Below are 71,655 nucleotides of genomic sequence, written 5' to 3' on the forward strand. Positions count from 1 at the left end.
AGTGAGCATTAAGGTGTCTTGAAGGATGGTATATAAATCAAATGTTTTGTTGTTATTAAAAATATTTTAAAGAAGTAATTGTCTCTGCCATCTTAGCATGGGATAGGGTAAGAATGGTAATGAAGGTTTGTGCTACTTAAGATAAAGAAGCAAGCACCGAGTCATACTGACCCATGTGGGGGACGTTGCATCACGACACTTTCTTGGCAGACTTCTTATGGGGTGGTTTGCCAAACTGAGTACTCATTTTACCAACCTCGGAAGGATGGAAGGCTGAGTCAACCTTGAACCGGCTACTTGAACCCGGCTTCTGCCAGGATCAAACTCAGGTTGTGAGCAGAGCTTTATTTAGGACATTTAGGTGATTCAACATGGAAAATGTTGGGGAAAGTCCATAAAACTTAAGAAATAAATGAACTAATATTTCTTTATATCAGTGAACAAGGTTCTGTGCATAGTCATGAAATCTATAGACTTGTTTTATTATTTAAGAAACAAAGATACAGTAATTGTCTCCATTGGTAAGTTTTTTTCCAGTTTTTCCCATGTTAAGTAGCAGCACACTGAAAACTTTTTCAATGAATGTAAACCATATTGCTATTGTATCAGAATTTCCCTTCAGTGGAAGAAATGGGTTAAGAAGTTTAGTAGGAAGGTAGTTCAGTAAAATTCTATGGGGAAATCCACAAATGTGTATAAGAGATTCTGCAGTCCTTGAAATACTCAACCACAAATCTCTCAGAATCTCTCTACACGAGACATTTTATACGAGGACACTCAAACGTAGGGAGACACAATGTTAGCCAGGAAGCATAGTTCAAAAAGAGGTCAATTTCACCTCTCTACACTAGGGTAGTTTTAAAAGACAGAGCTGCATAGATGGTTCCTGCTCTGTGGAACCATCTATGTTGGTTCTGTCCAAAAGATGCAAGAGCCGAACCACACGATACGAATTACACGTGAATGACACGAAAACGCACTTACACGTGTTCCAATGTTGTTTACAACTACTCGCGCCAGGAATGCAGGACCTCCATTGAACCCGTGTTCACGGTGGTATGGGTTTTCTCCGCGTTCCTCCAAGATGCAGAACGGATATCCTGCATCTGCACTCTGCATATAGATGTGAGCTTCATCTAACAGCAGTTCTAAGAGCATGATGGAGTGAGCTGCAGATAGGAAGATCCAGGACTTACTGGTTGCGACTGCGAACACACGCCGTTGCGGCCACACTGGAGCATAACATTAAGAATCCTTGCCTGGACCAGGACCTGTGCTCAGAATGCTGGACATGAGAATTTGGGGTAAGACAGGACTCCTGACACTCGCTCAGTCTCGTGTAATTCGTATCGTGTGGTTCAGCTCACCAAGAGAGAGAGCAAGAGAGAGTGTTTTGCTGGCTGAGAGGCTGTGGCAAGCACTTGGCTGGACATGTGCTCCTCTTTGCCGCCTCCCCTGCACAGTGGCGAGTGCCACTTTTCTCCTCCTCCTTCTCATAATAATAACATTTGATTTATATACCACCCTTCAGAACAACTTAACACCCACTCAGAGTGGTTTACAAAGTTGTTATTATCCTCATGACAATCACCCGGTGAGGTGGGTAGGGCTGAGAGATCTCCGAGAAGCTGTGACTGACCCAAGGTCACCCAGCTGGCTTCAAGTGGAGGAGTGGGGAATCAAACCCGGTTTTCTAGATTAGAGTCCTGCCACTCTTAACCACTACACCAGACTGGCTCTCCTTCTCCCCCTCCTCTCCCTTCTTTTCCTCTTTTGCACCAAGAAAGGCTCTTTTTCCTTCTCTCCCCTCCCCCCTTTCTTTTGAAGTTGCAGGTTGAAGTTTCTGACACCCTGCGAAGTGCCACGGTGAAGCACCACTTTTGGCAGGAGTTGGTGGAGGAAGGGAAGAAGGGAAAGGGGGGAAGAAAAAAAAGAGAGAGGGTTTGTTAATTTCATCTCTGCTTCCAAGGAGCCATCCCTGTAGGTTCTGTCTTTTAAAACTACCGTAGTATAGAGAGATTAAACTGAACTATGCTTCCTGGCTAACATTGTGTCTCCCTACACTTGAGCATCTTTGTGTAAGAAGTCTCATGTAGAGAAACTCACAGATAAGCCTTCAAAATCAATGAAAATGTTTCTTAAAAACCCGCTTCATGGCTGCCTTCATCTCACTGTTCCGGAGAGTGTAAACGAAGGGATTCAACATGGGGGTTACCAGAGAAAACATGATAGCTGCCACCGTGTCCTTGCGTTCCGAGAGTGTGGAATTTGGCTTGAAATAGATAAAGCTTATGCCACCAAAGTACATGACCACCACGCAAATGTGGGACCCGCACGTGGAGAAGGCCTTGCGCTTTGCAACGGCTGATGGAATCTTCAAGATGGTATAGAAAATGAATAGGTAGGAAATGATAATGAGCACAAATGGCCCCAGAATTTCCACTACCCCCTCCGTCATTAGTACTAGATCTATGGTGTAGGTCTCAGAGCAAGAAACGTCCAGAACCGGGTAAAGATCACAGAAAAACTGAGGAATCTCCCCAGGGTTGCAGAACTCAACACGGGACATCATAAATGTATAAAGCAAAGAGTGGAAGAAAGGGATCATCCAGGACGCTGCTGCCAGCTGGAGGCAACGTTTGTAGCTCATCATGGTGGAATAGTACAGCGGGCGGCAGATTGCTACAAAACGATCGTAGGCCATGGAAGCCAGAATGTAGCTGTCCGCATTGCCAATAAGGATAGCAAAAAATATCTGGGTCAGACAGCCATTGTAGGAGATGGTCTTTTTCTCAGACACCATGTTCTGTAGTGCCTTGGGGATGATGTTGCTGCAAAAGGTCAAATCCGCTACTGCAAGGAAGCTGAGGAAGAAGTACATGGGGGTCTGGCGGAGTTGTGTGTCGGATCGGATCAGCCAGATGATCGTCACATTCCCAAACAGGGCGAGCAGATACATGGAGAGTAAAAATGGGAAGAGGAGTTTTTGGAGTTCTGGCTGGGACGTGAAACCACGGAGGAGGAATTCAGAGACCTGGGTGATGTTCTTGTGATTCATTGCTGTAGGGGTAAGAATAACAAGAAAACTAGAGGTCTATAACAGCTGTTTGGGCTGGTAGATTCCAAGCCATATATTCCTCCTACTAGCTACCCATTCCGTGTAGCCGGAACTCAGCTGCACAGCAAACGAATCCATTTCTTAAGAAGCAATTTTGGGCTTCCTTAGAGCGTTCATTATAATTTTCCTACACTGCAGTCTTTAACCAGTTTCAAGTCTAACTGCTATGAGTAAGCAAGGAAATCCAGAATCTAGTTCTGGTTTGGGAATTCCACATGTCCTCAAAAGAACACAGTGGCCAAGAATTGTTGGGAGAAATGGTGACTACTAAACTGGTTAATAATTTGACATTTATGTATGCCCAGAAGTTCTGGCCCAAGCAAGAGAACGTATATGCATACTGCCGTGGAATTAGTAACAGTTCCTTGGTGGGCTTGTTTGATGGTAGAAAACTTAAAATGCATGATGTGGTCCTACTTACCCAGATGACTTAATGCCACCTTAAATAATCCTTTCTGTTTCTAGAAGCAGGTTGCCGGTCAGAAGGATCTATGGAGCTTCACACAAGGATCTTCATCGGTCAAGCAGATCCAGCGTATACTTTGCTGTGGCATGAGAAGACAAGGATATAATAGCACCGTGAGCTTTTCTTCATGCCTTTGGGCTCTTCGGGGCTGTAATATCCAGAACACAGGGATGGAGAGCGGCACAGCCGAGTTCCCCCTTGAGGGATGCTCTAGGGACAAGCTCGGAGACAACACCTCAAGGGCTTAACAAATTAGCCTAGTGTTTACAGCCAGCCCTCCTGAATTTTCTGTCCCGTGGAGTGACTCCAAGGGACTTGCCACAACCAGACAGAGCAAGCTACTGCTGTAGTGTTGTCCCCTCCAGAGTTCAAAGAGCAGGTTCAAGGTCACTGTCCTTTGGATTAGAAGGAGCTGCTCCTCCTGGCAAGTGAAAGCCAGAACATAAATACAGACTGTTGCCTTGTACTTGCATAAGGTCTAGAGGTCATGTGGTGGTTCTGCCAGAAGATTTTGAAGTCCATTTCGCCATTGCAGTTGCCAATCTAAAAGGACCTTACCAGTGGTATCATTGAGGTTGTGCTTGGGGATGGAATTCGAGGCTCCTGGGCTTTGCAGGGGCCCCCAAATGCACACTCCAGGTAGCAAGCCCTATGGAGCAGAGCAGGACTGAGTTCTTAGTTCGTACCCCCTGTATGTTTATCAGCAGAGATGGTGGAATGGCTGAGCTCCGCTTGCTGAATGCTCATGCTATACTTCTCATGGGGAGTCTACACAACTTTTGAAAAGGGGAGCCGATAAGTCCCTTATGTCTAAAATTACCCAGGATTGTCTCCCTTTTATCATATTTCCTTCTGCCAGATCAATGTACTCCAAAGGAACCGCGGCTGCTCCAACCACACCGGTCATGATGTGCATGCAATGCTGACTTGGCAGCATCAGCATTGATGGAATTACCAAGATTTCTTCAGAAGAACGGTTCAGGTCTTGCGGGAAAGCAGGGAGGTTAGAGCTCCATTGGTGGGAAGGAAGAGGGTGTCAGACAATGAAGATGCAGACAATAGGACATTAAGTAGAGAACAGAATTCCACACCAAGAGGACAGAGGCTTCCCTCTGATGTCTTACTGGGACAGAACAGCAGGGCATGGCATGAGAAGGAGCTGCATTGCATTCGGACAAGAGGGGATCTGCCAATGAGACAATACTCCCAGCACTGAAACCGCCAACCAAAGGCTTGACTCTTCATCACAACAGTTTAACCCAATCCTAACTTCACGAGTCGTTGATCAGAAACACTTAAAGCTGTATATTAATGCATCAAAATATTCAAATCACATTTATTATTAAGGTCCTAGACCAGCAAAAGAATTACAGGAATGATTAGTGTTACAGAGATAAATTGGAGAATTCGTATTAAAGATACCACAGTAACATAATAGATTACATTGCCGTAAAATATTTAAAACATTTAAAATATTTAAAAATGCTTAAAATTTAAATTTCAGCATATCATAAAAATCAGGTACCATAAAACCATGAGACAAAACTGTCTTTAATTGGTAGTGAACGAACTCCTGTTCCTTATTGCCATCCTACCAAACTTAGCAACCTTATGTGTTATGTCCTGGGATCTATCCGAGAGCATTTTTGAAAGTAGAAAAGCTCTATGTCTACCTGGATGGGCAGAAAGTATAGGTCTTATATAAACTTCTCGTAGCTGCATATGTATTTTGCAGTCGAAGATGGCATGTTCTAGTGATTCTATTTTCCCATCACCACAGGGACACAGGCATTCTTCCAGTGGCGTTCTTTTGTATCTGCCTTCCAGAACAGCTGATGGGAGAGCATCCCAACGCATCAATGTAAAGGTTCTCTTGTGTTCATGATTGGCAAGGTTGAAAAGATAAGGCATAGGGGTTAGCCTGACCATGGGGTCAGGATCAAACAGTAACACCTTGACTCTGTTTAAGTCGTGTTGTCTCTCGACCTTTATTATTCTCTGCTTAATGGCCTTTTTGGCTTGATTATATCGCATACTGAGCAATAATTGCTGTGATAAGCCATAGGAGGCTAGTTTACTATCCATCTTGCTGGCCCAAGACAGTGTACAATGATCAGTTAGCATTAGATTTACAAGTCCTTTAGGGGAAAAAGTTAACTTTAACCAATGAAGAATTGCTGCAATCCATAATCTGGCCTCTACTGTTATCAGGCCTGCATCCAGTCGGATTGCAGCATTTATAGTACAAGGGGGGACCTGAAAAATACCTCTCAGAAATTTTGATTGTGTTATTTCCATTGGGGTACAGTTGGATTTAATACTAAGCAGAGCTCCATATGTTAATTGGGCTAATGATTTTGCAGAGAATAACCTGAGCGCAGCTGTCAGGCATCTGCCTCCCTTGGTCCAAAAGAATTTTTGAATTGCTCCGGCAGACTTTTGAGCACTCGAGGCAACATGGGCAATATGTGCGTTGGACGACCCAGTCGCTTGGAAGGCCACACCCAGATACTTAAAGCATCAGACTTGCTCTATGCGGACTGAGTTCCATTTCCATGAATAAGTTATACCGATATTCTGATAAATATTTTTTAAAAAAATATTACCCTGCCAACCTGGGGTCCTAGCCGAACGGTCTTCGACAGCAGTTCCAACTCCACCACCAGGCAGAACTTGGCCATCGCCGCAGCCATAGTGGAACGACCAATTCCAAAAAGGTCACTAGCCACCTGGTAACTTGACGCACTGGCCAGGAACCATACCACGACCGCTACTCTTTTCCACGGTTACTGGCTCACACATTGTAGTTGTTTGTCTTTGAAGTCGTGGCCTAAGTGCCTCGTAAAAGGTGCTTTTGGATATCCTGAACTGATGGATCCACTGGTGGTCCCACAGTTGAAGGACAATCCTGTCCCACCAGTCCCTGCTTCTGGGGTATGCCCAGCACTCACGGGACTCCTCCATCTCAGCCAGTGCATACCACAGGCGTGCCCAGTTACGGCGGGTTGCGAGTAGCCTCCGACGGTTGCAGGTCGCAAGGAGCCGATGACAGTCGCTACATCTAAAAAAGAGGAATCGAGCAGCCACTCAATTACATCTAGTGATGTAGCACTGATAAGGCAGCCAAAACTCCAACGCACACTGAAGCAAGAATGACACCACTTGCCCAATAAGAAACAAAATTGTCTCCCTCAGAGCCATGATGGTGACCAAGATCTACATGTAACACCCAACAAGGAGAGTTTGGATCGCCCCCACCTTAAATATCAGTTCAAATTTGCCCGCCAGAGTAATGGTCCAATGGATTTCTAAATAGAAGTCACAGAAGAACATTAACCAATCACCGGTATCAAAGGGGGTGTGGCCTCGCCATAGCAAGTGAGCGCAAAATCGCTATAGCGGAAATCTAGTATAATTTTTTTTTTAAAGGACGCGATGTCATCATCGGCTAAGTCGTATCTAAACCCGCCCCGTATTGTGCGATTCTGCCAGGGATGTGGACGAAGTAAAGCACAATGCTGCGGCAGTAAGAGAGGGGATGTGAACACAGACTGGGACATTGCGGGATAGAATCCAGCATGAATAATGCACATGAAAAGCAGAAGGTGGGGAAGTGTGGATATCCCCCAACTGGCTTCAAGTGGAGGAATGGGGAATCAAACCCAGTTCTCCAGATTAAAGTCCTGTGCGCTTAACCAATACACCAATCTGGCTCTCCAGGCCCAACATGAATGTCGGCAGCCATAGGTGAATGACTGGGGCTGAGAGCAGGACTTTACTCAAATGGCAAGTGTAAGCAGTGCCTCTGTGGCTATGAGCCAGATAACATCACCCCACAGGAGAACCCACCAATAGGAGCTATGCCACTGCAGCATGGAAATCAGCTCATCCCATAGTTGTTTGCGGCCTATTGCTAAGGGTTTCGAGGAGGGTGGCGGCGCGGGAAGAAATGCCCCAGACAAGCCCGTGGAGGAAACTGGCCAAATTTTATTGACAAGAACAGCAAACATAACGCAAACAGGAGCATTGGCAGTCATGAGGATCGGATCCCACAAAACATCGGCTGACCCGCCTGCCAGCCGATGACCCCTCCCCCCTCAGGCCCGTGCTGAGGGGGAGCCTCCAGGAGTGGCATTCAGCGGGGAGATCATCTGGGTGTACACCCCTGTATGACCCCCCCCTGCCACCTGGGAGTGAGTCCGCCCTGACAGCCCCCGAGCTGGGCATGTACCTCCGTCCTCACTCCCAAGATCCCGTAAGGGGATCCCCTTCCCGGGGACCAGGGCGAGCCCTGATCCCCGCTAAGAGATCCGATCCCATGACCCCCGCCACCAGAGCCCCCCGCAGGGCTCCCGCCAACGCTCCTACAACTTCAACCACTCCAACAAGCCATCCCTCAGGTCCTGCAGCCATAAGTCGTGCCCCCAGGAAGAGAGGTGCACCCCATCTGGGCGGAAAAGCGCCTCCTGCCGGAAAGAAATGTCCAGGTGTTTGATGGGCAAGCCCTGGGCTGCCGTGATGTAGCGCACCATGGCCCGGGCCACCCTCTGGCGCACACCATCAACCTTGTCCGGGTGCCGGGCATGGCGCCAAACTCGCCTCTGTAGCAAGTCCGACCAGATGAAGAAAGTCCCAGGAAACAGCCCCCGCAGGTAGTCCAGGTCCCTGCACATTGCCCGTTGCAGCTCCGGGCCTTCCCGCCATCCCAGATCGTTCTCGCCCAGCTGGATGATCAGCGCATCAGGCGGGCCCAGACGGCGGGCCTGGTGAGTCAAGGTGGGGACCAGCGCATCCCACAGCATGCCACGGGAACCGATCCAGCGGATCTCGACGAAGTCATCCAGTCCCAGGTGCACTCCCCAACCGGACGTAGCTGCGTACCTCCCGGCCCAGTGGACGATGCTGTGACCACATATCCACACCGTCTTCCGATGACCTGCAGGCGGGAGGAGTACAAAACAAGGTCAGCAAGTGAGAACCCGTGAGGGGCGGACGTAGGAGAGGAAGGCCCTGGACCGCCAGCGGCCGAGGCGCTGGATGACCGTGTCGGGGAGGCCCAGGCCTGCCGCCGCCGTGGCAGCCCCGATTCGAAAGGAGTGGGAGGCGAAATCGCCCGGGGGGAGGCCGGCGGCCTGGAGCCCGGCTCGCAGGATGGAGACAAACTGGTAGCGAGTGAGTGGGGAGCCATCACGGTGGGCCAGGAAGGGGCCGGGTGTGGTGGGGCGAATGGCCATGTAGGCTCGCACGGCCGCGACAGGGCATAGAGCCTGGCCGGGAAGGGCCCGAAGGCGCACAGTGGCCCCCCGGCCCCTCTGATCCGTCTTAGAACTCCGCAACGTGATGGAGACGGTGTGCCTGGACGCGGAGACATCGCCGAATGCGACGGCCCTCCCCGCAGAGTCCCAGCGGGAACCGGCCACCAGCTCGCTGACCCGGAAGGCCCCAAAAAAGGCCAGCCCGAAGGCAGTCCGGAAAAGCTGTGCCTCGAATGCGGACCAGCATAGGCTCGGGATCGCCTCAAAAATTGCCCCCAGGGTGGCCAGGGTAATGGGTCTCCGCCGGTCCGGTGAGCGAGGGGAAAGCCGCCCCCACCCCTCTATGGCCCGGCGTGCCTCGAAGCAGTCACAAGGATCCGGAAGCCCTTCCGCCCTGCTAAAGAAGGAAATGCCGGCCAGGGCCGCCCGCATGGTCCTGGGCGCGAGACCCAGGCCCCGCATGTGTGCTAGGTACTGCAGCACCGCTGTGCGTGAGGCCGGCCATGGATCCCCGGCGCCGAGGCCTGCCGCGAAGGCCCGAAAGCGCGTCACCGCCTTGCTGTAGGCTCGCCGGGTAGATGGTGCCACCGAATGAAGGATCCCCTCCATCACGGAGCTTCGCCAATCGTCCACAGGGCTGCTGGGAATGGGTCGGGTGTGCGACTGGCCTTGGGAGCCAAGGCAAAGAACCTCTCCATCTGGAAGCGAGATAGTGCATCCGCGATGCCGTTATCCAACCCTGCTACGTGGCGGGCAGAAAAGGATATGTTAAACGCAAGACAGCATAACACAAAACGGCGAACGAGACGCATAACCCGCTCAGAGCGAGAAGACTGTTTGTTGATAACCTGCACCGTGGCCTGATTGTCGCACCAGAAGATGATGCGCTTGTCCCTGAACTGCTTGCCCCAAACGGACACCGCCACCAAGATGGGTAAGAACTCAAGGAAGGTGAGGTCCCTCAAGATCCCCGTGCCGGCCCAGGAGGGGGGCCACCGCTGGGCGCACCACCTGCCGTTGAAGTAGACCCCAAAACCCAGGCTGCCGGCCGCATCAGAGTGAACCTGCAGCCCGGGCCCCGGGGTTAAGGTGGTCTGCCAAAGCGAGACCCCGTTGTACCGAGACAAAAATTCTAGCCACACCCGCAGGTCCTCCTTGATACCTGCCGTTAAGCGAATGTGGTGGTGGGGCGCGGAGGCCCCCCTGCAGGCCCTAGAGAGGCGAGCGCAGAAGGCGCGACGTGGTGAGACCACCCTGCAGGCGAAGTTTAGGTGCCGAGCCGGAATGGCGGGGGGCGGGTCGGAGGCCGGAATTTATGCCGGCCTGCCGGACCTGAGGGAAAACTGCTCTTCCCAGGTCCGGCAGAGGCCCCGCCCCCCGCAGCCGGCCGGGCGGCCCCAGGATTGGCCGCCCGACCTTTAAACTCATTGGCTGCCGGCCGGCCCAGGGCATGCTGGGCCGGCCAGCAGAGCCATGGCCACGCCGTCCCTCCTCTTCATCCCCGCGGCCGCAAACTACACGCCTGGTAAGTCAGGCGTTCGCGCTTATAATTGTTCCAAGTGTTTGCATAGTTCCCACGCGTATGCTCTTTCACTTTTTGATTTTGAACAGAAGGTTGCTGTGTGGTGAAAAGTGCCATCAAATCATAGTTGACTTATGGTGACTACTTCTGGGGTTTCAAGGCAAGAGACAAACAGAGGTGGTTTGCCATTCCATGCCTCTGCAATCCTGGCCTTCGTTGGAGGTCTCCCATCCAATTACTAACCAAGGCTGACCCTGCTTAGCTTCTGAGATCTGAGAAGATCAGGCTCGCTTGGGCTATGCAGGTCAGGGCTAAGGGCTATTATTTACACCTAATAAGATTTTGTTTGTTGAAAATCTAGATATCCATATATTGCATCTAGAATTGAGTGGGGAGAAGCGATAAAAGAAAAAGAAGGTAGAGAAAGAACTTCAGTGCCTTGTGAAGCTTCTGAGAATATACCAGGCCACATCTAAGACATTCCCATACTTATAGACAACACAAAAGAGACGGGGAATCTCAGAGATTGCTTCTTTGTATATATTATATGGTGAATTAGTTTTGTATTTTAACTAACTTCTGAATAAATTCCCCTGATGAAGTCGCTTATTAAATTATAATTGTCACCTATTTTCCATCTCCCTTGCATATTTACTATAATTGTGTTGGTTTTGTTTTTCGTTGGCTGTAACAAACAACCTGTGTACACAAACACCGACAAAGAAAGATAATCGGTATCTTGGGGATTGCCATGCAGGTAGGTATATTTTATGTAGCAGTGAGCTAATAGAGGGAGCATTTCTCCTGATTGTTGTTCAAATATGTTTGAGAGTTCAGGAAACAGTGGCCTCGTTTTTAATTGGCCCCTCCGTGATGTCATCGTGTAGCCAAACTTCATTTCTTATGTAGAGCCATGACTTTATACTGTCACGGATATGGCTAGAACGATAGAGGAACAGTTTCTGGATATGACCAAGAAAGTTGTCCAAGACACTTATCAACGCAGGGCTAGCCCAGCTTCATAACTAGAAAAGTCACAACAAGAAGCCGAGAGGCCTAGAAAAAAACAACGTTGGAGAAGAGCATAAAACAGTTAAACAGTTGTTGTTGTCGTTAAAGCAGTAGTCAAGCAAGCCTTTATTGGCATATATAAAACAGAAATGAGTCCATACAGAATAAGATTAAAATTACAGATAGGAACAGGGCAACAGTGTAGCAAAATCAGTACAGAATATTACTTGTCAGGGCGTATAGCCATGGCACTGTAGAGAAACTTTGCGACTATTTCAGTTATTTCCCCATCTGGGTTGTCAAGCAGAAACTGAACCTTAAAATCATCAGAAAACTCTGAAATTTGGGCTAATAGAGGATGTAGAAGATCCTGGCGTGGCGCCAGATAAAAAGAGCACTGGATAAAAACATGGGAAACAGTTTCAACACAGTCCATCAAACAAGGACAACATCTGCTGGGATAAGGAATCTCATGAAATCTGCCAGATAAAATGGCTGAAGGAAGAACATTAAATCTGGCCAGAGAAAAGGCTCTACGTAAATTTGGAGCCAGGAGTTGGTAAAGGTATACTGCTGGGAAGCTTACATTAGGGACAATCCCCAAGTTTAGGGGACAAGAAACAGTTGTATTACCATGTGTAGATTATAATTCAGACAAGGCCCAGGTACTGGTTGTATCTGAGAATGGCAGGAATGTTTAACTTCATAGAGGCTGACAATATTATAGATGCCTTAGTAGAGGGTCAAAAGATACTCAGATCTATGGGGAACTTGTAATCACTAATTTTGCATAGATTCTGTTAACACCGAAAGTAGCAAGAATGGGCTAGCTATTGTTATGAGTTTCAAGATGTTTCAAATAGGGATAATCTTGTTTGGTGTATGGCATCGTAAGATAATAGGTTAGCCGAGAATTTGAGTCTCTGAAGCAGCTATTGTCATTGAAAAAGTTCTGAAACCCTATAAATATGACAAGCTAAACTGATAGCGAGGTTCATCTTTGCCTGTGACCTTCTTACTTTTGGGCAAGGTACTTTTTGGACTGACGTAATTGCTCTCCTTAATGGTCTTTGTATTTGTTATTTGTTGAGAGCCAGTTTGGTTTAGTGGTTAAGAGCACGGGATTCTAATCTGGAGAACCGGGTTTCATTCCCCACTCCTCCGCTTGAAGTCTGCTGGAGTGACCTTGGTCGCAACTCTCTCAGAGCTCTCTCACTTCACAGGGTGTTGTGGGGATAATAACAACATGCTTTGTAAACCACACTGAGTGGGCATTGCCCACTTAATATAAGTCAAATATTATTATGTTATTATAATGGATGGTATGATTTTCTGTTGATAGAGTTGTTATTAAGAATACTAAATAGACATGCTGTAATAAGAAATGCTTTAAAAGGAAGCAGCGACCCAGTGTGATGGTGGAGAGTGCCCTCATGTCATAGAGCGGAACCACAAGTGACAAAAGGCACAGGTTGGACACTTGTCAGCTTCCCTCAAGTTTTGATGGGAAATGTAGGCAGCTTGGCGGAATGTTGGACAAGTGACAGTTGAAAAGTCCATTGGACAGCAGTCAGAGAGCCAAGCTGCAAGACCAGGATGCCTACATTTCCCATCAAAACTTGAGGGAAGCTGACAAGTGTCCAATCTGTGCCTTTTGTCACTTGTGGTTCTGCTCATAGATGACTTACAGCAACCCCTGTGGAATTTTCATGGCAAGAGACTGACAGAGGCGGTTTGCCATTGCCTGCCTCTGCAACCCTGGTCTTCGTTGGAGGTCTCCCATCCAAGTACTAACCAAGGCTGACCCTGCTTAGCTTCTGAGATCTGATGAGATGAGGCTCACCTGGGCTATCCATACCCAGTAATGAACCCAAAAAAGTTATCTGTGGTGTACCCGCAGTTAAACGATTTGAAATAGGAAAGCTAGTGAGAAAGACGGACTATGAATAAATAAATAAATAAATGCTCAGGGATTTTTAAGTGCATGCCTATATCTGAATCAGGCCTGACCAGAGACATCAAGAACAACCCTACTCACTGCATGATCCCTGATTGGCTGTGCTCGCTGATGCCACTCTCACAGCAAGTATTGCTCTGATTCTGGATTGGACAGATTGGTTCACTCATGTCATCACATAGCCAGATCTGATTGACCTTGCGCTGTTCACTCCTGACATCAGCCTGTTTGCTATAGGCTCCCTGGCTGGCTGGCTGGCTCGGATCACCTTGGTGATCCATGGCGAAGATGCCAGTAGTTAAAAGACAAAAATAGTGCTGATGGAGTAGCTGATACAGGAAGCAATGGCAGCAAGTAGGATCAAACCGGACAGTCTTGCAATTGTGGGTCTGAGACAATCTTTGTTTAGCCTTTCTTGTTTTACTATGCCAACACTCCAATCCTAAAATTCCAATTTTTGTGCATTGTCATCAATACACGCACACATACACACATTTTGCAAATCTTCTCCGTGAGATTTCCTTCACCAAATTCCTAGTTTCTTACCTGGATGACATCTTTTAGACGAATTGACATGGGCTATCTGTAAAGACGTCTCTTAAGATCCTATACATGTGGCAATAATAAAAAATACGAGTGGCTGATTCATCAGATTTTTATTCACGTGATCGCTTGCTAAGCCAAAGAGGATGCTATTGTGCATCTGTCCCTACAAATCTTTAGAACATGTTGAAAAACAGATGGAAGCGATATGAACACTTGTTTCTTCTTCACAATTGTACAATCATAAATCTATCTTCCCAGCTACCCAGATCAAGAGAGGGAGTGCAGGAAGGGATGAACCGGTGTTTGGCTCTCGTGGTCCAGGGTAATGCTGATGGCCACTTGGAGGTCAGAAAGGAATTTTCCTCCAGGCCAGATTGGCCGGGGATTCTGGAAGTTTTTTGCCTTCCTCTGGGCATGCAGCAAGGGTCACTAAGGGGAGACGGACAGCTGTGAATGCCCTGGGTTGTGGACACAACCAAAATCGCTGGTGTATAGGAATTACACAGTCACAATTTTCAATAAATGCTTTTAAATAATTTTTTTTGGTATTTATATTAATTCAAGGTGCAACAGTGCTCAGTGCTATACAAATAATTCCTATAACATTTAATGGACAACTTTAGCCAAGTCCTAAAGCACAAAGATCGATGAGTCCATAAGAATTAATATTCAAGTACATTGCACAATGGCCCAAATCCAGAAGACAACGTGTGTGCTGGAGTCCAATAGATTCTGCAGCATTAAATGTTATAGGAATTATTTGTATAGCACTGAACACTGTTGCACATTGAATTAATATAAATACCCTCCCAAAAAATTTAAAATCATTTATTGAAATTTATGACCGTGTAATTCCTATACACTGGCGGTTTTGGTTGTGTCCACAGTCTTGTTACCAGTGTGCCATGTATTGTAGAATGTCCAGCTCAAACCCATCCAACGTATCATCAGGGAGCTACAACCCATCCTGGAAAATGATACCTCTCTCTCTCAGAAGTCCTGGGTGGAAGACCTTTCCTTGCCTACAGACAGCCCCCCAACCTTAAACGACTTCTCACTTACAATCATGAATCAGCCAGCAGAGTCACCAGCACAGGTACCAAGCCCTGCAACAGACCCAGATGCCAGCTCTGCCCCTATATCTACCCAGGGAATACAATTACAGGACCCAGTGGCATCAACTACACTGTCTCTGGCTCTTACAGCTGCTCATCCTCCAATCTGATATATGCCCTCATGTGCCAACAATGTCCTTCTGCTCTGTACACTGGACAAACCAGTCAACCTCTACGCAAAAGAATAAATGGACACAAATCTGACATTAGAAATGGCAATATCCAGAAACCAGTGGGAGAACACTTCAATCTACCAGGACATTCCATCAAAGACTTAAAGGTCACTGTAGTTCAACAGAAACCTTTCAAAAACAAAATCCAATGGGAAGCTGCTGAATTGGAATTCATATGTAAATTTGACTCAGTCAAGCTGGGACTGAATAGGGACTATGAATGGTTATCACATTATCACAGGTAACTGATTTCCTTTACAGAAGCGGGGTCAGGGGGAGTCCAGTGGCACCTGGCGTGGGCTTTCGGGGATCACAGTTCTCTTTGTCAGATGCATCTGGCGGGGAGAGCTGTGGTTCTCAAAGGCTTGTGGTGCAGTGGAATTGGTTGGTCTTGGAGGTGCTGCTGGACTCTTTTTGATTTTGCTACTACAGACTAACACGGCTAACTCCTCTGAACCTTTACAGAAGCAAACTGATCTCCATATCAGAAGGAGCTGTTTGCATCTCCATATCAGAAGGAGTTGTTTGCATCTACCCCGCCCTCCCCTCTCCTCCTCTATATCTGGCCAGTTTCTCTTGGCCCTCCATGCGTCTGACGAAGAGAACTGTGATTCTCGAAAGCTTATGTTACAATAAAATGGGTTAATCTTAAAGGTTCTACTGGACTCTTTTTGATTTTGCCTTCTAAATAGGCAATTGTTATGGAAAAAATGGATGAAGAGGTTTGGTGGGACAGTAGTTCGGTAAAATGGGATTGGGAACTCCCCAAATGTGTAATAACAGATTATGGATCCCTAGATATCCAACCATAGATCTCCCAGTTATGCCTAGTTTGGCTCTTCAAAATCAATGAAAATACCTCTTAAAGACCCTCTTCATGGCTGCCTTCATCTCGCTGTTCCGGAGGGTGTAAACAAAGGGATTCAACATGGGGGTCACCAGGGTAAAAATGATAGCTGCCACCGTGTCCTTATCCTTTCGGAGTTGGGAATTTGGCTTGAAACAGACAAAGCTTATGCCGCCAAAGTACATGACCACCACACAGATGTGGGACCCACACGTGGAGAAAGCCTTGCGCTTTGCTACGGCTGAGGGAATCTTCAAGATGGTGTAGAAAATTAATATGTAGGAAATGATAATGAGCACAAATGGCCCCAGGATCTCCACTATCCCCTCTGTCAATAGAACTAGATGTATGATGTAGGTGTCAGAGCAAGAAATATCCAGAATAGGGTAAAGGTCACAGAAAAACTGAGGAATCTCCCCAGGGTTACAGAACTCAACACGGGATATCATTAATGTATAAAGCAAAGAATGGAAGAAAGGGATTGTCCAGGACACTGCGGCCAGCAGGAGGCAACGCTTATGGCTCATCATGGTGGAATAGTACAATGGGCGGCAGATTGCTACAAACCTGTCATAGGCCATGGAAGCCAGAATGTAGCTGTCTACATTGCCAACAAGGATAGCAAAAAATATCTGGGTCAGACAGCCATTGTAGGAGATGGTCTTTTTCTCAGACATCATGTTATGTAGTGCCTTGGGGATGCTGTTGCTGCAAAAGGTCACATCTGCTACTGCGAGGAAGCTGAGGAAGAAGTACATGGGGGTCTGGAGCAGTTGCGCGTCGGATCGGATCAGCCAGATGATCGTCACATTCCCAAAGAGGGCGAGCAGATACATGGAGAGTAAAAACGGGAAGAGGAGTTTTTGGAGTTCTGGCTGGGACGTGAAACTATGAAGGAGGAATTCAGAGACTGGGGTGATGTTCTTGTGATTCATTGCTGTAGGGGTGAGAATAACAAGAAAACTAGAGGTCTGCAGCCAGCATTTTGGATGGTAGATTTGAAGCTGTACATTCCTCCTACTAGCTACCTATTCTCTGTAGCCGGAACTCAGCTGCACAGCAAACAAATCCATTTCTTAAGATGCAATTTTTAGCAGAGATGCAGGACATATCTTCCTGTGCTCTCCTACCTCCACTCCCATTTTGCTCCAAACCATCCCTTCCTGCTCTGGCCTGGCCTTCTAGATGATGGATATAGATTTGGAGGTTTTTTTATATACTTATTTTTATATACTAAACCTATGCTTTTTCAGTATTACATGCTTTGCACTTTTTCTATGCTCAGGAGCCAAAGTAGTACTTGTAATGTAACCTATAAGAATTTGACACTTGAAACAAGAAGACTTGAAACTCTGTAAGAACTGATATACTGCTTTTAGGGCTGCACTTATATTATATGTTATATTATTCTATAGATTCCAATAGAAATCAGTACCAGAGAGCCTTTTATAGAAAACTGATTTGACGCAGCAAGCTGGTTTTGGCCACCTGTGGTATTATCTTCCTTAAAGCTGAGAAGGAACTGGGGAAAAGGGCACGAATAGGAAAACATCCCTTCCTATCCACCAGATTGAGACTCATTGGCGCCCTTGAAAGTATTATGCCAAGAAGAAAGTAGGTAAAAGGTTAGACAGTGTCCTTCCAAAATGAGGGCAGAGGGGAAAAAAACTGTGAAGACTGGAATTCCCCCAAATACAGGGGCCAGCCCAGAATTGCATCTTCAAATCAGAACTGACCCTAGATATGTTACGAGCCAATAAGATATCAAATATTAGAATATTGTAATATTGTTATGATTATCTGAAAGTATTAATTGCCTGTGCTTCTATTGTAATTTTGATGAGCTCCGAACACAAGGAGACCACCTACTCCTGTGAAAAAGGGGCTCCTCCATTGTTTAAATTAAACAATCATATATTGCTTCATTCTACAGGACTCCGTGGCATGTGTGTCTCTTATTGTGATTGGTGAGAGGGACACCTAAGGCACAAGTTTGTGCATAACATAGAGATAAAACACTATCTTCCTATTCGTTTTTGTTTAAGTGGCTTTTGGGCTTCCTTAGAGCGTTTGTTATAATTTTCCTACACTGCAGTCTTTAACCAGTTTCAAATCTAACTGCTATGAGTAAGCAAGGAGATCCAGAATCTAGTTCTGGTTTGGGAATTCCAAATGTCCTCAAAAGAACACAGTGGCCAAGAATCGTTGGGAGAAATGGTGACTACTAAACTGGTTAATAATTTGACGTTTATGTATGCCCAGAAGTTCTGGCCCAAGCAAGAGAACCTATATGCATACTTCAGTGGAACTGGTAACAGTTACTTTGTAGGCTTGTCAAGTCAAGTCAAGCAAGCCTTTATTGGCGTATATAAAATATAAAATTTTAAACACAGAGACTCTGTACAAAATGGGATTAAAATACAGATAAGAGCAGGGCAACAGTGCAGCAAGATCAGTACAGAATGTTACTTGTCATGGCGCATAGCCATGGTACTGTAAAGAAACATAGCTACTATTTCAGTTATTTCCCCATCTGGGTTGTCAAGCAGGAACTGAACCTTAAAATCATCAGAAGACTCTGAAAGTTGGGCTAATATAGGGTGTAGAAGATCCCAGCGTGGCGCCAGATAAAAAGGACACTGGAGAAGAACATGGGAAACAGTTTCAACACTGTCCATCAAACAAGGACAACACCTGCTATAATAAGATATCAGGGATAAAGATTCTAAGAATTCTATCAGAATTAAAATGGAGTTTCGTCCAATATTTGATAGTGTGAAGCCGTGCCTTGGTGGCCCAACAAATTCTGATCGCACTCTAAGCATAAGGCAGCGTATGGAACACACATAGGAACCCCCATGATCTTACGCAGAAAGTTAGATTGAACACGTTCAACTGCGTTGTCAATGGCATCAATCCAGAGCGGGGCCCCGTAACTGAGCTCCAATTTTAGCATTGAAGGCTTTAAGAGCAGCAGGCACATATTGGTTACCTCGATCAGAAAAATAAAAGTGAGATATTGCTGCAGCATTAATTTTGGCTGTATTAATAGCGTCCCTAAGGTGGAAGGTCCAAGTAGCCCGAGCTGATATGCTGGCATGCTAAAACAATATTGTTAAAACTCACTGGTATCCCAAATAAAAGAGGCATGGTGACTACTAAACTGGTTAATAATTTGACATTTATGTATTCCCAGAAGTTCTGGCCCAAGCAAGAGAATGTATAGGCATACTGCTGTGGAACTGGTAAGAGTTCCTTGGTGGGCTTGTTTGATGGTAGAAAACTTAAAATGCACGATGTGGTCCTACTTACCCAGATGACTTAATGCCACCTTAAATAATCCTTTCTGTTTCTAGAAGCAGGTTGCCGGACAGAAGGATCTATGGAGCTTCACACAAGGATCTTCATCGGTCAAGCAGATCCAGGGTATACTTTGCCGTGGCATGAGAAGGCAAGGATATAATAGCACCGTGAGCTTTTCTTCATGCCTTTGGGCTCTTCGGGGCTGTAATATCCAGAACACAGGGATGGAGAGCGGCACAGCCGAGTTCCCCCTTGAGGGATGCTCTAGGGACAAGCTCGGAGACAACACCTCAAGGGCTTAACAAATTAGCCTAGTGTTTACAGCCAGCCCTCCTGAATTTTCTGTCCCGTGGAGTGACTCCAAGGGACTTGCCACAACCAGACAGAGCAAGCTACTGCTGTAGTGTTGTCCCCTCCAGAGTTCAAAGAGCAGGTTCAAGGTCACTGCCCTTTGGATTGGAAGGAGCTGCTCCTCCTGGCAAGGGAAAGCCAGAACATAAATACAGACTGTTGCCTTGTACTTGCCTATGGTCTAGAGGTCATGTGGTGGTTCTGCCAGAAGTTTTTGAAGTCCCTTTAGCCGTTGCAGTTGCCAATGTAAAAGGACCTTACCAGTGGTATCATTGAGGTTGTGCTTGGGAATGGAATTCGAGGCTCCTGGGCTCTGCAGCACCCTCCAAATCCACGCTCCAGGTAGCAAGCCCTATGGAGCAGAGCGGGACTGAGTTCTTAGTAAATCTGCATTGAAGCAGGTTACCCCCTGTATGTTTATCAGCAGAGATGGTGGAATGGCTGAGCCCAGCTTGCTGAATGTTCATTCTATACTTCTCATGGGGAGTCTACACAACTTTTGTACAGCTAGTGATGTAGCACTGATAAGACAGCCAAAACTCCGATGCACACCGAAGCAAGACTGACACACTTGCCCAGTAAGAAACAAAATTGTCTCCCTCGGAGCCATGATGGTGACTAGAGGTGGGCACGGTCTGCATAACGGACCTAATTTCCCCACAAATTTACCCAGTTTGTCGTTCGCGAACACACGGGCCGTGGGTGCATGTTGTTTTCACGAAAGCGCCGAACTTTGGGGCGTTCTGTCCGTCTGTCGGTTGGCCCATCATGCCAGGATTCCTGCCGTCCCCGCTTAAACAATTTCCTAGGCAACAGTGTGGAGCCACCTTCCCCGTTTGGAACACACCAATCTTAGCCCAGGAAACCTTGATTGGCAGCCCTATCAGCCAAACAGAGATCACCGGCGTTTCTGAATAAAAGACAAAGCACTTTCATTTTGCTGGCACGGGGACGCGAGTTAGCTTAGCAACTGCTTGCTGCGGGGAAGTTTTTCTTTTTGCGAGAGCGCGGCTTGTTCCTTTGGGCTTTGGGGCTTCGGTTGCAAGAGAGCTTACTCTGTTCTCCATTCCTGTTTAATTTTTTTCTCCTTTCAATTCTGGTTTTCTTGAGAGCACTTTTTTAAAATCCTTTTACCGTACTATTGGGTTACTCTGATTTCTTTCCGCTTTCAAGTCCTTGGGTTCTGGGGCTCAATTCTCCCTCTCCCCCCCAAAAAACTCTTCCTTTTTTCTGGGTTGCCGGTGGGTTCTATTGTGCTCTGACCCCACCCACTCGCAGACCCACAGTGGGTGCAAGGCAGCTTTGGGCGCTGTCTGCTTGAGTTCTTTCCTTCTTTCCTCCACTTTCTTTCTTGGCTGCTGATGAGGTGCAAGGGGAGACTGCTATTGAGCTCTGTGAAACACCTACTCTCTGGCAACTCGCAGCTCGCTTTGGGGGCTCTCTCAGCTTGACTTCTTTCAATGCCTCTCTAGAGTGTCTTTTGTGGTGCTTTCTTCCCTCTCTTCTGGGGTCCAGCTGGGTGCCACTTGGCTCTACCCTACTCTGCTCCAAGCTTTTGGGGCTCTTTCCATCCCTCCCATGCCTTCCATTCCAGCAAGGAGCCTTTGACTTGGATTGGTGATCTCCTGTTGCAGAGTTGGCTTCCACTCAAGTACATCCATTTCCCATCATGGGGAGTTGCCCAGGCAGGGCATCTGTTGTTGATGCAGCCCCATGTAGGTGGGTTTTTTGGGCAGCCACCTCTCCTGGACAGGAGCACAAGTCTTTCACCAAAGATGGGTGAGAGTCAGTCAGAATAGGGGAGGGGAAGTTGTTTGTCTAAGGGCCAAGCTACAAGTGACGAATGACACTTGAACAGCAAGTGTATTTCTCCCTGTTCACTTGCCCTCCACTCAATCCATTTGCCAGGCAAGTGTCTTTCGTCATGTGTAACTTGGCCCTAAGTCTTTGGAAAAGTGATAATTGAAGAGTGTTACATGAAAACCTTTGGGGGGAAAGTCTACTAAAGCGAAAATCTGTGGGGAAAACAAGGCCTACTGAATCGAACTGGTTCTTGAACTGGGCCGGTCCATTTAAAAGTTCGTGGTCCGTGAAAGCCCACGAACCCCGAACTAACGGTCCGTGGCCGACTCCTGATCCGAGCCCATCTCTAATGGTGACCAACGTCCGCATGTAACACCCAACAAAGAGAGTTTGGATCGCCCCCACCTTAAATATCAGTTCAAATTTGCCCGCCAGAGTAATGGTCCAATGGATTTCTAAACAGAAGGCACAGAAGAACATTAACCAATCACCGGTATCGAAGGGGGTGGGTTCTCACCCCACAGGAGAACCCACCATTAGGAGCTATACCACTTCAGCATGGAAATCAGCTCACCCCGTAGTTGCTTACAATTGTTCCAAGTGTTTGCAGAGTTCCCACACATATGCTCTCCCACTTGATTTTGAACAAAAGGTTGTTGTGTGGTGAAAAGTGCCATCAAGTCATAGTTGACTGATGGCGACCCCTGCTCGTGTTTTCAAGGCAAGAGACAAACAGAGGTGGTTTGCCATTGCCTGCCTCTGCAACCCTGGCCTTCGTTGGAGGTCTCCCATCCAATTACTAACCAAGGCTGACCCTGCTTAGCTTCTGAGATCTGAGAAGATCAGACTCACTTGGGCTATCCAGGTCAGGGCTAAGGGCTATTATTTGCACCTAATAAGATTTTGTTTGTTGAAAATCTAGATATCCATATATTGCATCTAGAATTGAGTGGGGAGAAGCGATAAAAGAAAAAGAAGGTAGAGAAAGAACTTCAGTGCCTTGTGAAGCTTCTGAGAATATACCAGGCCACATCTAAGACATTTCCATACTTACAGACAACACAAAAGAGACGGGGAATCTCAGAGACTGCTTCTTTGTATATATTAGATGGTGAATTAGTTTTGTATTTTAACTAACTTCTGAATAAATTCCCCTGATGAAGTCGCTTATTAAATTATAATTGTCACCTATTTTCCATCTCCCTTGCATATTTACTATAATTGCGTTGGTTTTGTTTTTTGTTGGCTGTAACAAACAACCTGTGTACACAAACACCGAGAAAGAAAGATAATCGGTATCTTGGGAATTGCCATGCAGGTAGGTATATTTTATGTAGCAGTGAGCTAATAGAGGGAGCATTTCTCCTGATTGTTGTTCAAATATGTTTGAGAGTTCAGGAAACAGTGGCCTCGTTTTTAATTGGCCCCTCCGTGATGCCATTGCGTAGCCAAACTTCATTTCTTATGTAGAGCCATTACTTTATACTGTCACGGATATGGCTAGAACAATAGAGGAACAATTGCTGGATATGACCAAGAAAGTTGTCCAAGACACTTATCAACGCAGAAACAGGGCTAGCCCAACTCCATAACTAGAAAAGTCACAACAAGAAGCCGAGAGGCCTAGAAAAAAACAACCTTGGAGAGGGGCATAAAATAATAGAGTTAAATAGTTTTGTTACCATGTGTAGACTAGGAGCCAAAACACACGTTAAGAAATACCTAGGTTCAGCACGTGTTCTCTTACCTCAAGGTTTGCCGGGATCTGTAGGCGTCCTGGGAGCTTAAAGTTTAGTATTTACAGAGCGCTTGTATTTTAAGCTTTAAGCTTCCAGGACGCCTTTAAGCTTCCAGGACGCCTACAGATCCTTTAAGCTTCCAGGACTTTAAGCTTCCAGGACGCCTACAGATCTTTAAGCTTCCAGGACGCCTACAGATCCCGGCAAACCTTGAGGTAAGAGAACACGTGCTGAACCTAGGTTTTTCTTAACGTGTGTTTTGGCTCTAGAAGAGCCATCTAACTCATACTAATTCAGACAAGGCCCAGGGGCAGGTTGTATCTGAGAATGGCAGGAATGTTTAACTTCATAGAGGCTGGCGATATTATAGATGCCTTGGTAGAGGGTCAAGAGATAGTCAGATCTATGGGAAACTTGTAATCACTCATTTTGCACAGATTAACACAAAAAGTAGCAAGAATGGGCTAGCTATTGTTATGTGTTTCAAGGTGTTTCAAATAGAGATAATCTTGTTTGGTGTATGGAGTTGTAAGATAATAGGTTAGCCAAGAATTTGAGTCTCTGAAGCCGCTATTGTTATTGAAAAACTTCTGAAACCCTATAACTATGACAAGCTAAACTGATAGCGAGGTTCTTCTTTGTCTGTGACCTTCTTACCTTTGGGCAAGATACTTTCTGGACTCATGTAATTGCTTTCCTTAATGGTCTTTGTATTTATTTGTTGAGAGCCAGTTTGGTGTAGTGGTTAAGAGCGTGGGATTCTAATCTGGAGAACCGGGTTTGATTCCCCACTCCTCCACTTGAAGCCATCTGGGCGACCTTGGGTAAGTCGCAACTCTCTTAGAGCAAGTATTGCTCTGATTCTGGATTGGACGGATTGGTTCACTGATGTCATCACATAGCCCGATCTGATTGACCTTGCTCTGTTCACTCCTGACATCAGCCTGTTTGCTATAGGCTCCCTGGCTGGCTGGCTCGGATCACCTTATGACTGATCCATGGCGAAGATGCCAGTAGTTAAAAGACAAAAATAGTGCTGATGGAATAGCTGATACAGGAAGCAATGGCAGCAAGTAGGATCAAACCGGACAGTCTTGCAATTGTGTGTCTGAGACAATCTTTCTTTACCCTTTCTTGTTTTACTATGCCAACTCTCTAATCCTAAAATTCCAATTTTTGTGCATTGTCATCCATACACACACACATACACACATTTTACACCCAAATCTTCTCCATGAGATTTCCTTCACCAAATTCCTAGTTTCTTATCGGGATGACATCTTTTCTACGAATTGACATGAGCTACCTGTAAAGACGTCTCTAAGATCCTATACATGTGGCAATAATATAAAAATACGATTGGCTGATTCATCAGATTTTTAATCTTGTGATCACTTGCTAAGCCAAAGAGGATGCTATTGTGCATCTGTCCCTACAAATCTTTAGAACATGTTGAAAAACTGATGGAAGCGATATGAACGCTTGTTTCTTCTTCACAATTATACAATCATAAATCTATCTTCCCAGCTACCCAGATCCAGAGAGGGAGTGCAGGAAGGGATGAACCGGTGTTTGGCTCTCGTGGTCTAGGGTAATGCTGATGGCCACTTGGAGGTCAGAAAGGAATTTTCCTCCAGGCTAGATTGGCCAGGGATTCTGGAAGTTTTTTGCCTTCCTCTGGGCATGCAGCAGGGGTCACTAAGGGGGGGGGCGGACAGCTGTGAATGTCCTGAGTTGTGCAGGGGGGTGAACTAGATGACCCTTCTAGCTCTGTGTTTCTACTTTTAATTGGTTGTTGAAAGATGAAAGAAACATTGATGTTTTTCACAACTTTGCCAACAAGCTACATTAATGGTTATACAAAGTTCAGTAGAAAACGTGTATAACTATAGTATATGTATTCAAAATCATATATCTATGACACCTGAGAAGGAGCAGGGGCCCTGCATTCAACATAGCCCAGGGAGCTCCACAAATGTGGGTTCATCCCCCCTACAGAAACCAGGAAATCGTTAATTAATGCACGGATACACGTTTCTTGGGCTTACCTCGTTTATGTTTCAATGCAATATGAACTTTCATATTTGCATTTAAGCACTTTATCTACTGACCAGTTGGTCTGGAAGATTTTTGTATTATAGTGTATACTGATGGATTGATGTCTTATGAATGTATTTATTTAAATCTTTGGACAATCATTTGAAATTTAATGATTCTGTGCTACTGAAATATTTGTTGGAAGACAGTAAGAAGACTGTATCCTCGACAGTAGCGAAATACTGTTTTTTTGGTCATAAAGAAGTGGAAGTTTTTAGCAAAAGGAAAGACTGAAGATAGTTTTACTTTTCAGGATTTATTATCTGCTGAGTATAATAACGGTTTTAACTAAATCCTTTCTTTCTTTTTATGTATATAGGAACTGTGGTTTGTATATGTCAGGGGTGGCTAAACGTGCTTACTGTAAGAGCCACGTAGAATAAACGTCAGATGTTTGAGAGCCGCAAGACATGATGCATTGAAGTGACATCAGATGAAGAGGTGGGTTTGGAGGAGTGTCCTGAAAGTGACATCATTGGATGGGGTGGAGTTTGGGAAGAGCCATCACCTGACCTTTAATTGGAAAATGACATCTCTTCCGACATTTTTATTGGAAATATGAAAGTCATGGAAAGAAAGAATGAAGGAAAAAAGGAAAAGGGAGAGAAAGACATGGAAAGAAAGAAGGAAAGGGAGGGAAGGAAAGACATTGAAAAAACGAAGGGAAGGGAGGAAAATAAAATAAAATGTATGGCCACAGCAATACTCAGAGACCGTTGGGAGCCGCACAATATGTCTACAAGAGCCACATGTGGCTCCTGAGCCGCAGTTTGGCCACCCCTGGTATATGTGATCTTTTTCTTGCTGGTCATATGACTGTAATAAATCTGGAATCTGAATCTGAATCTATTTATACTGTTGCACTATTCAGTGATGTATTTATTTTATTGATTGATTGTAGAGAAGATATTAGGGTCGTTCCCGCCATTGAGCAGTTGGTGCACTGTTGCACTTTAATTACAGTGATCGGTACAAACATATTCATTGTTGTTTACCACTCTTGTTCCTGGCAGGTTCACCTGTATTGTTGTAGTAACATTCTTTGCATATATCAGATAGTGAATGGTAGGACGAATAACGGGAGTGATGTTGTTTCGGTTACTGATTTAGGAGATTCAGGTGATTCAGCTAGTTAAAAAGTGTTGGGAAAGGTCTGTAAAGTTTAAGAAAGAAACATTTGGTTTTGAATGTAATGACAACAGCCAGGATACTATATGCAAAATTTTGGAAAATGACAGTCATGCCAATGCAAGAAAATTTGATTGAAAGGATTCTTGAGACAACTGAAATGGATAAACTGTCAAGTTTATTGGAAGAGATGGACAATACAATATATAACGACATTTGGGACCCATTTTATAGCTGGAAACAGAGGAAATCTGAAGAAACCCAGCTTTTAGTTAGGACGAAGACTTTGATGGATATTATTTAAAATGAATGGGAAAATTTGCAAATAAGTGGCTGATCTGCAGAACACATTGATGTGACAAGAAATATATTAGATTGAACAGTGCAATGTATTAGAGTGATATAACCTGAACTTCCCCCCCCCATCCCTCTTTATTCTGTATCCCCTTTCTTAGTAAAAAAATAAAAACTTACTACAAAAACGTTTAAGAAAGAAATGAAGTAATGGTTTCTGATGTCAGTGAACTTGGCTCTGTGTATTATCATGAAACCTATAGACTCCTTTTATTACGTAAGAAACAAAGATATGGAAACTGTGCCCTTTGATAATAAAAAAATCATGTTTACTTTTCCCCATATTATATAGCAACACACTGAAAATGTTTTAAATGACTGTAAGCCATATTGCATTTTTGTCAATATTTCCTTTCTAAATAAGCACTTGTTACGGAAAAAATGGATTAAGAGATTTGGTGGGACTGTAGTTCGGTAAAATGGTGTTGGGAACTCCTCGAATGTGTATAACAGATTATGGATCCCTCGAGATATCCAACCATTCATCTCCCAGTTAATCCTAGTTTGGCCCTTCAAAATCAATGAAAATACTTCTTAAAGACCCTCTTCATGGCCGCCTTCATCTCACTGTTCCTGAGGGTGTAAATGAAGGGATTCAACATGGGGGTTACCAGGGTATACATGACAGCTGCCACCGTGTCTTTCCGTTCCGGCAGTTTGGAGTTTGGCTTGAAATAGACAAAGCTTATGCCACCAAAGTACATGACCACTACACAAATATGGGACCCGCACGTGGAGAAGGCCTTGCGCTTGGCAACAGCTGATGGAATCTTCAAGATGGTGTAGAAAATGAATATGTAGGAAATGATAATGAGCACAAATGGCCCCAGAATTTCCACTACCCCCTCTGTCAATAGAACTAGATCTATGGTGTAGGAGTCAGAGCAAGAAACGTCCAAAACAGGGTAAAGGTCACAGAAAAACTGAGGAATCTCCCCAGGGTTACAGAACTCAACACGGGACATCATAAATGTATAAAGCAAAGAATGGAAGAAGGGGATCGTCCAGGACACTGCGGCCAGCTGGAGGCAACGTTTATGGCTCATCATGGTGGAATAGTACAGTGGGCGGCAGATGGCCACAAAGCGGTCATAGGCCATGGAAGCCAGAATGTAGCTGTCTGCATTGCCAATAAGGACAGCAAAAAATATCTGGGTCAGACAGCCATTGTAGGAGATGGTCTTTTTCTGAGACACCATGTTCTGTAGTGCCTTGGGGATGATGTTGCTGCAAAAACCCAAATCCGCTACTGCAAGGATGCTGAGGAAGAAGTACATGGGGGTCTGGAGGAGTTGCGCGTCAGATCGGATCAGCCAGATGATCGTCACATTCCCAAAGAGGGCGAGCAGATACATGCATAAGAAGAACGGGAAAAGGAGTTTTTGGAGTTCTGGCTGAGATGTGAAACCACGCAGGAGGAATTCAGAGACCTGAGTGATGTTCTTGTAATTCATTGCTGTAGGGGTGACAATAACAAGAAAACTAGAAGTCTAGTTTTGGCTGATAGATTTCAAGGCATTCATTCCTCCAACAAGCTACCCATTCGGTGTAGTAGGAACTCAGCTGCCCAGTAAACTCGTTCATTCGGTAGGATGTAATTTTGAGCAGAAATGCAATGAGAAAGCATTGTTCTCTGTTCTGTTACCTCTGCCCCCATTTTGCTCCAAATCCTCCCCCTCCCATGCTCTGATCCGGTATTCTAGAGACAAAACAGAAAACACTGCCCTTGTATTCGTGTTCATAGAATCAAAGGGTTGGAAGGAACCTCTAGGAACATCTAGTCCAACCTCCTGCACAATGCAAGAAATTCACAACTACCTCCCCTCCCCCATGCTCCCAGTGACCAGAAGATGGCAAGACACTGTCAGGATCCCTAGCCAAACTGGCCTGGGGAAAATTGCTACCTGACCCCAAGGTGACAATTGGCATTACTCTGGGCATGTAAGAAGGGCCATGAGAACTAAGCACTGCTGTCCTATTCATTTGTGTTTAAATTGCTTATGAGCTTCCTTAGAACATCTGCATGTAATAGATAATTTCCCTCCCAACCTGCTAACGTCATAACTGGTTAACAGAGGGTAATCTCCATGGCAGATTTAAACCAGGCCGTTTCCACATGGCTTACCTGCAGCCGGGCCATGCCGCAACGTTGCAGATCGTGCCGGGGGAAACGTGAAATATCACGTTTTCTCACGCGAGTTTTGCACGATGTTGCAAAACTCGTCCCCGGCACGATCCGCGACGTTGCAGCATGGCCTGGCTGCTGGTAAGCCGTGTGGAAACGGCCTTAGTTTCAAGTCTTACTTTCTGGGAGAACCAACCATAGAAACTAGATTTGAGAGAGAACTTAGAAATTCTGAGTGTCCTCACCAGAACACAATAGACAGGAATCTTTGGGGAAACGATGACCACTAATGTATTGTCGAAGGCTTTCACGGCCGGAGAACGATGGTTGTTGTGGGTTTTCCGGGCTGTATTGCCGTGGTCTTGGCATTGTAGTTCCTGATGTTTCGCCAGCAGCCGTGGCTGGCATCTTCAGAGGTGTAGCACCAAAAGACAGAGATCTCTCAGTGTCACAGTGTGGAAAAGATGTTGGCAGGTCATTTATATCCACTCAGGAGGGGTGGGGTTGAGCTGAGTCATCCTGTAAGAGTTTCCCAGGGTGTGGAATGCTAATGGCGGGAGGCTTCACTGTATCCTGAGGAGGTTCTTTTGCATATGGATTCGTGCTTGATGTGCTCTTTACATCTTTTCCACACTGTGACACTGAGAGATCTCTGTCTTTTGGTGCTACACCTCTGAAGATGCCAGCCACGGCTGCTGGCGAAACGTCAGGAACTACAATGCCAAGACCACGGCAATACAGCCCGGAAAACCCACAACAACCATCGATGACCACTAAATTGATTTATAATCTGACATGTATGCATGCCCAGAGGTTTGGGCCACAGCAAGAGAACACATCCACATCTTGTTGTGAAACTAGTTAGTGACTGTACATTCCTTCTGTTGTCAACACTATTGGGTGGTGCTCACTCCATCAATGTGAGGTGCCCACAGGTTCCTTCCTACCTTGCCAGACCAATTTGATTAACCCACAATTCAAGGTGATCCCTGGTTCTCTGTTGTCTAGCAGTATGAAAAGATCCCGATGTAACTGGAAACATAGAATGGAAATACACATTACTAAGTACCTGGGGACGCTCAAGAGCAAGATTTTGTGTGTGAATCCTCAATTCACACGCAGGCTGTTCTTGCTCGACACATGTGCATGCCGCTTTCACGGGAGCTCCCTTTGTGTGATTGCATCTGCAAGTGAGCCAGGAATCAGACTCAGGAGGGCAGAACATCAATTCAGCTCTGTTTTCACTGCAAGAACAAGTACTGTAGGCTCCTTTGACTTGCCAATTTGCATTTATTTAAGGCGTGAGAAAGTGTCAAGATCTGCATTTCAAAGAATGGATGTGGGAGGTGGGAGAAACTGGGATTTTTACAGTTCGAAACAGAGAATTTCCTGGTCAAATTTCCTGCTACGAACGGGGTAGCAAAGAACGGCATAGCCACTAGCCAGAGCTATTTCTTTATAGAAATGTAATGCAATAGTTTGCCTCAGTTTCAAACTGCACAGTTATCAGAAGGGAAAAATGGAAAACACTGGTGCCTGTCAATAAATGGGATATTTTTAGCAGTCAAGAAGGAACTAATATCAAACATGTGAATGTATTCATGCAGAAAAAATGGAGTGTGACTTCGTGAGTGAGTGCATGGGAGGTTGGAGGGGAGACACGTGAAATGAGGTTCACTTGAGCATTTCTAGATATTTAGCAATGTGTATTTCCACCCTTAGGAAGAGCTTGTTACCAGTGAACAGCAAGTGTGGGGCGGGGAGGGGGAAGAGATGCCCTTATCTTTCCTAGCAGACAGTGAGGCAGGAGTTGCCAGAAGGTGTGGGCTTAGAATAGATGACAAAGCCCCTACAAAGTGCTAACTTCGCCTGCCTCTTCTTATCTCTGTTACTACCTGATGATGCTCACCAGTAAGGGCATGGAGAAATGCTACTACTTGCTATTGCTTGGCCGAAAGGCAATATGTGTGGATGGGGAGACGGTGGTTAGAACCAGGGTAGTTCTAAAACGAAGCATATGGGGAAACTCGCATCATAAAAAAGTCCTTGTTTTCCCTTTGATTGAAGGGGGGGCAGGAAATCTAGCAAGAGGGTGGAGGTAGGATTTAACAGACTACCGAGAATACAAACTGGGCTTCAGCAGACAGTGTAATGTCCACAGGTGTCACTCATGATGACCCACATACAGCTAAAGAACTCCTTAACCTTAACTCTCTCCTATTTCTTAATCAGCACAAAACATCCATTCACTGGCAAAATTGTTCTTCCAAATTTTCTCTGTCATTAGTAGAGCGCACATTAGGTAGCACTCAGAGAAAGGAGACCTTGGTAGGGTAATTGATGGTAGAAACTTTACAGGGCAGGAAGTGCTCCTACTTACCCAACTAAATACAGCCCAAAATACGCTTTCTGTTTTCAGAAGCAAGAGCAGGAATTGTACACGTGTCGTCAATGTTGCCAATCTGAAAGATGCAAGGAGCTTCACACAGGGAGCTTCATCTGTCTAGCAGATCTGGTGCATGCTTTGCGGTGGTATGAGAAGGCGGTGATGCAATGGCACCACCAGCTTTTCTTCATGTCTTTGGGCTCTTGGGAACTGTGAAATCCAGAAATCTGAGATGGAGGATGGCGCAGCTGGGCTCCCCCTTGAGAGTCGCTCTAGGGATGAGCTCACAGACACCACCTCAAGGGCTCAGCAAATTAGCCTGTTGTTTACAGCAAGCCCCCCTGAAGTTTTTCTCCCATGGAGTGGTTCCCAGGGATCCAAAAGAGGCTTGTACAAACAGAGAGAGTAAGCAAAGTGGTACAGAGTTGATCCTTCCCAAGTCAGCCTCTTAAAAGACCATGTTCAAGGTAATTGTCATTTGTTTTTAAACATTTATTGATTACGAACGTTTTACAATCAAAAATAACCAGTAACAATAAGCTTTCAGTTCACAACTATGAAGTCCATATAAGCTCTTTACAAAAGGAACATAGTCACGATACAGTTAATATAGCTTATTATAAGCAACAAATAACTGATAACTCTATGACATATAGGATTAGATCAATTCAAATTTCAACCGTCCATAGTAATAAATGTTAAATTTGGGGAGGGGGCAGCTGGTTAGTTACAATTATGTACTCAAAAAAGGGGGGATCATTTTGCTAAAAAATCAGTTTCTTTTGGATAATTCTCCACTTGGTATACCTTATTGTATATTTTTGCTTGTATATAATAGTCCCAAATTTTTTCAAACCAACTTTGAATCGAAGGTATTTTTTACCAGTTTGAAGCGATTAAGCTCTTAGTGGCTACCAAAAAAATATTGATCAAATCCTTTCTAATATAGGGAATCTCTGTTATATTCCATTTATCAAAAAAAAAAATCCAGATCCAAAGGAATGTTGTATCCTGTTATTACCTTTATTTGTTTCAATACTGTTGGAAATAGCAATGTTTGGTCTCTCTCCTCTTAACTATCAAGTATGTAATTCCTCAAATAAACTTTTTGCCTCTTTAATCAGCACAGCGTAACTTCACTGCTCCATTTTTGCACTCAACTAACAGGGTTATGGGCCCAGCAAATATATCTAGCCAAAACATCCTAATTAGAGGGCATTCCAACCAACAATGTGCAGATGTCCCTATACTACTGCAGCCCTTCCAACGAAGTGGTGAGTTTGCAGAAGTTATTCTGGGGAGTGTTTTCGGTGTTAGATGCCATCGGTGTAATATTTTATATGTTTGAATTTTAGATGTGATTATTCATGAGTTTAGTATGCTTGAAGTACAGATTTCCTTCCATTGTTCTGGTGTGAATTCTGATTTACAGTCTAGATGCCAACTTATTTGACATTTCAATGGTTTAGTCTGCAGTGATGCTATCAAAATATTATATACCCTTGAGATCAGACCTTTTTGTTTAAAAAGTAACTGTCAATTTGGACTGGGAAGAATCACCCCTCCTGGGATATGAAAGCAAGTAAATATAGTCAGGCACATTGTAGTTGCTAGGGGTCATGTGGTAGCTCTGCCAGAAGCCATATAAAGACACACACACCCATTGCTTTTACTGCCAAATCCTTGCCTCTGGATGCTGGAGTACTACAGGTATAACCTGTCACTATCCTCTGCTGACTCAGCAGATGGGAAATATTCTGGGGAAATCCCCCATACCAAAGTGGAGTAAGTGTAGCAATTGAAATGGAGTTCACCCTTGCTGGATCCACAAATCATCCTGACCTGGATAGCCCAGGTGAGCCTGATCTTGTCAGATCTCAGAAGCTAAGTAGGGCCAACCTTGATTAGTCATTGGATGGGAGACTTCCTATTCTCTCTGCTTAGGAACCAAGATAAGAAAATACTTTTTTTAAAAAATGCACTGAAGATAATGAAGCTCACCTGTTTAGAGGTTACCATCTTAGCAGAAGCAGAGAAGTGCGTGTTTCTGAAAATTCTACTCCATGCAAAGAGTGGAGACATTAAAACCTGTTCATAAGCCAGCAGCAGCTTAATATCCAGATATACTGAGGTGAAGAAGATCCAGAGGCATTAGCCGTGTCAGTCTGCAGTAGCAAAATAGCAAAGGTTCCAGTAGCACCTTTAAGACTAACCAACTTTATTGTAGCATAAGCTTTCGAGAACCACAGCTCTCTGAATACGGTAATTGCTCTTAAAGTAACTTTTTAAGAGGCTTCTTGAGTGGGGGAATTCGATGTCACTCTAATGTATGACTCCTGTGCACACTTACTTAGAAGTAAATCCTATTGTATTCAGTGGAGCTTTGTCCTAAGTAAGAACGCACAATTTGGTGTAGTGGTTAAGAGTGTGGGATTGTAATCTGGAGAGCCAGGTTTGATTCCCCACTCCTCCACTTGAATCCAGCTGGGTGACCTTGGGTCATTCACAGCTTCTCAGAGCTCTCACAGCTCCACCCACCTCACAGTGATTGTTGTGGGAATAATAATGGCATACTTTGTAAACCGCTCTGAGTGGGCATTAAGTTGTCTTGAAGGGCAATATATAAATTGAATGTTATTATTATTGAGAGCCAGTTAAGTGTAGTGGTTAAGAGCATGGGATTCTAATCTGGAGAACTGGGTTTGATGCCCCTCTCCTCCACTTGAAGTCAGCTGGGTGACCTTGGATCAGTCACAGCTCTCTCAGAGCTCTCTCAGCCCCTCCCACCTCACAGGGTGATTGTTATTGTGGGAATAATAACATACTTTGTAATAATAATAATAATAATAATAACATTCGATTTATATACCTCCCTTCAGGACAACTTAATGCCCACTCAGAGCGGTTTACAAAGTATGCCATTATTATCCCTACAACAATCACTGTGAGGTGGGTGGAGCTGTAGGAGCTCTGAGAAGCTGTGAATGACCCAAGGTCACCCAGCTGGATTCAAGTGGAGGAGTGGGGAATCAAACTTGGCTCTCCAGATTAGAGTCCCGTGCTCTGTAAACTGCTTTTTCTCCCGGGAGTTTCTACTCTATTTGCACTACAGCGCTGTTACGGGAAAAGCCATTGTACTTATCCCAGTCTCCAGGTAGTGGCTGGAGATCTCCCGGAATTACAACTGCTCTCCAGGCCACAGAGATCAGTCCCCCTGGAGAAAATGGCTACTTTTGAGGGTGGAGTGTATGGAATTATGCCAAGCCAAGGTCCTTTCTCTCCCCAAACCCCATTTTCTCCAGGTTTCACCCCCCCCCCCCCAAATCTCCAGGAATTTCCCAACTTGGAGCTGGCAACCCTACCTCGAACCCTACCTTGAACCTTTGAACTTCCTGGCAATAGCACCAGGATCCACTGAACAGGAAGCATATGGAGAGGAGGCATGGCACCCTTACCTTCTGTGCATGCGTACCAGCTGCCAGTTCTTCCGAAAACAAAGGGGAAATGGCAGCTCTGTAGGCCGTTATAAACCAGCAGGTAGAACCCTTGTAACACAATCTGTTTCACAAACTGATTTCATTTCATTAGTTATACCACACTGAATACAGAACTGCAGGACCGACTTGGAGGTTTGGAAACATCAAGATATGAGAATTGTATTCTATTGGAGATCAGTTGTCTGTTTTTGCAAAGAAGGGACACTGCTAAAAATGGATTGGGTGGTGCAGGCATGGTCTGTTTATATTGATTACATTTTTCACTGATTTATAAGTCAGGCCATTTCCACACGTCCTAAAAAGAGCACCCCACTCACCGGACACTGGCAGCTTTTTCGCAGGATTTCTGACATCTCCTTTTCCAAAATGGATGCAGGTGGTTTTGTTTCCGTTTTCACAGCACCGCAAAATCTGCCTGCATCCATTTTGGAAACAGACACATCAGAAATCCTGCTAAAAAGCCACCAGCATTCGGTGAGTGAAGCGCTCTTTTTAGGACGTGTGGAAACGGCCTCAAAATGACTTCCGTAGCAACTCACATTTGTTTTTAAAAAATTACATTAAAATTAATATGGATGCTCTTTGGAAGGAGATTCTCAGCCAGTTCCGGGCATGTTGTAGTAGCACCTGGCTGCTCCCTGTCCTCCTTCTGATGGCCACTTACACCCGTGTAACTCCAAGAGGCACAGTGTTTTCTTCCTTTGAAATACATGGCTTGTTCCATTGGCTGAGTTCTGCTAGAATTTATGGTACAAAAAAAAAATCTTTCCCTTGCTTAACCATGGCATACTACTATCCGGAATTCAAATGCTGGTCTGTTTGTTTGGTAAGACAGACGATTAAATTTAGCTCAGCGGCTCGCAAACTTCATACTTCCAGCGAGTCCTTTCCAAATCAAATAGCCTGCCGGGGAACCTGTGGATTGCAGGTAGGGATCCCATTCCCCTGGTGGAGGCAGGGAATCCTCCCCTTTCACCTTCCGCTTCCCGCCTCCACTTACCTGGCTGGCAGGTGAGGAAGGTACGACAACGAGTCTCCTGGGCACATTCCCAGGGTGGCATGATGATGTTGCTCCCAGGACGATAATACTCCCATCATCCCTCCATCCTGAAAGCACTCCTGCACTGTGAAGTGTACATGCACCCTCATGCCCTGTGCGATGATGTCACTTCCCGGAAGTGATGTCATCACGCTGGCATGGGGGCAAAAAGGATCGTGAGCACAGGAAAAAGGTAAGTGCTTTCTGCCGGGAGGCTAAGGAGACCTGGTAACTCTAGTTGCAGGGGCTTAGGGGTAGGGTTGCCAGTCCCCCATTGGGGATGGGGGATCCCCCAATCCCACCCGCCACCCCCAGCTCCCACTTACTTGGCCAGCGGGGGAACACGTCTCCCAGAGTGTGCTCTCAGGCGGCACAGCACGCTCCCATGCACCTCAGCAGCATGATTGGGCCACTGCAGAGCGCAGCCGTGCTCCTGCACACTGCAGCAGCTCAATTCACCCCAAATCAGACCCAGTTCAGCCTAAACTGGGCCACTACAAAGTGCAGTAGCACTCCCACAATCCACAGCAGCCCAAACCAGACCAAATTCAGCCCAAATGCAGCCTGATTCGGCCCCCTGCGGAGCACAAGTGCGCTCCCAGGGCGACATGTGGCCTGTGTGATGATGTCATTTCCCAGAAGGGGGGAATCCCCTCCTCCCAGCCTCCTCCCTTCTCCACTACTCACCTCGCTGGGGCGGGAGAGGCTAGAGAACAGGCCTACCAGGGCCAGCTCCTGTTGTGTTATGATGACATCAGGAGTGATTGCATTGCACAGGCTGCAGGAGTGCTCCCAAGCTTTACACAGGCCTGATTTGAACTCCAGATAGGCAGATTCTTTAAGAATCAGCCCGGTGCAAAGCACAGGCACTCTCCTGAGGCCTGCATGGGTAAAGGGAGGATAAGGAGACCTGGCAACCCTACCATGCAATGATGCCATTTCCAGCACAACCCAGAAGTGACAGTGTTGTGCCAGCGGCCATTCTGTAACACTTTTCCAAAAGCATAAGCGTTCGGGGCCGAAAATTCTGTTTTGGCCAAGTACTAGAGCATTGGTCCTAGCACAATGCTGTCACTTCCGGGTCTTATTGGAAGTTGTAACATCATGTAGGGGTGACAATCAAACATCTCATTTGGTGGGCGTACTTCTGCCCACCAATCAGCTGAGGATCTGTGGACCCAATCCTCAGGAGATTGTCTGCTATAGGCAGTCAAGTGGGAAGCTTTTGACCTCAGAATAGAGCAAAACACAAGAGAGGCTCCTCCAGAACACAACAGCAAACAAGACCCCCAGCAGGACTCTAATCTGAAGAACCGGGTTTGATTCCCCACTCCTCCGCTTGAAGCCAGCTGGGTGACCTTGGGCCAGTCACAGCTTCTCGGAGCTCTCTCAGCCCTACCCACCTCACCGTGTGTTTTGTTGTGGACATAATAATAGCATACTTTGTAAACCACTCTGAGTGGGTGTCAAGTCATCCTGAAGGGTGGTATATAAAAATAATATTATTATTATTAAATATATTTAAAGTGACTAGTACAATCAGTGAAGAAATAAACTATACTTAATTTCATACAAACCTCCTAAACTATACAATAAACAATCATACACATCTATACATCTCAAAAATTCTTCCAATGATAACCTTCATTCAATATCAAAAATAGCTCTATTACAAATTTGAGCTCATACTCATATATAAATACATTCTTCCACAAAACAGTTCATTTGTTGTAAACGCTTTGTTTCTCCTTCTTTTGCAGAGTCGCCGGAGTAAGGTCTTAAAGTGACAAGCCCTTTCGTCCGGAGACACCCAGGTAAGTGCACCAACTTCTGTAAATGTGTAGCTTATTAATGTCCTCTTTCTATTTTTTCTTTACAGGTCAGATAACGCATCTCGGGGAGTTCAAGTCCCCAAAGAGCCCAACAGGGAAGCCAGCTCACTCACCTGTTTCGTAAATTCTACTTTTTCAAGGGCAAAAAGAATGTTCACATATCCTCGACTTCAATGGGCTACAATTTACAACTCTCCAAAAGATGTCAGCCATTTTCCATGTATTCCTCAGAATACAAACGGGATCATTTGATCCAGCCCTAATTTTACGTAGTTAATTATAAATTATGACAGTTCCTTTCTTTAGCTCCTCTCCCCTCACTCAAGGATATGTGTACTGTGACTCAAGCATAAACTAAAGTAACTCAATTTTTCTACTATGAAAAGTTAAACTTTCAGTGCCCTACACAAGGGATTACATTCAATTAAAAATTAAAACTGTGTTTATATTTGCTGTTTTTCCATTGTTTCTTCTGCTGATACTCCTGAAGCAGAACAAGGGACTTACACAGGGCACCAGCAGACCTCAGACATTTCTTGCAGACATTACTCAACACTTGTTAAAGCTGAGATGGTCAGAATGCTGAATTCTGTGCCTAGTACTGACTGCTGTACATTCTCTGTGCCCAAAATTCAAATCTGCAGTTGCCTATGAGCTGCCAGAATCCTATCAGTGACAAACGCATACTCTGAAATTGAAAAGATTGTGTTTTTGTTATCTGACACTGATAATTATGTGTCCTATAGAGTCTCTCAGGGCCAAGCTACAAGTGACAAATGACACTTGAACGGCAAGTGGATTGAGTGGAGCGCAAGTGAACAGGGAGAAATACACTTGCCGTTCAAGTGTCGTTTGTCACTTGTAGCTTCACCCTCAGTTTGCACCCAAAAAGATAAGATCTAAGGTGGTACTGAATGAGGCTTTCGTGACTCCTGGGATAGTTTGGCATACTGTATTGTTTTAATTAATTTTAGTAACCTGTACAAACTGATAATGGATTTAATTGTTTATGAGTCAATGTTTGGTGAATTGTGACAGCCTATGGCTATAGACAATAAACTCATTTGATTTGATTTGATTTACTAATGATCTACTACTGATCTACTAATGATTTACTAATGATCTACTACTAATCATCTACTACTTCTACTATGCTTTTTTACCAAGGAACAATCCCCAAAATTGTTTGCTCCAAACATGCTAGACTAGGGTTGCTGTTCGCCCGGTGGGGGCATGGGATCCCCTGCTCCCACCCTCCACCCCCTGCCACCACTCACCTGACTGGGGGGGGAGGCATGGGAACAGGCCTCCAAGGTGTGCTCCTGAGGTGGCTTGACTGCATCACTACCGAGAGTGACATCATCACACTGCATTGAGCGCTACCAGACTTTGCATGGGACAGATTTGGCCCCAAATGGGTTATGGTTAGGGCCCCATTTGGGGGCCAAATTGTCCTGGTGCGAAGAGCACATGCATTCTGGGGCCTGTGTGATGACATCACTTCCTGGAAGTGGTGTCATTGGGCAGGCCCAGGAGCACGCGTGCACATAAACAAAAAGGTGAATACCGGTTCCCGTCCCCCCCTGCTAGGAAGGTAAGGGGACCTGGCCACCCTATGTTAAACTTAACTATTTCCTGGAATCAGGCCATGCTTACATTTGATTTTTATGGCAAAGTCTGCAAGTTTTAAAATGTAGATAAACCAATCAGCATTTCAATGGAAGTTCCATTTAGTTACTATTTATAATTGCAGGTTTTAGGCCTATTTATCTCAGTGAAACTGTGTATTCCTACATCTAAATTAGTAGTCAAGACCAAATCTTATAGCATACTATTACTTTTGTACATCTTCAACACAATTATTGGCCTGCATTTCAGGAAGGTGAGAGAACAGGATTGCCAAAGTCCAGGTGGTGACTGAAGATCTCCCAGAATTACCGTTGATCTCCAGGCCACAGAGATCAGTTCCCCTACAGAAAATGCCTGCCTTTGAGGATGGACTCTATGGCTTAATACCTCACTGAGGCTCCTCCCCCTCTCCCAAACCCCACCCTCTCCAGTCTCCGCCCCCAAATTTTCAGAAATTCCTCAGCCTAGATCTGGCACCCCTATGAGAGAGTGATACAGTTCCATGGCTTCAGAGGACTCCTAGACACTTCCTGAGAGATTGCTGGATCTCGCTGTTCCTCAGGCTGTAGATGAAGGGGTTGAGCATTGGAGTCACAGCTGTGTAGGCCACAGACATTACTCTAACTTTGGTGCCAGAATACGTGGAGGAGGGGCGGACATATACCGCGATTACAGTCCCAAAGAACAAAACCACCGTGGTGAGGTGAGCACCACAGGTGGAAAAGGCCTTGCGCTTCCCAGCCGCTGACGGGATCTTGAGAACCCTGTAGAAAATGAAGGCGTAGGAGAGGATGGTGACTGTGAATGGTCCCACCATGGTGATTGTCCCCTCGGTGAGGGTTGTCATCTGAATTGCTGAGGTGTCTGAGCAGGAGAGCTTGATTAAGGGGTGGAGGTCACAAAAGTAGTGGGGGATCTCCCGGGAGGCACAGAAGGAAAGACGAGACATCATCAAGGTGTAGAGCAGGGAGTGGAGAAAGCCCAGGAGCCAACACCCAGAAGCCAAGAGGAAACAGTTTTTCTGATTCATCAGGACGGTGTAACGAAGTGGGTGGCAAATAGCCACGTATCGATCGTAGGCCATGGAGGCCAGGAGAAAACTTTCCGTGTTTCCAAAGCCCAAGAAGAAGAACATTTGTGCCAGACACCCTCCGTAGGATATGTTTTTGGTACGAGTCAGTAAGTTATGCAGCATCTTGGGGACAGTAGAGGAGGAAAACCCCACATCGGCCAACGACAGGTGGCTGAGGAAGAAATACATGGGGGTCCGGTAGAGGCGGACATTGTAGTGGATGAGAAGGGCAATCAGCAGGTTGCCGAGCAGAATCATTAAGTATAGGAAGAGGAAAATGGGAAAGAAGAGGCGCTCGTGCTGTGGCTGGTTGGAGAGACCTTGTAGGATGAAGCAATAGCAACAAGTTGCATTGCTGTGAAGAGCCATGGCTGGAGAGAGGAGGAGAGGTGGTTAGATGTCCTTTTTGTACACAGGGGCTGCATGTTAGATATTGCACTGTTGCAGTACAGCAATCATTCACAATTGGGTGGTTTTGTCCACACAGTTGCAAACGATGATTAACAGAGCATCAATGGTTCAGTATACAAAAAGAGATAAATTAAATAGACTGAATAAGAACAGTAGACAAAGGGCTGTGCTAAATGTTTGCTTGCCAAAGTCACAAATAATTCTCTTCAGATTCATAGTAAAGACTATAATAAAAAAGATAAAGGTAGTCTCCTGTGCAAACACCGAGACATTGCTGACCCACAGGGGGATGTCACATCACAACGTTTTCTTGGCAGATTTTTTCTTACGCGGTGGTTTGCCATTGCCTTCCCCAGTCATCTACACTTTATCCCCAGGAAACTGGGTACTCATTTTACTGACCTCGGAAGGATGGAAGGCTGAGGGCCAAGCTACACATGACGAATGACACTTGAACGGCAAGTGGATTGAGTGGAGGGCAAGTGAACAGGGAGAAATACACTTGCCATTCAAGTGTCATTCATCATGTGTAGCTTGGCCCTCAGTCAACCTTGAGCCAGTTACCTGAACCCGGCTTCCTCCAGGATCGAACTCAGGTTGTAAGCAGAGATTGGGCTGCAGTACTGCAGCTTACCACTCTGCGCCACGGGGCTCTAAGGGTCAAACTAGAAGTGACAAATTACACTTGAATAGCAAGTGAACAGACGTAGGGCCAAGCTACACATGACGAATGTCACTTGAACGGGAAGTGTATTTCTCCCTGTTCACTTGCCCTCCACTCAATCCACTTGCCGTTCAAGTGTCATTCGTCATGTGTAGCTTGGCCCTCACATGTATTCCTCCTTGTTCACTTGCACTCCACTTGCACTCCACTTGGCGCAGGTGGAGCACAAGTGAACAGGGAGGAATACATGTGGGTGCCAAGCTACACATGACGAATGACACTTATACGGCAAGTGGATTGAGTGGAGGGCAAGTGAACAGGGAGAAATACACTTGCCATTCAAGTGTCATTCGTCATGTGTAGCTTGGCCCAGAGTCTGTTCACTTGCCATTCAAGTGTAATTCATCACTTCTAGCTTGGCCCTTAGCCAAAGACTATGGGCCAAGCTACACATGACAAATGACACTTGAATGGCAAGTGGATTGAGTGGAGGGCAAGTGAACAGGGAGAAATACACTTGCCGTTCAAGTGTCATTCGTCATGTGTAGCTTGGCCCTCAAATAATAATGGGTCTGGTTTGTTAGATGCAGCCGTGATGTAGGAAAGAGGACATTCCATAGAAATGGTACCGTGCTTTTTTCCCTGTGTTTCTTGTTAAGAAGTACATACCCCAGTGGAGAGAAGCGTGCATTTTCCTGACCTATTGATCAAATGTGCATCACAAAACATGAATTATTTGCACTCTCTCACTGGCTCTGTGGAACATTTAAAGCCAAAGTTGGCAATTCGGGGTTTTCTGGATAATAAAAGTTACCAATGGGTCTTTCTAAACTGCCTTTGCCCCTAAATAATGCAGTGCAGTGGTACACTACTACCAGCTTGAATCAGTCTGCAATGCTGCTTGCCTTTCCTAACCAGGACCCTATCCCACTCCCAGAACAAGGTTGACGATAGATCCTAAATGACCACCACTGTTCTAATGAAATCTTCTTCCTTGTGGATAAATCAAGATGGGTAGCTGTGTTAGTTTGTCTGTAGCAGTAGAAAAGAGCAAGAGTCCAGTAGCACCTATAAGACTGGCAAGATTTGTGGTAGGGTATGAGCTTTCGTGAGTCACAGCTCACTTCTTCAGATACAGCCAGAATGTGAGTCCATCTGTCCTTATATCTTGGAGAGTGGAGTGATTGCAGAAGCTGAATGATAATAGCCGGTGAATGACAACAGCAGGCGTGATTGAATAGGGTGGGGTATGCAGAGGGGTGGTGGGTGTGGAGAAATCAGCACTGGTAATGAGACAGCAAGTCCATCTCTTGATTCAGTCCAGGTGGATGCATTGTCTTGAGCTTCGTTTGCACTCTTCAAGATATAAGGACAGATGGATTCACATTCTAGCTGTATCTGAAGAAGAGAGCTGTGGCTCACGAAAGCTCCTACTCTACCACAAATTTTGTTAGTCTTACAGGTGCTACTGGACTCCTGCTCTTTTCCTCCATGCAAACACGGAAAAACCCCTGAAGTTTTGTGGCCGTGGAGAAAAAAATTAAGTTACAAGACAGAAAGTTAAAGGCCAGGACCTCAAATGCATCATTCTCAGATTTTTTACCGATTCCATGTTCACAGCCATCTAGAGAGGCTCATGCCTGTGGGATTAGGGGTCTCAGTGCATGGATGAGAAATCCTAGGAGCCCAAGTGGAGGTGGTGGAGTGCTTGTTAGTAAATGACTGACATATGTCTCAGAAATGTAGGCGTCCTGGTCTTGCAGCTTGGCTCTCCGACTGCTGCTCAATGCACTTTTCAACGGTCACTTGTCCAACATTCCACCAAGCTGCCTACATTCCCCATCAAAACTGGAGGGAAGCTGACAAGTGTCCAACCTATGTCAGGCGTCACTTGTGGTTCTGCTCTATGTCTGCCCTTTCTTTCTTTCTTTCTTTCTTTCTTTCTTTCTTTCTTTCTTTCTTTCTTTCTTTCTTTCTTTCTTTCTTTCTTTCTTCTTACTCTACTCTTCTGACCTATAAGTCTTAAGTAGTGTTCATCAAACATAACTGAAAATATGAGGAAGATAAGAAAGATTCAAGCCAGAGAGGGTTCCTGCCCCAGGAAAAATAAAGTAATTCATTTGGAACTTGAAATGCTAGCAAAAGTAGTAAGTCAGCGCCAGGTAATAGGGTCTGTTATCAGTAGCCTGACCTCTGATGATTAATGTTTTCACATGGAAGCTTGCTGGGTGACCTTGGGCCAGTCACACCCTCTCAGCCTAACCTACCTCACAAGGTTGTTGTGAGGATAAACTGGAGGAGAAGAGAATAATGTAAGCCGCTTTTGACCTCCTTTGGGGAGAAAAGCGGGATATAAATGCAGTTTATTTTTTTCCAAAAGGTGGGGAAAGGTGCATGGAACAGCAGGGCATTCATTAATCGTAAGAGCAACACTTGAGAGTATTAAAACTCCAGTCCCTCTATCTGAATAAGTAACTGGGAGCATGGCTTGATAAAAGGAGATCATCAATTTTGGGGGTTAGGATTTTTTTATGCTGTCTCCTGTATCCAACGGAGGGGTGGGAGAAGGCTCTTAAGTTCAGAAACGATGACTGTAAATGCCTTGCTTGCATTTATCAGTAGGCTGGTTTAAGAACTAAAACTCACAAGGACAGAGAAAAGGGGAAGGAGCGATTTTGGCCCCTTGCTTCACAAAAAAGCCACATGGCTATTACTCCACACTTCCCATTGCCCCAGGAACAAACATTCCTGGGCTTAGAAATTGATGCTGCCTGGAGGGGGGGAAGGGGAAGATCTGTGATTATCAGCAGCTTCCACTGATGGATCACAGAATCCACTCCATTGTTTGGACAGTGGACTTTTTCTTAAGCCAATGGAGATTCAATGGAGACATGTAGCCCAAGGGTCTGCCACATTCACATTGAAAAAAGGAGGAGAGACCATCACCATAGTCCTAAAGAGCACAAAACTGAGAGAGGATTCAGGAAGAACTAGATTCAACAATTCCCTTTAGGAGTAAAAAGTAGGCCCTCTTTTACCTATGGGGCAGACACATGTATAGAAAAAGTGGTTACTCCTATGGTAACTTTATTTGGCCTCCCTGGTGTCCATCTCATCTAAACTGTTTTTGAGTTTTCCAAAAGAACAGTGGGATGTAATTTTTATTTGTATTTTATTTGATTGTTTAGAATATTTCTATGCTGCCTCTTCGAGCCCAGTTCGAAGCAACCTACAATTAAATACTCCTCTGGCGAGAAGTTAACATAGGCAAGGACTTTTTTAAAAAAGCACAGAGGACAGGACTCACCTCATTAGAAGAAATCAATGCAGCAAAAGCGGAAAGAGGGGCATGTTTCCAGGAGTTCTACCACACGCAAAAAATTGAGAGTAAAAAGTTGTTTGGAGATAAATCATTAGCAACAAGAAATGAGAACTGTCCCTAAATACTGATGCAAAACCTATCGAGGGAAAGAAGGCAACTGCTCTCCAAGAAAATTTTTAAGAGGCTTCTTGAGCGGGGGAATTCAATAATGGGTGACTCTCACACATGGCTTTGTCCTAAGTAAGAACGCACAGGATCACTGGCAAAATGAAACAAGGCACATCTCCAAGGCAAGATACATCTCCTCCGTCACAAGGACTTGGGCTTTTGTGCCAGTTTGCTGAATCTCCTCTAGTGGATCTAACAGGCTGAAATTGTCCCTGCTTTCCCTGAACTTTCTAGGCAGCAGACATTTTTTTGCCCTACATGGGGGACAGAAACATAAATGCACGTATGCATATGGAAAGGACAATCTTAGTGCCGTCAACCCAAGACTTTTTTAATAGGTTGGAAGGTGGACCCCAGAGGCAGCAGCTTGTACCGTTGGGTCTGTGTGAGATTTGTTAACCAAAAAAACTGTTCTCTTGTGGTCTGTGTTCCCTAGGTGGATCTCAAGAAATGGCAGGGCTTGGCAAAGAGACTTATTTGATTCTGGAATACGAGCTGTCCTTATTTCAAGGTGGAGATTAGAAGACGATCCTCTGTTATGCCACCTTCATAGAGGCCTACTTTCACTGCAGCCCATTTGCTTGAAGCTCCCATGCTTCCGGGACTAACTATACTTTACATATGGGGAGGAGGTCTCTCTAAATCTACCTGTGCTTGAAATGTATCCTCTCCACCCCTGAGTCGACCCACAGCACCGTCCTACTGCTCCTTTCAATATTTCTTTATTTATTTACATTATTTACAGGCTCCCTTTCTCGCTGAGACTAAAGACGGATTGCACCCAGTGTAAATTAAAGCAATACATAGGATGCTGCCCTCTTGATACTTATTCTATTTATTCTATCTGGTTAATTAATTATGATTTTTAAATGTTTTATGGTTTTTATGAATTCATGGATTATTGTATTTATTATGGTGACTGTGGGCCAAGCTACACATGACGAATGACACTTGAACGGCAAGTGTATTTCTCCCTGTTCACTTGCCCTCCACTCAATCCACTTGCCGTTCAAGTGTCATTCGTCATGTGTAGCTTGGCCCTGTGTTTTAAATGATGTAATCCACACTGAACCTGCTTGCGGGGAGGGCGGAATAGAAATTTAATGAAATAAATAACAACAATAACAATAAGCAATGTAATTGGACTGGGATTGCAGAAATCTGAAACAAAGCATATTAAACATGACATGTTAAACAAGCCGTAAATGGTACTACATACGCAGAAATACAATGCGCTGAAAAGAAGGTAATGCATACAGCCACAGGTAACACATATCATAATTCTTTTGGCAAGATGTAATTCACTCCCAACAGCCAAATGTACAGGAAGGCTTACAGGTATTCGCTGGACTGAAAGAAATTCTTCTTGGGCTTCTGGAGCAATAAAGACCATTTCACATGTGCTGTTACATTGTCCTTTGTTTACTGAAGCTAGGCGCGATATATTGAGACCTCTTGTCAGCTCTGATGTTCAGTACTCTAGTAATTATATTGAAACTCTTGTTTTCAAATGATGTGGTCAGGCTAGAAGCTACTGCTAGACTTCTGCAGGGAAACCGAATACAATGAACTTAATTTCAACACCACTGAGTTATGTGATATAAATCAATGTATTATGAAATTATTATTCTAGAAATTCATTGACAACCCAATACAATATAAATAGTATGTAACACATTCTAAATACTTTAAAGAACTATTTTCTATTTCTTTTTTACAAACACTTCAAAGCCATATTATCTAGTAATTTGTACAAATGAATTATTATCTAGTAATTTGTCAATGAATTTCTAGAATAATAATTTCATAATACATTGATTTATATCACACAATTCAGTGGTGTTGAAATTAAATTCATTGTATTGGTTTCCCTGCTGTATTCAGTTTTTGGTTTTGTCTCATGAGGGAGGCTGCCTCTCGTATTTCGTTACTGCTAAATTTCTAGAACATGTTTTTAAATGATCTTACTGTTTTATTGATTTGTTCCATTTCTGTTTTAACTTTAATCCCACCGACCTACGGTTGAGGGATTGAAAATGAATTTCATTTTTAAAAGATGTACCATAGACAGTAATAAAGTCCATGGACCTATTGTCTTCCTTGAAACATCTCGTTAACCATGTTGTTATAATATAAACCTATTGCCTTTATAAAAACACCCTCCAATTTTGTTTTATTTATTAACTTTCTTTGTTCATTTGTTTATTTATGTAATTTCTAATAATAATAACCTAGTGCTTATATACCGCTCTTTAGGACAGATTAGTGCCACACTCAGAGCGGTTAAGAGGTCAATGTTATTATTATCCATACAACAGACACCGTGTGAGGTGAGAGAGCAGCTCCCAAGCCGCAGAGGGTCAGAAGGAGCAGATGGAAGCCAGCCAGCCTCACCATCCAGTGGGAGACTAAGAGCCCTGACAAGAGAAGTAAGAACAGCCAGGAGGGGGCCAGGGCAGAGGGAGAAGGCACAAGAAATAGGGCCAGCCAGCCATCAGACAGCTACCTTACCGGCAGGACAGCAGAAGCAGCACAGGGCCACACCCCAAGCTGCAAACAGGGAGGAAGGGAGTAATAGAGACCAGCTGAGGCTGCTGGAAGCTCAGAGCACAGGAGGCTTGGCAGCCAGCCAAGAGAGCACAGCTGTAGCTGTCCAGTGCAGCCAAACTAGCTATCTCAAGTGAAACTGTTTGAGGCAGCCAAGGCCAGTGCTAGGAGGCAAAAGAGGGGTGTGGCCTGGCAGGTGGAGCCTGGAATGAGGGACAGGATATAAGGGAAGTCCACCCATGGGGCATGGTGGGTTGGGTAGGAGTGTAATGGAGTGGAAGAGAAGGAAGGAAGGAAGGAAGGAAGGAAGGAAGGAAGGAAGGAAGGAACGAACGAACGAACGAACGAACGAACGAACGAACGAACGAACGAACGAACGAACAGAGAGAAGGTGGAGGAAAGGAGACGAAGAGGAGGACAGCTGTCATCAAAGGCAGGTTGAAGAGACCTGCAAGTGGACTGAGATGGTGTGGGGGTGAGGTATACCCCCCTCCTTCCACAGAGTGGGACCCCGCAAATTCCCTGAAGGTCCTTTAATGCTGAAGTCAGGCAGTCTGGCGCCTCACCAGGCGACGCCCAAGGCAGAACCTGACAGAAACCATCTGACCAATTGACCAATAGTAGTTTCTCAGTGTCCTGGGTTTTCAATTAGATAAGGCTATTGGCTCTCTGCCAAATTTTTCTTCCAGGTAACAAACAATAGCACTGGGTAAATACATTAACCCCATAATGACTGGATGTCAGACCTTGCAACCTATATCCCTATATATACCTATATAAGCTTGCAACATTAACCACTACACCAAACTGGCTCACAGCTTAGATGTCTCTGATCTCTATTCAGTTAAAGTCAGCCATCCCACTCCCTTCAACATGGGGCCAGGTGACTCGTTGTGAATCATTTCCAGGAACTGCAAATGACTCTCATTCTGATCAGAAGTCTCTTCAAGGCGCTCTTCATCTCATTGTTCCTCAGGCTGTAGATGAAGGGGTTCAGCATAGGAGAGACCACAGTATACATGAGAGAAGCCAGTGTTTTGTTCCCAAAGGAAGGCAGCAAATAGACCCAGCAGAGGGTGCCATAGAATAAGATAACCACAGCCAAGTGAGAACCACAGGTGGAGAAGGCCTTGCGTTTGCTGCTCAAAGATGGGATCTTCATTACAGTCAGGAAGATCCGGGCATAGGAGAACACAATGAGTATAAAGGGTCCCAGAATATCAAACATGCCTTCTGTCAATAACAACATCTGCATGGCAGTGGTGTCCGAGCAAGAGAGTCCTAAAAGTGGAAAGAGGTCGCAGAAAAAATGGGGGATCTTCTGAGATGCACAAAAGGAAAGATGAGAAATCATCGATACGTATAAAGTCGCCTCGAAGACGGCCAGGAGCCAACACCCAGAGACCATCCAGAGGCAACGCTTTCTGTTCATCAAGCCTGTGTAATGCAGTGGGAGGCAGATAGCCAAGTAGCGATCATAGGCCATGACCGCAAGCAGAAAATTGCCAGTGTTCCCAAAAACCACAACAAAATGCATCTGGGACAAGCACCCACCATAGGAAATGACCTTGTCCTGGGAAACCAGGTTGCGTAGCATTACGGGGACAATGGAGGATGCAAAACCCACATCGGTCAGAGAGAGGTGGCTGAGGAAGAAATACATGGGCGTGCGGAGGAGATGGGCATCGCAACGGATCAGAAGAACGATCAGCAGGTTGCCCAGGAGACTCAACAGATACATGAAGAGGAGAATGGAGAAGATGATGCCTTCATGTCCTTCTTGGATGAAGAGTCCCTGCAGGATGAATTCAGAGACAAAAGTTTGATTCCCTTGCTCCATGGTCCAGCTAGAGAGAAAAATAACGTTGATGGAACATGGAACAACCATGTTGTTCGGCATGATTCTGGTCAGACTTGATTCAAATATAGGCATGCAGTTAAGAAGCCCTGAGTGTCTAATTAGCATTCAGATATCTAATCATTTTATTCCTGGCTAGAGGTACGCCACAGATAATGTCTTTAGTTCGTTACCAGGTATTGTACACAAGTAATACAATTACGGCGTCTCTGCTTCCATTTTAAGCCTGTATTATTACAAAATAATCATTGAGTATTCTTGATAACAACTCAGTCAACAGAAAATCATACTGTCCGTTATAACGACATAGATCATGAAAGGAGAGCAATTACACAAGTCCAAAAGAGTATCTTACCCCCCAAAAATGAAGGTTACAGGCAAGGAGCCTCTTCGAAGAAGAAGCTCGCTATCAGTTTAGCTTGTCATATTTATAGGGTTTCAGAACCTTTTTTAACAATAGCTGCTACAGAGACTCAAACTCTTGGCTAACTTATTATCTTATGATTTCATACATCAAACAAGATTATCTGTATTTGAAACATCTTTTCGAAATATATAACAATAGCCAGGGCTTTTTTTCAGCTGGAATGCGGTGGAGCGGAGTTCCGGAACCGCTTGAAAATGGTCACATGGTTGGTGGCCCTGCCCCCTGATCTCCAGACTGAGCGGAGTTTAGATTGCGGTGCAGAGGGCAATCTAAACTCCCCTCTGTCTGGAGATCAGCGGGCGGGGCCACTAGCCATGTGACCATTTTCTCCAAGGGCAATTTAAACTTTAAAAAACTCCCCCCTTGTTCTAGCTGACCCAAAGTGATGTCATTGTGCAGTCCTGTGCTCCACCACTTAGTTGCTGTGAAGAGCCATGGCTGGAGAGAGGGGGAGAGGTGGTTAGATGTCCTTTTTGTATACAGGGGCTGCATGTTAGATATTGCACTGTTGCAGTACAGCAATCCTTCACAATTGGGTGGTCTTGTCCACACAGTTGCAAACGATGATTAACAGAGCAGCGATGGTTCAGTATACAAAAAGAGATAAATTAAATAGACTGAATAAGAACAGTAGACAAAGGGCTGCGCTAAATGCTTGCTTGCCAAAGTCACAAATAATTCTCTTCAGATTCATAGTAAAGACTATAATAAAAAAGATAAAGGTAGTCTCCTGTGCAAACACCGAGACATTGCTGACCCACAGGTGGACGTCACATCACAACGTTTTCTTGGCAGATTTTTTCTTACGCGGTGGTTTGCCATTGCCTTCCCCAGTCATCTACACTTTATCCCCAGGAAACTGGGTACTCATTGTACTGACCTCGGAAGGATGGAAGGCTGAGTCAACCTGGAGCCAGTTATCTGAACCCGGCTTCCTCCAGGATCGAACTCAGGTCGTAAGCAGAGATTGGGCTGCAGTACTGCAGCTTACCACTCTGCGCCACGGGGCTCTAAGGGTCAAGCTAGAAGTGACAAATTACACTTGAATAGCAAGTGAACAGACTCACATGTATTCCTCCTTGTTCACTTGCACTCCACTTGCACTCCACTCGGCGCAGGTGGAGCACAAGTGAACAGGGAGGAATACATATGAGTCTGTTCACTTGCCACTCAAGTGTAATTCATCACCTCTAGCTTGGCCCTTAGCCAAAGACTATAATAATAATGGGTCTGGTTTGTTAGATGCAGCCGTGATGTAGGAAAGAGGACATTCCATAGAAATGGTACCGTGCTTTTTCTCTCTGTGTTTCTTGTTAAGAAGTACATACCCCAGTGGAGAGAAGTGTGCATTCTCCTGACCTATTGTTCAAATGTGCATCATAAAACATGAATTATTTGCACTCTCTCTGGCTCTGTGGAACATTTAAAGCCAAAGTTGGCAATTCGGAGTTTTCTGGATAATAAAAGTTACCAATGAGTCTTTCTAAACTGCCTTTGCCCCTAAATAATGCAGTGCAGTGGTACACTACTACCAGCTTGAACCAGTCTGCAATGCTGCTTGCCTTTCCTAACCAGGACCCTACCCCACTCCCAGAACAAGGTTGACGATAGATCCTAAATGACCACCACTGTTCTAATGAAATCTTCTTCCTTGTGGATAAATCAAGATGGGTAGCTGTGTTAGTTTGTCTGTAGCAGTAGAAAAGAGCAAGAGTCCAGTAGCACCTATAAGACTGACAAGATTTGTGGTAGGGTATGAGCTTTCGTGAGCCACAGCTCATTTCTTCAGATACAGCCAGAATGTGAGTCCATCTGTCCTTATATCTTGGAGAGTGGAGTGATTGCAGAAGCTGAATGATAATAGCCGGTGAATGACAACAGCAGGCATGATTGAATAGGGTGGGGTATGCAGAGGGGTGGTGGATGTGGAGAAATCAGCACTGGTAATGAGACAGGAGGCCCATGTCTTGATTCAGTCCAGGTGGATGCATTATCTTGAGCTTCGTTTGCACTCTTCAAGACATAAGGACAGATAGATTCACATTGTAGCTATATCTGAAGAAGTGACCTGTGGCCCATGAAAGCTCCTACTCTACCACAAATTTTGTTACGTCTTATAGGTGCTACTGGACTCTTGCTCTTTTCTTCCATGCGAACATTGAAAACCTCACTTTTCAATGCCCTGAAGTTTTGTGGCCCTGGAGAAAAAAAAAGTAAGTTACAAGACAGAAAGTTAAAGGCCAGGACCTCAAAGGCATCATTCTCAGAATTTTTACCGATTCCATATTCACAGCCGTCCAGCGAGATTTATGCCTGTGAGATTAGGGGTCTCAATGCATGGATGAGAAATCCTAGGAGCCCAAGTGGAGGTGGTGGAGTGCTTGTTAGTAAATGACTAACACGTGTCTCAGAAACATGGTGGAATGGGGAAAATCAGTGGGAGACAACAACAACATTTGATTTATATACCGCCATTCAGGACAATTTAACGCCCCCTTGGAATGATTTACAAAGTGTGATATTATTATCCCCACAACAACAATCACCCTGTGAGGTGGGTGGGGCTGAGAGAGCTCTGAGAGAGCTGTGACTGACCCAAGGTCTCCCAGCTGGCTTCAAGTGGAGGAATGGGGAATCAGACCTGGCTCTCCAGATTAGAGTCCCGTGCTCTTAGCCACTACACCACTCTCTGGGTATAAACTCTATAGGTAGGATAGGGTGGGACGTGTTGGGGAAGTTGTTGCATTGTATGTCAAAACACGTTGGTCTTTAAGATGCTACTGGACTCATATCATGCTGTTTTCCTTCAGAAGAATTTCATAAGTAGGATCCAACAGGAAAGAGCTGGATTACAGTTCATGAGCAGATTCAAGATAATGTATCCCACAGGTCTTAGCAAGAATCCTAATTCACATATAAATTCACAGATGCTAATCAGTTCCACTGTCTACTTTCATCCTACATAAGGTTCTACTCTGCCGTGATGGCTGGCAGGGCCTCATACCCACTCTGTGTGAACGCACTGCCCTCACCTGGGCAGCCCAGGTGAGCCTGATCTCATCAGATCTCGGAAGCTGAGCAGGGTCTGCCTTGGTTAGTAATCAGATGGGAGACCTCCAACAAAGACCAGGATAAAGAGGCAGGCAAACCTCCTCTATTAGTTTCTTTCTTTCTTTCTTTCTTTCTTTCTTTCTTTCTTTCTTTCTTTCTTTCTTTCTTCTTACTCTACTCTTCTGACCTATAAGTCTTAGTGTTCATCAAACATAACTGAAAATACGAGGAAGATAAGAAGGATTCAAGCCAGAGAGGGTTCCTGCCCCAGGAAAAATAAAGTAATTCATTTGGAACTTGAAATGGTAGCAAAAGTAATAAGTCAGCTCCAGGTAATAGGGTCTGTTATCAGTAGCCTGACCTCTAGTGATTAATGTTTTCACATGGAAGCTTGATGGTTGACCGTGGGCCAGTCACACCCTCTCAACCTAACCTACCTCACAAGGTTGTTGTGAGGATAAACTGGAAGAGAGAAGAGAATGATGTAAGCCACTTTTGACCTCCTTTGGGGAGAAAGGCGGGATATAAATGCAGTTTATTTTTTTCCAAAAGGTGGGGAAAGGTGCATAGAACAGCAGGGCATTCATTAATCGTAAGAGCAACACTTGAGAGTGTTAAAACTCCAGTCCCTCTATCTGAATAAGTAACTGGGAGCATGGCTTGGAGATCATCAATTTTGGGGGTTAGGGGTTTTTTTTATGCTGTCTCCTGTATCCAACGGAGGGGTGGGAGAAGGCTCTTAAGTTCAGAAACGATGACTGTAAATGCCTTGCTTGCATTTATCAGTAGGCTGGTTTAAGAACTAAAGCTCACAAGGACAGAGAAAAGGGGAAGGAGCGATTTTGGCCCCTTGCTTCACAAAAAAGGCACATGGCTATTACTCCACACTTCCCATTGCCCCAGGAACAAACATTCCTGGGCTTAGAAATTGATGCTGCCTGGAGGGGGGGAAGGGGAAGATCTGTGATTATCAGCAGCTTCCACTGATGGATCACAGAATCCTCTCCATTGTTTGGACAGCGGACTTTTTCTTAAGCCAATGGAGATTCAGTGGAGACATGTAGCCCAAGGGTCTGCCACATTCACATTGAAAAAAGGAGGAGAGACCATCACCATAGTCCTAAAGAGCACAAAACTGAGAGAGGATTCAGGAAGAACTAGATTCAACAATTCCCTTTAGGAGTAAAAAGTAGGCCCTCTTTTACCTATGGGGCAGACACATGTATAGAAAAAGTGGTTACTCCTATGGTAACTTTATTTGGCCTCCCTGGTGTCCATCTCATCTAAACTGTTTTTGCGTTTTCCAAAAGAACAGTGGAATGTAATTTTTATTTGTATTTTATTTGATTGTTTAGAATATTTCTATGCTGCCTCTTCAAGCCCAGTTCGAAGCAACCTACAATTAAATACTCCTCTGGCGAGAAGTTAACATAGGCAAGGACTTTTTTAAAAAAGCACAGAGGACAGGACTCACCTCATTAGAAGAAATCAATGCAGCAAAAGCGGAAAGAGGGGCATGTTTCCAGGAGTTCTACCACACGCAAAAAATTGAGAGTAAAAAGTTGTTTGGAGATAAATCATTAGCAACAAGAAATGAGAACTGTCCCTAAATACTGATGCAAAACCTATCGAGGGAAAGAAGGCAACTGCTCTCCAAGAAAATTTTTAAGAGGCTTCTTGAGCGGGGGAATTCAATAATGGGTGACTCTCACACATGGCTTTGTCCTAAGTAAGAACGCACAGGATCACTGGCAAAATGAAACAAGGCATATCTCAAAGGCAATATACATCTCATCCGTCACAAGGACTTGGGCTTTTGTGCCAGTTTGCTGAATCTCCTCTAGTGGATCTAACAGGCTGAAATTGTCCCTGCTTTCCCTGAACTTTGTAGGCAGCAGACATTTTTTTGCCCTACATGGGGGACAGAAACATAAATGCACGTATGCATATGGAAAGGACAATCTTAGTGCCGTCAACCCAAGACTTTTTTAATAGGTTGGAAGGTGGACCCCAGAGGCAGCAGCTTGTACCGTTGGGTCTGTGTGAGACTTGTTAACAAAAAAACTGTTCTCTTGTGGTCTGTGTTCCCTAGGTGGATCTCAAGAAATGGCAGGGCTTGGCAAAGAGACTTATTTGATTCTGGAATACGAGCTGTCCTTATTTCAAGGTGGAGATTAGAAGACGATCCTCTGTTATGCCACCTTCATAGAGGCCTACTTTCACTGCAGCCCATTTACTTGAAGCTCCCATGCTTCCGGGACTAACTATACTTTACATATGGGGAGGGGGGTCTCTAAATCTACCTGTGCTTAAAATGTATCCTCTCCACCCCTGAGTCGACCCACAGCACCGTCCTACTGCTCTTTTCAATATTTCTTTATTTATTTACATTATTTACAGGCTACCTTTCTCGCTGAGACTAAAGACGGATTGCACCCAGTGTAAATCAAAGCAATACATAGGATGCTGCCCTCTTGATACTTATTCTATTTATTCTATCTGGTTAATTAATTACGATTTTTAAATGTTTTATGGTTTTTATGAATTCATGGATTATTGTATTTATTATGGTGACTGTGGGCCAAGCTACACATGACGAATTACACTTGAACGGCAAGTGTATTTCTCCCTGTTCACTTGCCCTCCACTCAATCCACTTGCCGTTCAAGTGTCATTTGTCATGTGTAGCTTGGCCCTGTGTTTTAAATGATGTAATCCACACTGAACCTGCTTGCGGGGAGGGCGGAATAGAAATTTAATGAAATAAATAACAACAATAACAATAAGCAATGTAATTGGACTGGGATTGCAGAAATCTGAAACAAAGCATATTAAACATGACATGTTAAACAAGCCGTAAATGGTACTACATACGCAGAAATACAATGCGCTGAAAAGAAGGTAATGCATACAGCCACAGGTAACACATATCATAATTCTTTTGGCAATTGTAATTCACTCCCAACAGCCAAATGTACAGGAAGGCTTACAGGTATTCGCTGGACTGAAAGAAATTCTTCTTGGGCTTCTGGAGCAATAAAGACCATTTCACATGTGCTGTTACATTGTCCTTTGTTTACTGAAGCTAGGCGTGATATATTGAGACCTCTTGTCAGCTCTGATGTTCAGTACTCTAGTAATTATATTGAAACTCTTGTTTTCAAATGATGTGGTCAGGCTAGAAGCTACTGCTAGACTTCTGCAGGGAAACCGAATACAATGAACTTAATTTCAACACCACTGAGTTATGTGATATAAATCAATGTATTATGAAATTATTATTCTAGAAATTCATTGACAACCCAATACAATATTAATAGTATGTAACACATTCTAAATACTTTAAAGAATTATTTTCTATTTCTTTTTTACAAACACTTCAAAGCCATATTATCTAGTAATTTGTACAAATGAATTATTATCTAGTAATTTGTCAATGAATTTTTAGAATAGTAATTTCATAATACATTGATTTATATCACACAATTCAGTGGTGTTGAAATTAAATTCATTGTATTGGTTTTCCTGCTGTATTCAGTTTTTGGTTTTGTCTCATGAGGGAGGCTGCCTCTCGTATTTCGTTACTGCTAGATTTCTAGCACATGTTTTTAAATGATCTTACTGTTTTATTGATTTGTTCCATTTCTGTTTTAACTTTAATCCCACCGACCTACGGTTGAGGGATTGAAAATGAATTTCATTTTTAAAAGATGTACCATAGACAGTAATAAAGTCCATGGACCTATTGTCTTCCTTGAAACATCTCGTTAACCATGTTGTTATAATATAAACCTATTGCCTTTATAAAAACACCCTCCAATTTTGTTTTATTTATTTATCCTTCTTTGTTCATTTGTTTGTTTATGTAATTTCTAATAATAACCTCCTATTGTCTTCCTTGAAACATCTCGTTAACCATGTTGTTATAATATAAACCTATTGCCTTTATAAAAACACCCTCCAATTTTGTTTTATTTATTTATCCTTCTTTGTTCATTTGTTTATTTATGTGATTTCTAATAATAATAACCTAGTGCTTATATACCGCTCTTTAGGACAGATTAGTGCCACACTCAGAGCGGTTAAGAGGTCAATGTTATTATTATCCGCACAACAGACACCCTGTGAGGTGAGAGAGCAGCTCCCAAGCCGCAGAGGGTCAGAAGGAGCAAATGGAAGCCAGCCAGCCTCACCCTCCAGTGGGAGACTAAGAGCCCTGACAAGGGAAGTAAGGACAGCCAGGAGGGGGCCAGGGCAGAGGGAGAAGGCACAAGAAATAGGGCCAGCCAGCCATCAGACAGCTACCTTACCGGCAGGACAGCAGAAGCAGCACAGGGCCACACCCCAAGCTGCAAACAGGGAGGAAGGGAGTAATAGAGACCAGCTGAGGCTGCTGGAAGCTCAGAGCACAGGAGGCTTGGCAGCCAGCCAAGAGAGCACAGCTGTAGCTGTCCGGTGCAGCCAAACTAGCTATCCCAAGTGAAACTGTTTGAGGCAGCCAAGGCCAGTGCTACGAGGCAAAAGAGGGGTGTGACCTGGCAGGTGGAGCCTGGAATGAGGGACAGGATATAAGGGAAGTCCACCCATGGGGCATGGTGGGTTGGGTAGGAGTGTAATGGAGTGGGGAAGGAAGGGAAGGAAGGGAAGGAAGGAAGGAAGGAACAAACAACAGAGAGAAGGTGGAGGAAAGGAGACGAAGAGGAGGACAGCTGTCATGAAAGGCAGGTTGAAGAGACCTGCAAGTGGACTGAGATGGTGTGAGGGTGAGGTATACCCCCCTCCTTCCACAGAGTGGGATCCCGCAGATTCCCTGAAGGTCCTTTAATGCTGGAGTCAGGCAGTCTGGCGCCTCACCAGGCGACGCCCAAGGCAGAACCTGACAGAAACCATCTGACCAATTGACCAATAGTAGTTTCTCAGTGTCCTGGGTTTTCAATTAGATAAGGCTATTGGCTCTCTGCCAAATTTTTCTTCCAGGTAACAAACAATAGCACTGGGTAAATACATTAACCCCATAATGACTGGATGTCAGACCTTGCAACCTATATCCCTATATATACCTATATAAGCTTGCAACATTAACCACTACACCAAACTGGCTCACAGCTTAGATGTCTCTGATCTCTATTCAGTTAAAGTCAGCCATCCCACTCCCTTCAACACGGGGCCAGGTGACTCGTTGTGAATCATTTCCAGGAACTGCAAATGACTCTCATTCTGATCAGAAGTCTCTTCAAGGCGCTCTTCATCTCATTGTTCCTCAGGCTGTAGATGAAGGGGTTCAGCATAGGAGAGACCACAGTATACATGAGAGAAGCCAGTGTTTTGTTCCCAAAGGAAGGCAGCAAATAGACCCAGCAGAGGGTGCCATAGAATAAGATAACCACAGCCAAGTGAGAACCACAGGTGGAGAAGGCCTTGCGTTTGCTGCTCGAAGATGGGATCTTCATTACAGTCAGGAAGATCCGGGCATAGGAGAACACAATGAGTATAAAGAGTCCCAGAATATCAAACATGCCTTCTGTCAATAACAACATCTGTATGGCAGTGGTGTCCGAGCAAGAGAGTCCTAAAAGTGGAAAGAGGTCGCAGAAAAAATGGGGGATCTTCTGAGATGCACAAAAGGAAAGATGAGAAATCATCGATACGTATAACGTCGCCTCGAAGACGGCCAGGAGCCAACACCCAGAGACCATCCAGAGGCAACGCTTTCTGTTCATCAAGCCTGTGTAATGCAGTGGGAGGCAGATAGCCAAGTAGCGATCATAGGCCATGACCGCAAGCAGAAAATTGCCAGTGTTCCCAAAAACCACAACAAAATGCATCTGGGACAAGCACCCACCATAGGAAATGACCTTGTCCTGGGAAACCAGGTTGCGTAGCATTACGGGGACAATGGAGGATGCAAAACCCACATCGGTCAGAGAGAGGTGGCTGAGGAAGAAATACATGGGCGTGCGGAGGAGATGGGCATCGCAACGGATCAGAAGAACGATCAGCAGGTTGCCGAGGAGAATCAGCAGATACATGAAGAGGAGGACGGAGAAGATGATGCCTTCATGTCCTTCTTGGATGAAGAGTCCCTGCAGGATGAATTCAGAGACAAAAGTTTGATTCCCTTGCTCCATGGTCCAGCTAGAGAGAAAAATAACGTTGATGGAACATGGAACAACCATGTTGTTCGGCATGATTCTGGTCAGACTTGATTCAAATATAGGCATGCAGTTAAGAAGCCCTGAGTGTCTAATTAGCATTCAGATATCTAATCATTTTATTCCTGGCTAGAGGTACGCCACAGATAATGTCTTTAGTTCGTTACCAGGTATTGTACACAAGTAATACAATTATGGAGTCTCTGCTTCCATTTTAAGCCTGTATTATTACAAAATAATCATTGAGTATTCTTGATAACAACTCAGTCAACAGAAAATCATACTGTCCGTTATAACGACATAGATCATGAAAGGAGAGCAATTACACAAGTCCAAAAGAGTATCTTACCCCCCAAAAATGAAGGTTACAGGCAAGGAGCCTCTTCGAAGAAGAAGCTCGCTATCAGTTTAGCTTGTCATATTTATAGGGTTTCAGAACCTTTTTTAACAATAGCTGCTACAGAGACTCAAACTCTTGGCTAACTTATTATCTTATGATTTCATACACCAAACAAGATTATCTGTATTTGAAACATCTTTTCGAAATATATAACAATAGCCAGGGCTTTTTTTCAGCTGGAATGCAGTGGAGCGGAGTTCTGGAACCTCTTGAAAATGGTCACATGGTTGGTGGCCCCGCCCCCTGATCTCCAGACAGAGCGGAGTTTAGATTGCGGTGCAGAGGGCAATCTAAACTCCCCTCTCTCTGGAGATCAGGGGGCGGGGCCACTAGCCATGTGACCATTTTCTCTAAGGGCAATTTAAACTTTAAAAAACTCCCCCCTTGTTCCAGCTGACCCAAAGTGATGTCATTGTGCAGTCCTGAGCTCCACCAATTAGTTCCACCACCTCTTTTCCCAGGAAAAAAGTCCTGACAATAACTAGTTCATTCTTGCTACTTTTTGTGTTAACAAAGTCTATATAGAATTAGATCCAGAGGAGTTAGCCGTGTTAGTCTGTAGTAGCAAAACAGTAAAGAGTCCAGTAGCACCTTTAAGACTAACCAACTTTACTGTAGCATAAGCTTTCGAGAACCACAGCTCTCTTTGTCAGATGCTGATGAAGAGAGCTGTGGTTTTCGAAAGTTTATGCTTCGGTAAAGCTGGTTGGTCTTAAAGGTGCTACTGGACTCTTTACTATGTAGAATTAGTGGTTACAAATTTCCCATTGATCTGAATATCTTCTATTGATCTGAATACCTCTATAATATCACCAGCTTCTATAAAGTTTGACATTGCTGCCATTCTCAGATCCTCGCACGTGGGCTTTGGTACATCATATGTATTAGTATGAGTTAGACAGCTCTTCTAATCTACACATAGCGATACAACTGTGTAACTCTATTGTTTTATACTGTTCTCCAAGGTTGTTTTATTTGGGGTCTCTAGACTCCTTTTTTGGCCTGTCTAGTTATGGGGCTGGGCTAGCCCTGCTTCTGTGTTGATAAGTGTCTTGGACAACTTTCTTGGTCATATCCAGTAATTGTTCATCTACAGGCGTGGCTGTATCCATGATAGGATGAAATAATGACTCTACATAAGAAATGAGGTTTGGCTATGTTTAGTTTACTGTTATTGTTACAGTCAAAGACCAGCACGACACAGAAACAGGGAAGTGCACCAGCCCAAATCATGATCCAAAAGTAAAAAATTGACATATGATTAAAATATGATACCAATATACATTAGTGGTTAAAAGTTATGTACGTGGTTTGGCTATGTGATGGCATCACGGAGGGGCCAATTAAAAATGAGGCTACTGTTTCCTGAACTCTCAAACATATTTTAACAATAAGCAGGAGAAATGCTCCCTGCAATTAATCACTGTATACTTGGAGCTCTGTGCACTTTAAGGAAGTTATACTGTACTAGAGCACTGTGCACTTTAAGAAATGTATGCTGATAACATTAATTTTTGATGTACCACCTGTTTACATGACTGTGTTAAGATCCTTTGATGGTACCTTTGGTACTTACCTGCTTGATGTTTGATGATTTTCTGAGGGTATATATTTAAAATATTGAATTATATGCTTATAGGACTGACTTAGGACTCAATCAGTGAGATAACCGCAGTGTAATTTGTTTTTCAGTTTGTTATGGGGCCAGGCTAGCCCTGTTTCTGTGTGCATAGGTGTCTTGAATAACTTTCTTGGTCATATTCAGCTATTATTCTCCTGTAGTTCTAGCCATATGCATGAAAATGTGCTCTCATTTTTACATATTGATTGCCTAACAATGAGGACAGAGGATGAATTCTAAGGCTGTTCCAAAACAGGGAGGGTTTCATAAATGGCTTCTTTCCCTTCAAAAGTGGCACTGATTTTCCCAGGAACCATTTTGGACGTTTTTTCCCCCACAGGCATGCTTCAACAATATGGCATCCTTTGATGCGTATTGAGACTTATCTATGCACACCCATGGTATATGGCATTTGAACCAGAGAAACAGTGTTGCTTCTGCCTTCTAATTGCTCCTAGCAATGGAAACATTTTCATGTATTCAACCTGATTTGGCTATCTTGACATCTCAAGTATCAAAAAATATATTTCCGTGTTCGGGCAATGCCTCCTGAATAGCAAGACAAGACTTCGAGGTGATGAACTTTTGAGAGTCAGACTCCCTTCATCAGATACAAGCAGGAATGGAGACGTCTGAACCTTTAAATCCCAGTCAGAAGGTGGGATGGGCTAACTTGCTATAAAATAGCCGCAAAGAAAACAACAACAAAACACCACTGTTGGTCACATACAGCTCCCAGCTCAAAGCAATTCTATGCATCACTTCTGATGATCATTAACTACCGGCAATCTATGCTGGACAATGATTCTTCTCTCTCACAGGCATTGGGAGTTTAACCTTTTCTTGCCTACAGACAGCCTCCTAACCTTAAACAACCTCTCACTCACAATAATGCCCTTCCTAAGAAGGACTCTGGGCCCAGATCCTGCAATAAGCCATATTCTGTCACATTCACCATAGCAACTAAATCACCGGGCCTAAAAACACCAGCCATACCATCTCAGGTTTATTCACTGGTTCATCTTTCAACGTAAGCTGTGCCATCAAGGGTCAGCAATGCTCTTTTCCTCTCTATGTCAGACAAAACAGGTCAGTCCCAAGGTAGAAGAATAAACGGACATAAATCGGATATGAGAAACTGCAGCTCCCCAAAACCAGTTGGAGAACATTTTTATCTTCCAAGATATTCCATTGCTGACCTAAGAGTACCAGTTTTCAAACAGAGAAGTTTAAAGGGGGAATTACAATGTGAAATTGATGAACTTGAGTTCATTCCCCATATCAGAGCAATAGACACCTCCCCTTTCTAGTCCAGGGCTGAATACGAACATAGGGTTCTTATCTCACTACACATGCTAATTTTTTCCATATCCTTCCCTCAAGCCTTTCTCCCCTGTTCTAATAAAGCTGATTACATTTTGCTTTGTACCTTTGCATCCTGGTTCCTTTTTGCAAGACCCCTCCCACACTCTACTTTGAAGTAAGAGTTCAGGGATCTCCATTTCTTCTTGCATCTGACCGAGGCACCTTTGATTTTTTTCAAAGGTTATACCCTGGAATTCTTGTTGGTCTTTTCAGGTGCTACTGGACTTCAACTGCAGATCAATATGGTTCCTTATCTGAAATGTTGCTGGCTGTCAGGACATCATCACATAACCAAATCTAACTGGTGCAGGATACAAGGTAGAAGACTAAAATGCGCCAGTTCTCACAAACAGATGTCAAAAGTGAACTTTTTGTGATCTTTGGGAAATATTTTGGATTTGGATTCTCTGCCAAGGTTCTTTTCTATGCCGAAAATGTCCTTTCGAGAAAACGTGGCTGAACCCAAGTAAGTTCATGCAAACATTTTCAGGCCTTTGTAACAAATCAAACATCCTATGTCAAGTTTTCCTCTTGTCACCCAGATACCACTACCCTAAACCTGCATTTCAGTGAAGGCAATACAGGTCAGACTATGTGTGCAAAGAGAAGGAGATGATAGAGACCTAAGTTGGTAGAGCTGAAACAAATATTTTAAAATCCATTTTAAAAAAAATCATCCCTGTAAGTAGAAACTAGTTTAAGGGGCAGCTGGAAAAACCTGGAACACTTCCCAAAAGGGGGATTCTTTAATTCTAGATAGTTTCTTGCAGAGGGGATTGAAAAACACTTTGGGATCAATTTTTAATGGAAAGAATTCAAGCATGTACAATCATCACAGAAAGAATCATCAAATAATAACCTCTACACACATCATTGTCTCTTCTAGCTGACAATCCTAACCGTTCTGTCTTAGAGCCAAGCCACAAGTGACGCCTGACACAGGTTGGACACTTGTTAGCTTCCCTCAAGTTTTGATGGGAAATGTAGGCGTCCTGGTTTTACAGCTTGGCTCTCCATTACAGCTGCAAGACCAGGATGCCTACATTTCCCATCGAAACTAGGGCCAAGCTACACATGACGAATGACACTTGAACAGCAAGTGGATTGAGTGGAGGGCAAGTGAACAGGGAGAAATACACTTGCTGTTCAAGTGTCATTCGTCATGTGTAGCTTGGCCCCTAGAGGGAAGCTGACAAGTGTCCAACCTGGGTCAGGCGTCACTTGTGGCTTGGCTCTTACTCCTCCAACCTTAAGAATATTGTTAGCAACCTCCGGGGGAAGTGTGTGTCTTGCCCATGTTATGGAGGCTTCATGGGACGTTATTTACCTACTTCAACACATTAAGCCCCTGATGAAGAGACAGGACTTTTTTCTTCAGGCCTCTTGGCAGCCCTGGGAGAATATTCTACCCCTTCTGTAAAAGCTAGGAGGACACATAAGGGTCCCCGCAATCTCTGCCAATATGCCACTTTTTCCTGATTCTATCTTCTTCAAGCCTGAGATAATGAAACCACCAGAATATTGCCCAAGCCAATCAGCACCTCGAAAGATATTGTTCAGTTTTTTGAAAGAAAACAAACTTTTCTTTCGTTTTATTTTGATTAGTTAAACTTGAAACAGATTTTAAATTAAACTGGTTTAACTGGATTTTCAAGAAGCTAGCCTTCTGTCTTCCTAGAGCTGGCTAAAATGAGTCCCATACAAGGTACCTGTTGAAAGGGCTTTTCCAACTTACCAGTAACACTGCTTTTTGCCCCGCTTAAGCTTTACTCCACCGTTGGCTCAGGACTCTTGATAGCCAAAGAAGGAACATATTCCTAGACAAATGTTCAGTCCAATCCATTCCATAGAGCTTGGCTCTAAGGAATAGCAGGAGTGAAATGCTTGGCTTCAGATTCACTGCACAGATTTTATTGGAGGGTAACTACAGTCCTTTGTGTTTGTTGTTTCAGAGCCACTAAGAGGCCGCCAACCCTTGCCTGCTCAGTTCTGTGTCAGCCAAACTGGTTCCAGATTTAGGGTGAATACAGCTCCGCAGCTGGCATCTTCTGCAAGCGCCGGTCTACACAAACCTGTCCCTATGCAGTGCTTATTGCCTGCGAAGCAGAGGAGCTGGGCTTTGAAAAAAACACCATTTGTGTTGCACCAAATCAAACGATGGCTGCTCGGGGGCAGTAGAAGGCAAACTATTTCCATGGGGGCCTCATTAATAAAAGCAGTGTTGGGAACAAGCACCAGTGGCCAAGGGAGGAAGGCAGCGTGAGCACCCAGCTGCAGAGAAGAAAGTATCAAGGGATGTGCTCTGGAATGGTTTAAGTCATAAGAGCAGAAGTAGGACATCAATGGTCCACTTAGTCCAACATCCTGTCTCACACAGTGACCAAGGACAAAAAAAAGAGGGGGGTGGAAAATCCCCACAAACTCAACCCAAACAAGCAGAAGAACAAAATAGAGGGGTTAAGCCGTTAACTATATATTTAGTGGCTTTTTAAACTTGGATTGATGTATATCTGTCTTGTGGTGAACCTGTTAAAGTCTGACTTCTTGTCGTAACCCCTTCCCGCTACTATTAAAACCCAATAAAAATTGATATATATATATTAAAAAAAGATATTCATCATTTTTTTTTAGAAATCAAGCTTTTCTTTGGTTTTATTCTGATAGGTTAAGCTTGAAGAAGTCTTCAAATGAAAGCAGTTTAACTGGATGTTCAAGATGATAACCTTGTGTCACGCAAGGCCCCTGTTAAAAGGGCGTTCCCAGCTTACCAGTAACGCTTCCTTTTGCCCTGCTGTGCTTAAGCGTCACTCCACTGATGTCGCAGGAAATGCAACCTCTGAAGAAGGAACATAATTGTAGACTTCGAAGGCCTTAGTTGAATATTCAGTCTTTATCTTTTCCACAGAACCTGGCTCAAAGCAGTAAGTAGAAGCAACATACTTGACTTCAGATTCACTGCACAGGTTTAGCAGAAAGGGAAATTCAGTCCTTTGTGGTTTGTTATTTCAGAGCCACCAAACGGCCTCAAGCCTGGACTGCTCAGTTCCGTGTCAGCCAAACTGCTTCCAGATTTAGGATGAACAGAGCTCCTCAGCTGGAAGGTTCTGGAAACACCCTCCTACCTGACCTGACCCTAAGTAATGTGTATAGCCTGTTCTGGGCTTTAAAAACCACCATTTGTATTGCAGCAAATCAAGCCACAGCCACTCAGGGGCAGTAGAAGGCAAACTATTTCCATAGGGGCCTCATTAATCTGAGCACTGTTGCGCTGGTGACAAGGGAGGAAGGCAGCGTGAACAGAGAAGACGGTCTCAAGGGACATGCCTTGGAGTGATTAATTCGTAAGAGCAGAAGTAGGGCTTGCTGAATGAGGCCAGTGGTCCACTAGTCCAGCATCCCAGTGACGAACCAGTTGTCCTGAACGGTCAAACCATCAGGGCGTGGAAACTGAGGCCTTCCTCTGCTGCTGCCTCCCAGCACTGTTTTTCAGATGTTTACAGCCTCTCAAATGGAGGTCACCATGACTAGGGGCCATTGACGGATCTCTCCTTCGTGATTTTTTCTAACCCCCTTCTAAAGCTGGCTGTGCTCACAGCCGTTACTACCTCCACAGGCAGTGGATTCCACCATTTACTCGTGGAGTAAAATGCTGACTTCAATCTTCACTTAGCCCAGAGGTTGGCTTCCCACCTTGACCCAACTGATCCAGCCACGCTGATAGTAATCTTGACTCTAGACTACTGTGATACATTCTAAGTGGGTCTGCCCTTGAAGACTACTCAGAAACTTCAGCTGGTACGGATCAATGACTAGGCAGAGCAAGGCAGGGTATGCATATTACACCTATTTTGCAGTCATTCTGTCGGTTACCAGTTAATTTACTTGTTCTGCTTCAAGGGTTGCTTATTACTGACAAAGCCCTTCACGGCTAGGGCCCACATATCTGCAGAGCTGCCCATCTCTGCAAAAAAACTTTCTGAAGGTGCCACCTGACAAATTGGCAAGATCAACACCTCCCCCTGCACGTGGTTTCTCCACGGTGGCCCCAACCTGGAGGAAGGGCCTGCTTGATGAGGCCAGGAAGGCTCCCACACGTTCATCGTTCCACAAAATAGATGGAGTTGCTTCTTCCCATGTTGTTTTCATTTTCTTGCTGTGTGGAAAAATTGCCATCCGAGGTAAACCTGAATTTCCTACCAATCAAGGAGATGCGTGGTGCAATACAACATAGTGCAGTCACACAGTATATATATACATACACACACACACACACACACACACACACACACACACACACACCCCTCCTTGTCTCCACACAGTTAAAATGGCTGACACCAAGATACAAACAAAAAACAATTGAAACGCAGCCAATTCGGCCAAAAGAACTTACCGTCCAACAAAAAGATTCTTAGAAAAAACTTGTCAGACTCTGGCCGTTTCCACACACGTTGAATAATCCACTTTCAATACGCTTTAGTGCACATTTGTAACTGATTTTCCATGTGTGGAACAAAAAATCCACTTCTAAAGGATAACTAAAGTGCATTGAAAGTGTATTATTCAACGTGTGTGGAAACGGCCACTGTCTCCTAAAGGCAACAAGTGAACGTGCCCCACACACATTTCACAATCAAGCAGAGCAGGAGGATTTGATTTATTTGACTGCTTCAGTCTGCCTTTCTCACTGAATTATTTATATTACTAGCAACAAAGCCCGTTGAGGGGGGGAAAACAACGGGTTCTAGAAAGGGGGGACAGGCAGGCTTTGCCTCTTCCTCCGTGCCTGATCCCAGCCAGGTGAAGGTGGGGGATGGCATTGCCTCCTGCTCCACTCCAGATCCTGGCCAGATGAAGGCAGGGGGCTGGTATTGTCACCTGCTGCACTCCTGTTCACGGCTGGGTGTAGGCAGCAAGCACTTGCTCTGTGCCTGATCCTGGCTGGGTGAAGGCTGGGGCACGTATTGCCACCTGCTCCACTCTACTCCCTGCCAGGTGAAGGCAAAGAGTGGGCATTGCCATGTGCTTCACTCCTGATTCCAGTCAGATGAAGATGGGAGGTGGGCATTGCCACTTGCTCCACTCCTGTTCCCAGCCTCGGTTTGCCACTGCAGCAGTGCCTTCTGGAGGCGCACCAGGGTAGGAAGTGAGTTGTCTTGAATACGTTTGCTCTTTTATATATATATTTATTCTTTTATTATTTAATTGATTTGATTTACACCCCGCCCTCCCCACAAATAGGCTCAGGGCGGCTAACAACCTTCATAAAACACAGTGAATCAATCAAAACCATAAAATCAATAATCTTTAAAGGTCATTAAAATAGTCCAGATGTAGGCTATTTAAATAATTATTTGGGAGTCTGTATATGGGCGTAGCAGATCCCCAAGGGCAGCCCCAGAAAAAGCGGCGGTCTTAAATGGAAGAAGGGGGACACCTGCTGGCACTCAGCCAAAGGCCGGGTGGAACATCTCCATTTTACAGGCCCTGCGGAACTGTAACAGGTCCTGCAGGGTCTGGATCTCCAGTGGAAGAGCACTCCACCAGGCCGGATCCAGGGCAGAAAAAGCCCTGATCCTGGTTGAGGCCAGACGGATGTCCTTCGGGTCAGGGACCACCAGGAGTTGCTTGTCTGCAGAGCGCAACGCCCCGCAGGGGACGTAATGGAAGAGGCGGTCCCACAGGTATGCTGGTCCCAGTCTGTGAAGGGCTTTAAACACCAAGGTTGACACCTTGAACCTATAGATAATTTATTACATTTATAGTCCACTTTCCCCACAAACAGGCTCAGGGCGGATTACAGCATACAATAAATACAATAAATAAAACAATAAAATCACATAATCAGAAGATCCAAGGTCCAAATTCAGCGGCATGTAACATAGCTCCACAACATCAATTCCCGGGGTTCTGGGACAAGATTCTCTTCACCCTTCCTTGCAACCCTAGGTACAGCGAAGTGCTAGGTGGAATACATCTTGGAAAGTATTCAATCAATCTAATATAATACAATCAACAATGAAGAAAACCAGGGCTACAAAATTGGAGTAGTATGCAAAGAACAGTATGCTACATACAACACAACAGTTTGAGACTAACAAACAACAACACAAAATTGGATCACAAATCCAGAGGGTCGGTGCATCAGTCTAACATATACAACAAAGTAATGAAAACAAACTAAAATTGAGATCAGCATTATCAATAGCTGCTATCAGCACGTCAAGGTAGTGGCACAGCAACACGGGTCAAATCAAAAGTTGGCAATCATAGGAAAACTTTAATTTACAATACAAAATTGGCTTACAGATTAAGAACTCCGCAGCAGTGTATCACCTACAGCGAGCAAAGCAAGAAAACTACCTGAAATTTTACAGTGTGATACCCTATTTTCCTTCTCAAAAAAGTTCCTTTGACACTACCCTATGAGTGGGTATGAGGAAGACAGAAAGGTATCAAGAGCCAGAGGGTCTGGTAGGGACACACAAACACACTAAATTTGCAAACATTAAGACAAAAAATTCTGACCTGCTCTTGAGCTTTGAGCATGAACTGTACATATGGACATCAGCACACGGATGCTTTTAATAAAAATGAGCATTATCAGTGGCTGTGTTCAGCGCATCAATACAGAAGTGCACAGGTCAAATCAAATGTCTGTAATCCTATGAGAACTTTAACCTATTTCCAGGTAGTTTGGGATATGCGCAGCTGGCCAACACCTCTCTTCAAGGCACTCTTTAACTCATTGTTCCTCAAACTGTAGATGAAGGGGTTCAGCATCGGAGTCACCACAGTATACATGAGAGAAGCCAATGTGTTGTTCTCAGACGTAGGCTGCATGTAGACCCAGCAGAGGGTGCCATAGAATAAGATAACTGCAGTCAGGTGAGAACCACAGGTGGAGAAGGCCTTGCGTTTGCTGCTTGAAGAGGGGACCTTCATTACGGTCAGGAAGATCCGGGCATAGGAGAACACAATGAGTATAAAGGGTCCCAGAATATCCAATATGCCATCTGTCATTCCCACCATCTTTATGGCGGTCGTGTCTGAGCAAGAGAGTCCTATGAGCGGATAGACATCACAGAAAAAATGGGGGATCTTCTGAGCTGCACAAAAGGAAAGAACGGAAACCATCGATGTGTACAGTGTAGCCTGGCAGAGGGCTAGAAGCCAACACCCAGAGACCATCCAGAGGCAACGCTTTCTGTTCATCAAGCCTGTGTAGTGCAGCGGGAGGCAGATAGCCAAGTAGCGATCATACGCCATGGCGGCAAGCAGAAAGTTGTCACTGTTGCCGAAAGTCGAGAAAAAATACATCTGAGACAAGCAGCCGCTATAGGAGATTATCTTGTCCTGGGCAACCAGGTTGCGTAGCGTTACGGGGACAATGGAGGATGCAAAACCCACATCGGCCAGAGAGAGGTGGCTGAGGAAGAAATACATGGGCGTGCGGAGGAGATGGGCATCGCAACGGATCAGAAGAACGATCAGCAGGTTGCCCAGGAGACTCAACAGATACATGAAGAGGAGAATGGAGAAGACCATGCCTTCATATCCCTCTTGAGTGAAGAGTCCTTGCAGGATGAATTCAGAGACAAAAGTTTGATTCCTTTGCTCCATGGTCCCGCTAGAGAGAAAAAGAACTTTGATGAAACTCGGAACAACCACGTGCTATCCTTTCTACATATAGTTTGCCCACTATCAGGATGAATTCTAAGGCTGATCCAAAAAATGAGGGGGTTATAAGTACTTCCCCCCTTTTCCAATGTGGTACTGATTTTCCAGGAACCATTTTTTCACAAGGGTTCTTGAGAGACATGCCATCCTTGGACACTTATTGTGGCATTCACAAGCATGCTCACACTATGTGGTATTTGGGTGATAAGAGCGATGACTGTTGTTTTTTCTGTCTGCCTGTTTCCCCTGTTAATGGTAACATCTTCATATAGCCATCTTGATTTGACTATCATGAAATCACAGGAATTAAAAAAGTCCATTCAATGTTCAGGCAATGATTCCTAAACGGCAAGGTTCAAGTCCAAAAAGAGTTCCAGTCTATCAGCTTTCAAGAGTCAAGCTCCCTTCATCAGATATATGTAGGAATGGAGATCCCTGAACCCTTAAATCTCAATCAGAAGTTGGGAGGGGTAACTCACTCTAAAACAGGCCCAAACAAAACAACAATAAAACTATAAAAAGAATAAAACACCCCTGTTGGTCACGTACAGGTCCCAGCTCAAACCAGTTCTATGCATCATTTCTGATTCTCATTCATCAGTAGTGACCTACAACCTATGTTGGACAACGATTCTCTCTCGTAGGCATTAGGAGGTTAACTTTTTCTTGCCCAAAGACAATTAAAGAACTTCTTGCTTACAATAATGCACTGCCTAATAAGGATACAGTCTCTGGGCCCTGTCCTGCACTGAACCATATTCCATCCCTATATTCACCTTCCGGAGGAGTTAGCCATGTTAGTCTGTAGTAACAAAATAGAAAAAGGTCCAGTAGCACCTTTAAGACTAACCAACTTTACTGTAGCATAAGCTTTCGAGAACCACAGCTCTCTTCGTCATATGTTGTTAAGGTATTCACCTTAGCAACGCAATCACCAGACTGAACAACAGCCATGTCAGGGTCATTCATCTTCCAACGTTATCTAGGCCATCAAGTATCAGCAATGGCCGTCCACTCTACATCAAAAGATTAAATGGATGTAAAACTGCAACTGAAAAAAATCACAGCTCTCAAAAATCAGTGGGAAAACATTTTAATCTTCGAGGACTTTCTATTACTGACCAAAGAGTGACAGTCCTCAACAGAGAAGCTTCAAGGGGAGATTACAATGTGAAATTGCTGAGCCTGAGTTCTTTCAATTGCTGAATTTGAGTTCATTCACAATGGCCCTTTCCACACACATTGAATAATGCACTTTCAATGCACTTTAGCAATCCTTTGGAAGTGGATTTTTTTGTTCCACACATGGAAAAGCAATTCCAAATGTTCACTAAAGAGTATTGAAAGTGGATTATCCAATGTGTGTGGAAGCAGCCTCTGTCAGAACAATGGAAACCCCCTCCCCACTCACCCACCCAGGTCTCATTACACATGCTCGTTTTCTCCATATCCTGCCCCAAGCGAGATAGTTGAACTTGATTTGTTCTCAGATTCAGAATAGTGAACCTGCCCCCGGGCCTAAAAAAGGAATTAGAATTGGAATCTCACTACAGATGCTAATTCTCTGCATTTCCTAACCCAAGCATTTCTCCTCTGCTCCACTTAAATTGATTACATTTTGCATTGT

At 44.6% G+C, this 71,655-nt stretch overlaps 6 protein-coding genes across 6 annotated transcripts; all 6 read right to left on the bottom strand.

Moving 5' to 3' along the window:
* Nucleotides 1-2,122: 2,122 nt before the first annotated feature.
* On the bottom strand, nt 2,123-3,058 carry LOC129346402 (olfactory receptor 1L1-like). The gene has a single exon (XM_055003754.1). It carries the CDS (start codon nt 3,056-3,058, stop codon nt 2,123-2,125), a length of 936 nt encoding a protein of 311 aa, XP_054859729.1.
* A 12,951-nt stretch (nt 3,059-16,009) lies between these two features.
* LOC129346442 (olfactory receptor 1L1-like) lies at nt 16,010-16,945 on the bottom strand. The gene has a single exon (XM_055003795.1). It carries the CDS (start codon nt 16,943-16,945, stop codon nt 16,010-16,012), a length of 936 nt encoding a protein of 311 aa, XP_054859770.1.
* Nucleotides 16,946-27,303: 10,358 nt separating this feature from the next.
* On the bottom strand, nt 27,304-28,239 carry LOC129346378 (olfactory receptor 1L1-like). The gene has a single exon (XM_055003726.1). It carries the CDS (start codon nt 28,237-28,239, stop codon nt 27,304-27,306), a length of 936 nt encoding a protein of 311 aa, XP_054859701.1.
* An 11,562-nt stretch (nt 28,240-39,801) lies between these two features.
* On the bottom strand, nt 39,802-41,073 carry LOC129346507 (olfactory receptor 1L4-like; the record flags this gene model as incomplete). Its single annotated transcript, XM_055003852.1, has 2 exons — nt 39,802-40,671; nt 41,056-41,073. Coding segments are annotated over 2 exons (888 nt in total), but the record flags the coding sequence as incomplete, so codon positions are not given.
* A 7,302-nt stretch (nt 41,074-48,375) lies between these two features.
* On the bottom strand, nt 48,376-58,941 carry LOC129346508 (uncharacterized). The gene is made up of 3 exons (XM_055003853.1): nt 58,014-58,941; nt 53,927-53,933; nt 48,376-49,324 (listed from the first exon to the last, which is right to left on the bottom strand). Exons 1-3 carry the CDS (start codon nt 58,939-58,941, stop codon nt 48,376-48,378), a joined length of 1,884 nt encoding a protein of 627 aa, XP_054859828.1.
* Nucleotides 58,942-69,029: 10,088 nt separating this feature from the next.
* On the bottom strand, nt 69,030-69,971 carry LOC129346509 (olfactory receptor 1E5-like). Its single transcript, XM_055003854.1, has one exon. It carries the CDS (start codon nt 69,969-69,971, stop codon nt 69,030-69,032), a length of 942 nt encoding a protein of 313 aa, XP_054859829.1.
* Between the last annotated feature and the right edge of the window lie 1,684 nt (nt 69,972-71,655).

This window comes from Eublepharis macularius, chromosome 19 (genome assembly GCF_028583425.1).
Source record: "Eublepharis macularius isolate TG4126 chromosome 19, MPM_Emac_v1.0, whole genome shotgun sequence".
Taxonomy (NCBI): Eukaryota; Metazoa; Chordata; class Lepidosauria; order Squamata; family Eublepharidae; genus Eublepharis; species Eublepharis macularius.

What these genes read in the sequence shown, in the direction of transcription:
- LOC129346378 (XM_055003726.1), bottom strand. Translation starts at nt 28,239, where the DNA reads ATGAATTACAAGAACATCACTCAGGTCTCTGAATTCCTCCTGCGTGGT.
- LOC129346508 (XM_055003853.1), bottom strand. Translation starts at nt 58,941, where the DNA reads ATGGAGCAAGGGAATCAAACTTTTGTCTCTGAATTCATCCTGCAGGGA.
- LOC129346402 (XM_055003754.1), bottom strand. Translation starts at nt 3,058, where the DNA reads ATGAATCACAAGAACATCACCCAGGTCTCTGAATTCCTCCTCCGTGGT.
- LOC129346509 (XM_055003854.1), bottom strand. Translation starts at nt 69,971, where the DNA reads ATGGAGCAAAGGAATCAAACTTTTGTCTCTGAATTCATCCTGCAAGGA.
- LOC129346442 (XM_055003795.1), bottom strand. Translation starts at nt 16,945, where the DNA reads ATGAATCACAAGAACATCACCCCAGTCTCTGAATTCCTCCTTCATAGT.